This window comes from Carassius gibelio, chromosome B2 (genome assembly GCF_023724105.1).
Source record: "Carassius gibelio isolate Cgi1373 ecotype wild population from Czech Republic chromosome B2, carGib1.2-hapl.c, whole genome shotgun sequence".
In the NCBI taxonomy this organism is placed as follows: Eukaryota; Metazoa; Chordata; class Actinopteri; order Cypriniformes; family Cyprinidae; genus Carassius; species Carassius gibelio.
Window position 1 is genome coordinate 30,127,396 of NC_068397.1, and position 72,089 is coordinate 30,199,484.

At 34.3% G+C, this 72,089-nt stretch overlaps 5 protein-coding genes across 15 annotated transcripts in view; 2 read left to right on the forward strand and 3 right to left on the reverse strand.

Annotated features, from left to right (window-relative positions):
* The first annotated feature begins 3,069 nt into the window (after nucleotides 1-3,069).
* Nucleotides 3,070-5,686, forward strand: LOC127951539 (Krueppel-like factor 2). The gene is made up of 3 exons (XM_052549485.1): nucleotides 3,070-3,410; nucleotides 4,001-4,859; nucleotides 4,943-5,686. The coding sequence occupies exons 1-3, from the start codon at nucleotides 3,342-3,344 to the stop codon at nucleotides 5,116-5,118; spliced, it is 1,104 nt and encodes a 367-aa protein (XP_052405445.1). The 5' UTR covers nucleotides 3,070-3,341; the 3' UTR covers nucleotides 5,119-5,686.
* A 3,077-nt stretch (nucleotides 5,687-8,763) lies between these two features.
* Nucleotides 8,764-33,644, reverse strand: LOC127951645 (epidermal growth factor receptor substrate 15-like 1). Of its 9 annotated transcripts, none has more exons than XR_008152687.1 (12): nucleotides 33,537-33,643; nucleotides 32,631-32,672; nucleotides 32,407-32,448; nucleotides 31,743-31,802; nucleotides 31,301-31,543; nucleotides 30,005-30,160; nucleotides 27,917-28,002; nucleotides 27,752-27,824; nucleotides 25,945-26,044; nucleotides 23,806-23,863; nucleotides 18,356-18,438; nucleotides 8,764-9,880 (listed from the first exon to the last, which is right to left on the reverse strand). XR_008152687.1 is itself a non-coding variant. In XM_052549637.1 (11 exons), the coding sequence occupies exons 1-11, from the start codon at nucleotides 33,636-33,638 to the stop codon at nucleotides 9,875-9,877; spliced, it is 966 nt and encodes a 321-aa protein (XP_052405597.1). In that variant the 5' UTR covers nucleotides 33,639-33,644; the 3' UTR covers nucleotides 8,764-9,874. The 9 variants fall into 9 exon arrangements, 4 of the variants coding, with proteins under 4 accessions (XP_052405597.1, XP_052405596.1, XP_052405598.1 ...); XR_008152685.1 differs by having other exon boundaries at nucleotides 27,752-27,839; XM_052549637.1 differs by lacking the exon at nucleotides 25,945-26,044 and having other exon boundaries at nucleotides 27,752-27,839; nucleotides 33,537-33,644.
* A 1,011-nt stretch (nucleotides 33,645-34,655) lies between these two features.
* Nucleotides 34,656-40,837, reverse strand: LOC127950947 (calreticulin). Its single transcript, XM_052548397.1, has 9 exons — nucleotides 40,651-40,837; nucleotides 39,291-39,392; nucleotides 39,002-39,205; nucleotides 38,827-38,921; nucleotides 38,135-38,344; nucleotides 37,949-38,062; nucleotides 37,713-37,856; nucleotides 36,551-36,643; nucleotides 34,656-36,451 (listed from the first exon to the last, which is right to left on the reverse strand). The coding sequence occupies exons 1-9, from the start codon at nucleotides 40,745-40,747 to the stop codon at nucleotides 36,251-36,253; spliced, it is 1,260 nt and encodes a 419-aa protein (XP_052404357.1). The 5' UTR covers nucleotides 40,748-40,837; the 3' UTR covers nucleotides 34,656-36,250.
* A 6,378-nt stretch (nucleotides 40,838-47,215) lies between these two features.
* Nucleotides 47,216-55,630, reverse strand: LOC127950591 (retinal homeobox protein Rx2-like). The gene is made up of 4 exons (XM_052547737.1): nucleotides 55,372-55,630; nucleotides 53,615-53,925; nucleotides 51,554-51,807; nucleotides 47,216-49,779 (listed from the first exon to the last, which is right to left on the reverse strand). Exons 2-4 carry the CDS (start codon nucleotides 53,898-53,900, stop codon nucleotides 49,360-49,362), a joined length of 960 nt encoding a protein of 319 aa, XP_052403697.1. The 5' UTR covers nucleotides 53,901-53,925; nucleotides 55,372-55,630; the 3' UTR covers nucleotides 47,216-49,359.
* An 11,178-nt stretch (nucleotides 55,631-66,808) lies between these two features.
* Nucleotides 66,809-72,089, forward strand: part of LOC127950346 (caytaxin-like) — a 16,265-nt gene continuing 10,984 nt past the window's right edge. Inside the window, exons 1-2 of one of the 3 annotated variants that reach the window (XM_052547315.1) lie at nucleotides 66,809-67,400; nucleotides 68,190-68,308. In XM_052547315.1, the coding sequence (XP_052403275.1) occupies nucleotides 68,232-68,308 (77 nt within the window). In that variant the 5' untranslated portion in view covers nucleotides 66,809-67,400; nucleotides 68,190-68,231. The remainder of the gene's footprint in view (nucleotides 67,401-68,189; nucleotides 68,309-72,089) is intronic. The other 2 variants (XM_052547314.1, XM_052547313.1) reach the window with 2 other exon arrangements.

Consider the following 72,089-nt stretch of genomic DNA (forward strand, 5'->3'; position numbering starts at 1 on the left):
ACTTTAAACAAATGCATGCAACCACGCAAATGCAATTTTGTGTGTTAATGGTCTGAAATACATCAGAATGCAATTCAACATGCCACTTTTCGGTTTCAGGCCAAAAACTGGCACGCACACACACACATATATATATATATATATATATATATGCAATAATAACTTTGAAACTTTGGAATAAAAAAAAAAAAAAAAAAATGCAAGATTTCCCCCCCCCCTAATGCTGCATTTATTTATGACAAAAACAGCTAAAACATAAAAAAAAGTTAAATATAAAAAAAAATATTATTAGGCTAGAACTAAAAATAATTGTAAACTGTTTTTCCATTTTAAAATGTAATTTATACCTTTATTTATTCAAAGGTTTGTAAAAGAAAAATATTTAAAAAAAATAATAATAAAAAGATTTATTCAGCAACTTGATCAAAATTTTACAAAATAATTCTGTTTCAAATAAATGCTGTTCTTTTGAACTTTCTATTAAACAAAGAATACAGAAAAACAACTGATCATAATCAGAAATGTTTTCTTGAGCAGCAAATCACACGAATGAAGACTTGAGTAATGATGCTAAAAATTTAATCTTTGATCACAGCAATAAATTACATTTTAATATATATTCACATAGTAAACAGCTATTTTAAATTGTAATAATATAACACAATTTTTACTGTATTTTTGATTAAATGCAGCATTGGTGAGCAGAATCGTAATTAATTCATATAGTCAGTGGATCTGTATTGAATGTATTGCATCATAAAGCGAATTTTAGTTTGGGGGAAGCAGTCAACACACACACACACACACACACACACACAAACACACACACACACAAACTTAATGTGTCACACAGAATGAATTCATACAGATGTGAGTGAAGAGTCACCTAAACTCATGCGGCAGGAAGTGATTTCAGTTTTAATCAAAAGGCATTTAATCTAATGTGGCTTTCAATGGAAACTATTGACCTTCATGAATGAGCAATTACATCTAGCAGATGCTTTTATCCAAAGTGTCTTACAGTGCATTCAGGCTTGACTTTTTTTTTGTAACCAGTATGTGTACTTAATTCTTAATTAATCGTTTTATTAACTACAAATCAAACTAGAAGCACAAGAAACTCTAGTTTGCATAATAGATTACGTGAAACCCATGAGCCGCCTCCATTTCCATTGAAGATTCATGACAAAAGATATGAGAAACATCCCAAACTCATTCTTACTCAACACAAAAGCACTGCATCAGACTCATGACTACTGTGAGCTATTTCAGGTTTCATGTTTAATCAAAAAGCATTTTGAGCATTTTGGGAAACTTACTATGAAAATACCATGGTACTCTTTTAAGTACTGGTATTTCATGGCCTTAGTGTAGAAATGCATATATTAGTACAAAATATCACAACACTTTTTCAACAATATCATGGTAAAACTGTGGTTTTTAATATTGTTAACTCAGTAACATCATGCATTTTTTATATTTATCATAATAATATTATGGTATCTGGATACAGAAATCATACTATGTTTGATAATGGTTTTGGACACAGCATGTCAATACAGCAGCCTATGTTTTGTATATGACCATAGTATAATGTTATAGTTGTAAACAAGTACCATGTATCACAGGATATAAATATTCAGTCATCCAGTACCATGGTAAATATCAGTGCACTATGGTAGCACAAGGGAAACCAAAGTGCAAAGTTCATGCACCAATTGTGTATTTTTCAGACCTAAACTAATTAACCTGTCCAGTTTTTCTCTTCCCGTCAGTGTCTTTATTGATCATTAACGACACTAATGGCTGCTAAAGCAAAGCCAATAATTCCCAGCAACCATCAGCATTCCAGCCATGTAATCCCCTCCATTTACACCTGAATGAGGAGAAAGGTAAGGCGAAGATCTGAGAGCTCAGGTGAGACTGGCGCCTGCTGTCCCGCTGCGCGCGCGATCATCACGAGAACGCGCCTCTGAGCGCGCGCGCAGTGAATCACGCTTTACGTGCGTGCATCACAGCACATGTCTCAATGCAAACCTCTTACTACAGTAAACACGGTAAAACGCCACCTGTCATGATGAGTCAGACGCAATACCGGAGTAAAAAAACGGAGGGGGGAAATGCTAAATCAATTAATGAATGTATATATATATATATTATCTACAAAATATTGTCCATGCATGTCTCTCTTTCTCACATACACACACGTATGTGCATGTATATGTATGCGTGCTATTCCACTTGAACAAATGTGCATTATGAGCTCAAAATGTAAAATATTTACAGCCATGTTTTTTATGCTTTTCTTGTCACGTGACTAGTTGTTTGCATGTTAGGCATTGATTGACTGACAGATGTTTTCAAAGTGTTAATCTGTACTCCACCTTTGGCTTTAAAGCCCCACAACATTATCAGCCAGGCATTATCTGAGGTCAAGGCGGACTAATCTTTGCTCAGTGTGTTTTGGTGGTTTTTAGTAGAAGCATGAAGTCAAGTTCACAGAACCACAGGTGGAGAGAATCGCATTAACTGTCACCACCATCCACTAACCACAAACAAACACAATACTGGCTTCAGTCTTCAGTTTTACAACCACACACGCTTCTTTACATCAAAGGTTTTGCTTGAAACGGCTTTCTTTGCAATAAATGTGTAATCGAGTGCACCTCATTTACCTTTTATAGTGTCCCACCTAAGTCTATGTTTACGTAATGACAGGGACAAGTAGTGACTTTTGGATCACCCACTAATCTATTCTACAGAAAACTGCCAGATCAGCATGCACAAACAACTTTATTTGACTTCTCTAAATGTAACCTCATTGTGCAGTCACTTGCTTTCATTGGAAAGCGCATATATTTGGAGACTAAATTACGCATGGGTGAATGTAGGCTGTTTGGAGACTGGAATTACACTTGGATCAATTCGAGCTTTTGTTGAAACGCCTTGGTAACAGTTTTGTGTGTGTGTACTACACAGATGATTGTAGTGACCGCCTCCTCTCGGCCGCGCCCCCGCGAGGGCAAGGGAGGGAGCGCGCGTCATCACGCGCTTAAAAGCGCCGGAGCGCGCTGTCCGGCACAGAGAGACTGGAGACCTGTAGAGAGAGCGCACGGTGCCTTATATACAGACTGTGTTTAGGAACGCTGAGCGCAGTTTCCCCCGCACACACAACTGGTCCAGGAGAATTTATTTATTAGGTAGGAGTCGCTCCTGCCAGACACACTTTGTTCATGACTTTGGGAGTTCACTCGAGGGAAAAGCGCAGCGCAGTTTGACATCTGTCCACGAGCAAGTGCAACAGTACAGAAGATAAATACAACGCAGCACGCATCTTGGAAATGGCTTTACCGTGCCTTTTGCCTTCGATTTCGACGTTTGCAAACCAGAAGGAGAAACTCTGGGAGGATGTAAGTATTTGACATTTTTTTTAGCACTCGTAAAATGGTGAAACGAGGGAGAATTTGGGTAATGCGGGACACCAAACCTCAAAAGTGGTTACAACAGATCGCGTAAACACTGCGCGAGAGTGAGAAAAACAATCTAACTAAACGAATACATTTGTTTGCCACTTGTTTGCACTAGATAAAATACAAATTGAAGATGCACATCGGAAAGCGAGTAAGAACATCATAAATGCATTTTTTTCTATCTAGTTTCGTATATATATACACACTACATAACATATAACACTACAAAAAAAATTCTAAGCGAAAATTATTTTGTGTATATGAAACAAGATACAGATGTATTTATATATATATATATATTTCTTAAAAAGAGAATTTTGTTTTTATTTTTTTTTGCTTGTTTTCTTGTAATTGAAACTCTCCCTTACTCTCACTTGTTGGTTTGAAGTCTTGGGGGACAGTCGCAGTAAACTGAAGATGTCAAAATCTATTGAAACTTCTTAAATGAAGTCATGAAATGCTCTGAAAATGAGTCACGCAGAAGCATCTGACAGTGTTTTAACTCTGAGCACCTTTTGATTGTGTTGCAGAGGTGGAAGTGTGTGGAGGACAAACCTCTGAGCGCCGGCTGTCCTCCGCTCAACGTGGCACAGCACATGGACTCTTGTCGTGGCCGCAAGGATGAGGAGGATCTGAGTAATTATTTGGACCTGGAGTTTATCCTGGCCAACACAACGGGACCCCTAGAGGCGGGAGCCGAGTTCGTCTCGCACGCGGAGCCCTGCGGCATGTACTCGACGGGAGCGTATGTTCCTCCGGAGCAATGCAGCGCTCCTCCTCCGCCGTACTCCAACAGCCTCATGGCCGAGCTTCTGAGATCCGACATGGACAGCTCCTACGACGGCGCCATTCAGGGAAGATTCATCGTCAACTCGTTCCCTCGACAGGACTTTATTGATATCAAAGTGGAGCCACCAATGGACGGTTACGGGCCGGTGATGGGCATGGTGCCGCAGAGCTGCCAAAAAATCAAACAAGAGGGCAACGTTTCATGCATGATGTCTTTCGAGCAACCCCGACTGGCAGTTTCTCCGCAGGCCATGGGGAATATGACGCCTCCGTTGAGTCCGGATGACTCCCATCTGCACCCAACCGCATTTCCGCAGGCTTTCCATCACTCGCCTGCAGCTTACGCTCAAATGCAGATCCCGTACACGACACAGCACCAGTTCGGCATGTTCGAGGACACCATGGGCATGCAACCCAACATGCAAAGAGCTCTTCTGACTCCTCCGTCCTCTCCGCTGGATCTAATGGAGTCCAAACCCAAGCGTGGACGACGCACCTGGCCGAGGAAGCGCACGGCGACACACACCTGCACCTACGCCGGCTGCGGCAAGACGTACACCAAGAGCTCGCATTTGAAGGCGCATCACCGAACCCACACCGGTAAGAACACGTTTGAATTCGTCTGTACCATGCATTCATGTTTTGCAACCAATAAAACTAATCCCATGGCTTTGCATCATCAGGTGAGAAGCCGTACCACTGCAACTGGGAGGGATGCGGATGGAAATTCGCCCGCTCCGACGAGCTGACGCGTCATTTCCGCAAACACACGGGGATCCGGCCGTTCCAGTGCCACCTGTGTGAACGTGCATTCTCCCGATCCGACCACCTGGCACTGCACATGAAGAGACACCTGTGAAGCCTGGATCCACAACCACACAACTGCCTTATTTAAAGACTTATATCATCATGCACTCTTAAAAATAAAGCTTCAGAAATAACCATTTTAGTTCACAAAGAAGCATTCGGTGAAATAACTTTTCGAAGAACGTATAAAGGTTCGACTGATGTTGAAAGTTCTTTATTTTTAAGAGTGTAGATTTGTAACAAGTAGCTGGTACTACATAGATCGAGCTCTTTTTAAAAGCCTTTTATGGGTGATTTGTGTCCTGAAGGGCTGGTCCTACGAATCTGTGTTTGATCGGTTTAACGGTGCCTTTTTGAAGCCACGAAGAGTGCGAAGCCTGACGACTAGCAAACCTCCAGTTTTCTGATGTAAAAGTGTAAAATGACAATGTTTTGCTCTTGAAACTGCCTTGCTACTATGCAACAAAAACTATGTGTTTGCAGTTCTTTCCAAACGTCTTGATGCACATTGAGTGGTCAGTCTCGCCGTATGCACTAGGGCTTGAGGTCCTGGGTTTTTATATACATTTTATATTGTAAGTACTGTATTTATTGTAAATATTAAACTAAATTTGAATATATATATATATGCATCGGGTCTCTTGTCATTGCCTGTCATGCTGGGTTTGAACTATTGGATGTGGGTTGCTAGTCTCTTATTACGGGCTCTTCTGAAGTTACTGGAAAATGCAGAGGTTTATGGCGAGCGAGGGACGTTGCACGAGTGCTATTCTTGAACCCCCACTCACGCTCACAGAGTCAGGTATTATAGTTTAGACCAAGATGCTTTCCAGCTGCGTCAGGTCGAGGCCAGCAGCCTGTGGCTTCTGCCTATAAATACAAACACTACATTTACATAATTACAGAGAGAGAATTTAGATCCGTCTGGACGGAGGGGCGCTCGGCTCTCAGCTGAAGATCCCAGACTCCAGAGACGCAGAGAAGACACGGACATCAAAGAGACTCCAGCGGCGCTTTGATGTCCAACATGAAAGATAAAATGCAACATTTGCATATTTTATTAAAATATTTCTTAAGCATCTGCTCATTTTGCCTTGGGCCAGAAGGACTAGAAAAACATTCTGAGATTAAAATAAAAATACAAATAAAACATAAAGCACTATTTCGACACCTAAAAATTGTTTTCTTTGTATATTTAATAATTTTATAAATACGGAAATTTTTATAAATGTTTTAGATATGCCCCGGTGCATCATTCTAAAAATAATAAACAAATAAAAAACTTCAAACATTGAAAAATTCTATATATAAAAATATGATTTATATGCATGCAATTATATGTGCATGCAAACTATATTGAATTCCTATTGAGTGTCAAAACGTCTCTAAATAAAGCATTCTTTACTGCTTTTGTTTTCCAAGAGTTGAACTTGTTCTGCATTGGTGAATAATGTGTGAAAACAGCACTAGAGTTCCCTTTCATGCAAATTCGAGACAAAAAGAAGAAATGTGATCCTGACTATTATTAGCGACTCAGTGAAGTGAAGCAGAGATCTCATTTCACTTTTGTGTGCTGATGATAGTAACTTTACTACCAATCTGACATAAACAGAAAAAAACAAGCTTCTCTTGTTCCTCTTCAAAGCAAAGCAAATATAAAGAACTGTTTACTGTAATTAATGCAATTCAACAGCTTCCAAAGAAGAAATAAAGATCCCCGTCTATACAGTCAAGAACTTGTCTATTAGAGAGGAGAAATACTGACAATTGCTCTTAAAACAACTATATTTTAAACTAAATGTTGAATATTAATTCAGGGAGTGACATTTAGTTGTCATGCAAATAAATACAGTGATGTTAAATTCTTACATTTAATTTTAAGTGCAATTATCTCTATTTTAGGCAGACTGATTATAAAAATATGTAAGCTTATTTCCACCAAAGGATTTAAAATAAATGCGTTTATATATATATATATATATATATATTTTTTTTTTATAATTCTAAGGTCTATTTCTAAAAAATGCTAAATCATAATTGCAAGACACAAAATCACTGCAAGATTGTAGTGAGAAAAGTCAGAAATTAGAAATAGACTTAATTGCATTAATTAAAATAATTGCATTATATACTATATACTAAAAAATGTAATAAGACATTTGCATGAAAAGTCAGAATTGCAAGAACAAAATTAAGAATTGTGAGATATAAAGTAATAAACGCAAATTTAAATAAAAGGTCAATTGTGAGATATAAACTCAGAATTCATATATATAATTGAGATAATCATTAAAAAGAAGATAAAAAGTGTCAATTATTCCATGGTGGAAATGGCTTCCATACAAAAGATATATAAAGATGGAAATGAAAGGTCAAGTATTCATACTCCACATGGCTCTAGGAGTAAATATATTATAATTTAGAGCCTGTGCTGGTCAGTAATTCCTGACCCCTTGATTTAAGCACTCAGCACTAAAACCACAACTAAATCCAAAGACTAGACAAGAATGTCTGGCAAGGCCTCTAAACGAAGCGCACGTGTGGACGGTTAAGTAGGTGAGCGATCGAGTGCAAGAAAAACACAAACGAGGAAAGAGCCAGAGCCTCGTGTTTCTGTCACCTGAGCCCGTCTCATTTGTCCATCTCAAAATCAGCTCTTTCAGCGAACTCCTGGAGGAATTTCCTGTTATTCCAAATGGGGGTAATTAACATACCGAAGCTAAAATTCATGCAGCTGTTAAATTATTTTCACACTTAGATCTCAATCTTTCAGCAATTTGCTGAAGCCGTTCACAGAGCATTTGCAGAAGACAAATGTCTGATAGAAGCTCGTCCATCATTAACATTAACAACACATGCTAGATATTGCATGCACAGAAAGGGTTAAGCTCCGAGTAGATATGCTAGATGTTGCATGCATAGAAAGGGTTAAGCTCCGAGTAGATATGCTAGATATTGCATGCACAGAAAGGGTTAAGCTCCGAGTAGATATGCTAGATATTGCATGCATAGAAAGAGTTAAGCTACGAGTAGATATGCTAGATATTGCATGCATAGAAAGAGTTAAGCTACGAGTAGATATGCTAGATATTGCATGCACAGAAAGGGTTAAGCTCCGAGTAGATATGCTAGATATTGCATGCACAGAAAGGGTTAAGCTCCGAGTAGATATGCTAGATATTGCATGCATAGAAAGGGTTAATTTCCGAGTAGATATGCTAGATATTGCATGCATAGAAAGGGTTAAGCTCAGAGTACAGATGCTGCTAACAATAACACAAGCAGATATGAAGTTGTGATCTGAATGCAGCTCAAACCCTGATTGTTTTGGCAACTGATTTTGAAAACTGCAGCTTCTTTTTTTCATATTTGTCTTTCAATTGAAAGTTGCATGAATGCATTTCATATCGTGTAGATCTTGCAACATCAAGGTCATGGGTTCAATTTCCAGTTGATGCATAAACTGATAAACGGTAAACTGTCAATTGCAATACGTTTTTTTTTTCCTCTTTGACAAATCTGCTGAATGCATATCTAATGTTTATTTAAATATGAATGAATAAATATAATTATTTAAAATATTGTAGCTTTTAAATATAATTAATAAAAAAATAAATACACAATTTCCTTTGACTTTGGGAGGAAATGGCTGCAATATGTTCTTCATTTAAAGAAAAAAAGAACAATTTATAGTGGATTCAGATAAATATGTTTGACATTTATTAAAAAGTGGAAAAGCAGTACATTGTAAAATCATTTTTCCACCAAAACACATAAAAGAGAAACCCATACACACTCACCAGAGTTGACTTCTCTAGCATAAAAACAACCCATAACCTGCTGATTTTAGTGTTAATTATCACAGATGCAATATATATATCGATACATAATAAGAACAAGTTCAATATAAAGTATAAGGCTTCACGTCAAGGCAAAACGTGCTTCAAGAAAGGGTTAAAAACAGATGAAATGGGCAGAGCTGGTTTGTGTGATCTGGGTTCATCTAAAGGATCTGATCAAGTTTTAAAGGGTTAAACAAAATACAGAGTCATTGCTACATCATCTCACTCTCAAACGAACAGTGCAAAACTCAGGCTCCTACAGAAACTAAAGAATATGCTTCATTTGATCTTCATGCATCTAATGAAACCGTATCAGGAGGGAAAATGAGATTCAGGATTTGTTCATCACTATCACGTAATGCATTGATAATGCAGGTTTATATATATATATATATAAAAACAGACATCATATATAATCATAAAGTGGACCAACGGTGGAAAATGACATGCTTTTAGTTACTCACTCCTCTTATTAAACCAAACGTCTGGTTGAGATTTGAAGTTGATCGTAGTCAAACTAAGACACTTTGCAAAACCGACATTGGCCATAGAAATGGGTTGATATTTATTATGAGACTTCTGTGCATTAAAAATGATTTAAGATCTCACTTAAGATCCTCAGCTACAGTATTTGGCGAAGCTGTATATATAACGTTTTAAAGCACAATAGTGTGGTTGAGCGTTTCGTGCAGTGACTCTGTAACTTTGACCTTTGGTTTTGTTGTACTTCATTGGTTCAGTGATCGCGACAGCAAACCTGAGAGAGAGAGAGATCTTCAGGGAGAGCGTGTGATTGGGGGAAAAGCTTAGGTGAGTCTCGCTGATGGATTGAAGCATCACGTTCTTGGCTTTTCGGCTCGACTGAGAGTCAGAGCCAGTTCCTGCTGCTCTTGTAGGCGGAGCCTCTGGATTAGCTCCGCCTCCTCTCTCTGACTCTCACGCTTCATCCACTCCAGCTGCTGCGTCTCACTTCTGAGCGGAAGCAGAAAACAATCATTAGATCATTACAGAAGCTACTCTTCATCACACACAGCAGAATGCATCACTGTAGGCCTGCCCGATTGCTTATATATCAAAAAATATATATTGGCATCTATCGACCTTGTTGTAAAATACAAACACATGCATGTATATAAGAAAAATAATCTGTTTATATATTAAATATATGTATAATTTAACATAATATAAATATGCAAATGTATATATTATTTTAAAATAAATACTGTACGTGTGTATTTATATATACATAACAAATAAACAGTGCACATACATACAGTATGTAAACAAAAACTTATTTTGGATGAAATTAATCATTTCAAAATTTGTTTAAAAAATATATTATATATATATATATATATATATATATATATTAGTAAAAACATAGGTAGAATAATCAAGACATGTTTTCACAAACTTATTTCACAAACTTAATACTGTATGTATTGATAATGTCAATAATAATGATGATGATAATAATAGTTATTATTATTACTATTGTATTAGAGAAAATATTGCTAAATAAAAATATGAAATCCTTAAAAAAAATTAATTTAAAACCATAAAAAATAAAATGACTAAAAAAAAAAAAGTTACTATTGTAACATTTCACTGCAAGATAATGCAAAAAATTATATTAACAAACAACAATATAAAAAGTTAAAACATTACAAATGTCAAATGTTTTTCAAAATGTCAAACCCTCAAACTTTTATTTTTATGGAAATAGTGGATTTCATTTCAATGAATCCTGCAGCCCTACTTAACATCCAAATAAAAATCACATTTAAAACACCACAATATTCTTGATGCTTCTTAAATTTATACTACCAATACACCTAGAAGTAGTTGAACACTTAAATCACAAATAATGTTTCTGAATGTGTTTGCATTAAATAATAGAGTATCATTTAAAGTAGGAGGAGGATGCAAAAACATGCTTTGTAACTAAACGTTACCAAATCATGACAAAAATTATACAAAATTATATATCACACTTGTGCTATTTTATTTTTACGTGCAATTTCAGTGTCCAAATACATACGCAATTTATTGACCGCTTCAAAGCCCTATGTGAACTGTATGTTGTGTGTCTCTGCGGTTGGTCGGCTGGTCTTACATTAGTTTGAAAGCGCTTCAATACAGCGTCTGGTTTCTCTGAGTGATTTGTGTAGGGATTTGTGTGCATGCAGGGTGGAGTAGGTGTTTTATGGTTGAAACAAACACATGCATCAGCTCAGATGTGGTTGGCAGACCCGCATTTCACCCTACCTTCATTTCTTCTGCGCCTTGGGAGAAAGACAAATTATGCACAGCTCTGATGACACAAGAAGCACGACATACGCAACACAAAACCTCAAGCAAAATGCAAACTGCATCTGCACAGCATGGCAAAGCACTGACGCCATGCATCAGCGGGTGCATTCAGGTCAGAGGAGCCACCTGTAGCCAAACAGACCTGGATTTGACCCAAATGACAGATGTTGAACTATTAAAGTTCATTTCTCACCGTTTGCTCCTGATATGATCAATTAAGCATTGAAACTTGCACAGTTAATACAACTCTGTATCTAAAAACTCCATTGAGAGTGATTTCATATGTTGATTAAAAAAGCGTATTATTTTAAATAAATATAAATTGTAAAAACAGTGTAAATTAACTGAAACTGTGGTGAAACCAGTTGCCACTTAGTGTCAGAAAACAGGAAGTACTTTGGTAAAAGCTTCGCACTTATCGAGACCATAGTGTCATTCTGAGTTCATAATGTCAAGATGAGTTTGTAAGGTCACTTTAGTGTACTCCAGTAAGGTGAAAAGCCATTTAAAACAATCCTAAAATATTATTCTTAGCATGAGAGTCATGATTATTCCAGCCGTTTTGCTGTTTTCTGAATTATAAAATCATTGAGACTCAAAGAAAATAATATTGCACAGGAAAGATGGTGTTAAACTTGTTGCAGAATGTTTTTTTGGTTTTACTCGTCCTTAAAACCAAATGCAACCCGTCCGGTTTTCAGAGAATGCATCTGGAAGTGAACTTATTTTTGTGCATTATTTGCATATTGTAATATCTTGTTTAAAGCATAAATGTATTAATGGTTAAAATAATAAGCAGCTATAGGCGTGAGAGATATAAATAAACAGATTTTTATCTTCAACCCTGTTATGGATGGACCAGAAGTTATGATTATGAAGAAGGATGCTTGTTAAAACATCAAACAGCTTACTATTGATTCTAATCAGATTACTGACTACGAAATATCAACTGTATGTGAATTATCAGAATCTGTGCATCAGCATCATTTTTAATGAAACGTTTTCTCAACCGTTTTGTTCCATAGACTTAAAAAGCTTAAGGCGTTTGATAGCAAACACATTATAGTGCTCAAGTTGTATTGACTATTGACTTGTACAATTTAGAACAACAAGAGCGTGAATCAATGATTAAATATCTCTTTAAAGGAGTAGTTTTACATTTGCTTAAAATGTGCTCGTCCTCGGGTTATCCAAGATGTGGATGAGTTTGTTTCTTCATCAGGTTTGGAGAAATGTAGCATTGCATCAGTGTCTCATCAATGGATGCTCTGCAGTGAATGGGTGCCGTCAGAATGAGAGCTGATAAAAACATCACAATAATCCACAGCACTCCAGTCCATCAGTTAATGCCTTGTGAAGACAAGGGGTATGTGTTTCTAAGAAACGAATATCCATCATTAAGACGTTTTTAACTTCAAACTTCACTTCTGTCCAAAAAACAGTCAAAAATTAAATTAAATTAATTTTGGACTGTTTTAGCTTGTAAACTGAGCAGATCTTTCTCCTGATTCAGACCACTTTTTCACAGAGGACTCATTTCTTACCAGGAAACAACAGAGTTAAAATGTCTTGATGATGGATTTGTTTCTTTTGTCTTCACAAGGCATTAACTGACGGACTGGAGTGCTTTTGGATGTTTTTATCAGCTCTCATTCTGACGGCACCCATTCACTGCAGAGCATCCGTTGATGAGACACTGATGCAATGCTACATTTCTCCAAACCTGATGAAGAAACAAACTCATCCTGATCTTGGATGGCCGGAGGTTGAGCTCATTTTTAGCACATTTTCGGGTGTAAAGCGGGGTACGATTCTTACATTAGCAAGAATAATAATAATATTTAGAATAGCATTTATTTTTTTATTTAGCTCACTACAATGCATTCTGGGATTGTTTTCTTCACAAATTATCCATGCGATGCTGCCTTACAATTTGGACTAAACGAGGCATCTTAGAAGTCACTATAATGTGGAGCAGACGTCTAATTAACTTGGATTAAACGAGTGCTTTAGATGGTCTGCAGTGGATGGCATCTCTTACATTAGACTGAGGATGTAAAAAAAGGCCAATATTCACCAGCGGTGCACTAACACCACTGAAAAAGTTTCATTTCTTCAAACTATGAGCAGAATTGACAAACCTTCAAAACCTGGCAACACCAACCACAACCCACTATAACAACCAGCAAGATCGACACGAGGTGAATCTCACTAAACCTGTCAAGAACAGGCAGAAAAAACATGCAATTAAATGCATTAGTGCAATGAAATATGTTTTAATATTAAAATTGAATCGTAATTGCACAATAAACTTAAATGCAAAAATTAAATTGTGAATTGTGTTGTATAATTGTTAAATTGTTAAAATATCTATTGTAGATTTTTTTTTTATAGAAACATATTGTATTACTGTGATGATCTAATGATAGTGACAATTAGGAAATATGCATTTAAACTGATTATTGTAATATTTTTTATTAAATTATTTTATTTGTAAAATTATATTTGTGAAATGAATTTAAATGTAAAAAATAGATTTTGAATGCAAAATACCTGTTGTAATGTTTTTAAACTATTTCTTATTAAAACAATTACTGTGATGATCTAAAGTGTGTGTGTGTTCATATACACACACACACACACATATATATATATATATATATAATATGTAGATAGAGAGTATAGATACTGTAGATATACATAGACATAAATATGATTATGTGTCAATTAAACTCATTAATGCAATTAAAACATTTAATTTTGTACTTAATTTAAAATAAAGTAGTATTGTGTTTTAAACACTTTACTAATTATTGTAATACAGTATAGTAAATGCTGAATTACATAAATGATGACTACTTTTGCGAATAATTGGCAAAAACAAAAAAAACAAAACACACACAAAAAATAAAAAGTAAATGTCAATAGTAAAAAAAAAAATAATAATAATAATAATAATAAAAAATAAATAAATAAATAAAATAAAATAATATATATATATGTAGGGGTAAAATGTGTTAAGTACTGTAGCTTAAATATCACAATGCAAATATCTTCCTAAATTTAGGAAGAATTAAAATTAACTTTAATATGACCTATTAATTTCTCCTGATACACCAGAAAAATAAATGCATTAAAGCATTAAAGTGGCTTAATAAAGTAAGGGCAGTAACATTCATACGTGAAATCTGCACCATCAGTATTCAGCAGAAGTGCTCAGCAATGCAAACACATAATAGAAGCCACAAAGGGTCACAGAGATCAGAAACGTACAGCGTTTACACCCGGCGAGTGTGAGAACCTGGCACAAACATATTTAGCCATCCGTGGGAACAGTGGTGCTCAGTTTAAGGGTGTGAACCACGAACTTTAAAGGAACTTACTTCTCTATATCTCTCTCACCACTACACAGGCCTCGTGTGCCATGAGAGGAAGAGCTGTTTTCTGTCTTAACTCAGAGATAGTAGTGAAACTACCAGCGCCCCACCCTTGCCCTTTCTGTGCCTGTTATAGGAATAAACACACCGCAAACAACTCTAAACAATCCCCTGCAGCAAACACAAGAGAGAATTAGTAGTGTAAACACCTCGCTGTGAAGGTTAGACGCCGGAAGAGTCCTAACGTAAAGCACACATCCGGGTCGAACAGGTGACTTCAGTGCATTCATGAGAAAAACTGATGGAGCTCGGTGTGCAAAACAAACCCTTGAGAGGATCTCACAATCCAGATATTAATCTGAAAGTGCATTGAGCCTGAAACATAATATGCACACAGACACTTCTCATAATTAACAAACACTAGAAGTACAGCGACTCTCGTAAAGTGCATGCTATATAGCAAAACACTTTATAGTTATAAACTATATATAAAAAAAACAATATATATATATATATATATATATATATATATAGTCAGAAAATGTAAGCTGTTTAAAAATGAATATATGTATATGAACACAGAAAAATTCTAATAATTACCAAATTAATTATTAATAATGCATATTCACTCACATTACATGATATATACATATATACATAGTAAATCTATTTATAATTAATAATTATACTTATTTTAATTATTTACAATTCATCCATTTTAATTATATATACATATGATTAGCGTACTTATATATTATTATTATTATTTAATAAACAATTAATTATTTTTAAACTGATTTTTTAAATGTAAAAAAATGTTTTTATAACTATGATGATGTAATTATGGTGACGTTTAAGAAATATGCAATTTTCCTAATTACTCATTATTGTAATTACATTTTTCATTTAACAGTATATGCATTTTAATAGTCAAATTAATTTAAATGTAAAAATGTAATTTCATTATACACATTCTTCATGCTCTTTGTTGATTTTTAATTAAATATTATGGATATAGCTATTGTAATGCAATTTTTTATTATGTATTAATTTATATATACACTTATTGTTAATATAAAATTATTAATACAATTTTATTATGTATACACACACACAATTTTTATAATTTTGCAATATATATATATATATATATATATATATATATATATATAAATAAATCAAAAAGCTCTATAAATTAACTACAATATATAGTTAACTAAATTTTAAATAAAAATAGAAAATAGATGTTTACAACTAATGTTAACAGATGCAATGTTAAAACAGAACTAATTTTCACAAATGCAACCTTATTGTAAAGCATTTTACCCAAAAATCCCTATATTTTCCCGATCTGAAAAGTTGCAGAACTTGTAGGACGCATCACTTGAATTCGTCGTGTCTGAATAAAAGCATCAGCTACATGTATAAACGGTCACAGAGTCATGGGAGAGGCTGGGTAACCTCTACAGAGCTGATAACGCCGCAGGAAACACTGATTCACAGCGTCGACCAAAACAGAGGATGACAACACTCTCTGATGATGTGATTCCGGATTCATTGTTCTATTTGTGGATGCAGGTCATCAGGACCTCACACACACACACACACACACACACACACACAGAGTCATGTTGTGTACACACTTGCACATGTGAAAACACAAACAGACTTTCTCACGAATGCAAATCTTGCAAATACACAAACAAAGCAATCTCTTCTAGGAAAAATACACCCTTATTTACTCTATTTTTACCCCAAAATTACATTTTGTCATTATTTACTCAACCTAAATGTCATTCACAACCTGAATTTGTTTGGAAGTGTCAAAAATACAGTAAAAACTGTACAATTTTGAAGCATTATTACAACTGATCCTTCAGAAATCAAGAACATCTCTGATTATTATCAATGTTGAAAATGCAGAAATCATGACCATTTAAATGTTTGGTGTGTGTGTGTGTAAAATAAAGCTTTTATTCAGCAAATATGCATTAAATTGATCAAAAGGGACAGTAAAGACATTTATAATCTTGCAAAAAAATTATATTTCAAATGAATGCTGTTCTTTTTATGTTTCTGTTCATCATACAACCTTAAAAAAAAATTTTTTAATTGATAATAATAAGAACCATTATTATTAACGCGCTAATATTAATTTATCAGCATATTTTCATGATTTCTGAAGATCATGTGACACTGAAGACTGAAGGAATGATGCTGAAAATGCAGCTGTGCATCACAGAAATAAATTACAGTTTAACATATATTTAAATTGGAAATAGTTATTTTACATTTTAATAATATTTCACTATTTTTACTGTATTTTTTATCAAACAAATGAAGCCTTGGTGACCAGAAGAGACTTCAAACTCAAATTTAGTGAAGTATGGAAAACACAGAGGAAGGCAAGTCACACATGTTCGAAACAACACGAGAATTAATTTTTGGGTGAACTATGGACAAATGAACCTGCAGTGGTCTGTTTTCTCTCTGAATATCTCTTATCTTTCCTGTCACAGCTGTCCTGCGATGAGCTCACAGCGCACTGATGCACTTCGATATCGTTAAAATGGGGAAGTGTTTGTCTTTCCATTATCAGACGCACTCTGCATGATCTGTCATTTTATTGAGTTTGTTTGCATGTGGTGAAGTGTCTGATGCGTTTATACTTAAAACTTGATTACTAATACGAATGTTCAGGTTAAAGATAAATCAGGGGATTACCACATAAAATAATCCATCAGAACTTGTGATTACAATAATGCACTTACAATGGAAGTCTATGGTGCAATGCACTAAACTAATAAGATTAAAAAATATTGCCGCTTATGGACTTATGTGACATAACTATTCAAAATAACAACCAGTGTTGTTGTTATTATATTATGTATATTTTCTAACTAGTTATTGTAATTCTTTCATATAGTTTTTTATAATATTATATTATTATGTTTTATGGCTAAAACTATTAAACAACAATTTCAGTAAGTAAAATGAAATAAAATGCAATTATTAGATGAAAAAGTAATGAACGGAAAATTCTAAAGTGCTAAAATTATATAAAAATTTGATTGACATAGGAAAAATTGTATTATATATTTAAAAACTAATAAAAAAAGATAAAAGCCCGAAACAGAATTACTGTAAATCGCATTCAAAAAGAAGTTACTGTTTGCATAATATGTGTTTGTGTATATTTATATTACATAAAGTTTGTTTATATCCACAAAAATGTATATTATAAATAAATATATTTAATACATAAACAACATATTTTTCTAAAAATGCATACATGCATGTGTGTGTATTTATAAATACATAAATATAAAAGCATACATACATATATTACGCAACCAGAAACGTATTTTCGGTGCGATTAATCATTTGACAGCGCTAATATATATATATATATATATATATATTAAATTTTCTTTAAGATCATTTCATATTTCATGCATCACACCTGAAATGTGGTGAGGTCGGGGTTTATTGCATTGTGGGATACGGTGATCCATGCATTGTGTTTTGGTTGTATAATTTACATTTTGACAAATGTAGCGGATCAATCAGAATATTAACAGTTCAGTTCATAAACAGTATTATGTGCATAATGCATACTACAAAACAGGACAAGCAGCATGCTATTCGTTTAAAACGATTTGAGTAATCTCGACTTCATATGCATGTTGATTAGTGTAAATGAGTTGAGCTTGGATTGATCTGGATGAACTATAGGAGATTTCTCTTTTGAACATACCTTTGACATTTGAGAGAAATCATCGAAACCACTTTTCCCTCCAAAAGAGTCGCTACCGAATGGGTCTGACGCAGCAAACGGGTCTGTTTATGAAAGAGGGAGAGCACAAGCAAATGATTAGATGGAAATATCTAGTAACACACTTCAATCCAGTGCAAAAGCTCAGTTCTGTGCGTTTGCTGAACAGCGCGGCACAAACACAGGTGCTATTTTGAGAGAGAAGGCTTGTATGTGGCCAGTGTTTCTCATTTTCCATGACTTCCAGCTCCTCAAAAGCACACGTTTTGTTTTCCATCTGCAGCTTTTTTTGGTTTCCATCTGTGACGTATGTTTCTGATTAACTAATGACGACGTTATGAAAGAGTCATACAGTCGAGCTCTATCTTAAGTTTTAATATAACTAATAATAATAAATAAATTAAAAAAAAATCACAAAAATATTATAGTTTCACCGGGATATTATTAGATTTTATTGTTTTAAATCAGTATTTATTTTTATATTTTCCTTTAAAATTTAAATTATTAAATTATTTTATTTTATTATTATTTTAAATAAGTTAGTTTAATTTTTTGTGTTATTTATGTTAACTATAATACCTCTGGGTGCAACTTCTATGAACGAAACGAATCTAAATTAATCCAAAAATAAAATAGAAATAGTAAAATATTTCTTCATTTTTTGCTTTCATGTTTATGAACTTCAAACTAAACATTTTCAAACTAAAACCTTTTCTCTTTTTATTTCCAGCCTGTATCCTGTTAATAATTACTTTATACTTATAAATCTAATAATATTCACTATTAAATATGGTCATTCAGATTTTTTAATGGTTTTGAAAGAGTCTCTTCGGCTCATCAAGGCTGCATTTATTAGATCAAAAATACAATAAAAACAGTAAAATTATGAAACTTTTTTTACAATTTAAAATAGCTCTTTTTATATAAATACCAGTTAAACTGTAATTTATTTTTGTGATCAAATCTGTATTTTAGGCATGATGATAGTGTCACATGATCTTCAGAAATCATTCTAATATGATGATTTGCTGCTCAAGAAATTCTGATTATTATCAATGTTGAAAACAGTTGTGCTGCTTCATATTTTTGTGGAAACCATGCTATATTTTACATTTATATTATATATTTCTTTGATGAACAGAAAGTTCAAAAGAACAGCATTTATGTGAAACAGCAACATGATAAATATCTTTACTGTCGAGCGAAATGCTTCTTAAAAAGACAAGGTTTATATCAAGAATGACCCAATTATAAACACAGCACAGGAAAGGAGTGGGTATGTTTGCTGAGAGAAAGCTGAGCTAGTAAAATGCGTGCGAGTTTCCTTAACGCATCTGTAAGTGTGAGACCACTAACAGCTCCGAACACACTCTCTAGTGTTCCCGTCAAAAGAGTTATTTCAGGAGCACGTCAGTCTGCATGCTTCCCATAAATTAACCCCGCTTCCTCGGACGGGATGCGCAGAAAGAGTTTACCTGTTCAGCGAGAGCAGGGCACAAACACAGAGAGAGAGAAGACAGCTGTGTGGATTCCTGACGCTTTTCCGTTAGACTTAGCCACAAAGCGTTCCCTGTTCGGACGGGACTATTTTCGGAAGGCCTGTAGCTAAACGTGTACGTAAAAGCACTATTAATAGAATCAAGTCACAGGAAATTTTGAGGCAATGCCTCAAAACAAACGCTGACTTCAACTTTGTAAAAATACATACACATACATACATAAATATATATATATATACTCTGGACTCTGGACCACCTTAAGGGTAAACATTTTGGAATTGAGATGTATACATCACCTGGAAGCTGAATAAATGAGCTTTCCATTGATGCAACTATTAGAAAATCTGGTTTTTATTATATTTTGACAATATTTGGATGAGATGCAACTATTTGAAAATCTGGAATCTGAGGGTGCAAAAAAAAATCTAAATACGGAGAAAATCACCTTTAAAGTTGTCCAAATGAAGTTCTTAGCAATGCATATTACTAATCAAAAAATAAAGTTTTGATTTATTTAAGGTAGGAAATTTACAAAATATCTTCATGGAACATGATCTTTACTTAATGTCCTAATGATTTTTGGCATAAAAGTAAAATTGTAAATTTTGACCCATACAAAGTTTCGACTGAGTTTGTGCTCCAGGTTCTCACACACACACACACACACACACATATATATATATATATATATAAATAAATAAATATTTTTTTTTACTAATTAATCACAAATTTTTCTGAAATTAATTGCAGTTAATCTCACCTAACATTAAAGTAATGCATTACTTTCCATAAAAAGTAACAAAGTCCCATAAGTAGTTATTTTTTAAGGTAATAGCACATTACTGTAATGCATTACTTTTAAAAGTTACTTTTCCCAACACTGTGTGTGTGTATATATATACCATATTTTTTCAGACTATAAGTCGCACCTATGTATAAGTTACATCAGTCCAAAAATGCCCTCTGGCGGCTGGAGACGGTAATGTTTTCTCTTGGTTCATGTCAAATAAATTTTGATAAATAAGTCGCACCTGACTATAAGTCGCAGAACCAGCCAAACTATGAAAAAAGTGTGACTTATAGTCAGGAAAATACGGTATATATATATATAATGCTGCTTGAAAGTTTGTGAACTCTTAAAAATAGTCTATTTTTCTGCATAAGTATGAACCAATTCATCATCAGATTTTCACACAAGTCCCGAAAGTAGACAAATAGAACATAATCAAAAAATGTTGACAAAAATAATTTTCTTTGTCATTTACTCTACTTTCATTTAATTTCCAGTGTTACGTTTATGCGATGTGCTAAAGTATGTGAATCTTTGCTTTCAGTATCTGGTGGGACCCAATTTTGCAGCAATAACTGCAAGTAACGTTTCTCATAGTTTCTCTTGAGACTCAGTTCTTGGACAGATGTCCTGACATTTTCCTTCATTTCCTTCACAGATGGGAAAAGGTTCTTATGCTGGAATGCAGTGTGTTCTTTTGTCCACATGATCTTTAGCAATCTGCAGATGGTCAGCAATGGTCTTTTTGGATGCAACATGCACACACCACGGTTCCTCAGTGCTCTCCTCATGAACATTAGCCAATGTGAGAAAGGCCTTTAGTGGCTTAGAAGTTACTGAACCAAACTCTTTAGAGATTTCAGTGATCCTCTTTCTGAGATCCTCAGAGATCTCCTTTGTTCGTGCCATGACTCACAACAGATAATCACAGAGATTCAAGTACATTTACACCGCACAGAAATGTAACACTGGGTAATCCGTCAATAAAACCTGTCAATTTTTCTAAATAAATAAGCTTTCCATTGATGTTTCGTTTGTTAGGACGACAATATTTGAAAATCTGGAATCTGAGGATGCAAAAAAATCTAAATATTGAGAAAATCACCTTTAAAGTTGTCCAAATTAGGTTCTTAGCAATGCATTTTACTAATGATTTTTAACATAAAAGAAAAATGGATAATTTTGACCCAAATAATGTTTTTTCGGACTATTCATTAAAAAAAATATCCCCATCAACCTAAGACATACAGTACAGACCAATAGTTTGGAAACATTACTATTTTTTATGTTTTTGAAAGAAGTTTCTTCTGCTCATCAAGCCTGCATTTATTTGATCAAAAATACAGAAAAAACATGTAATAGTGTGATATATTATTACAATTTAAAAGAACTGTTTTTAAATGTATTATACTTTAAATTATCATTTATTTCTGTGATGCAAAGCTGAATTTTTCGGATCATTATCACATGATCCTTTAGAAATCATTCTAATATGATGATTCATTATCAAAGCTGGAAACAGTTCTGCTGCTCAATATTGTTTCAGAACATGTGATACTTTTTTAGGATACTTTGATGAATAAAAAGTAAAAAAAAAGAAGCTATGTTTTTAAAATATAAATATTTTGTAATAACAATATACACTACTGGTCAGTAATTTAGGGTCAGTAATTGTTTTTCTTTATTTTTTTTAAATAAAATCAATACTTATTCAGCAAAGATGTGTTAAAATGATAAAAAGTGATAGTAAAGAAAATATATTATTAGAATATATATTATTAGATTTTTTTTTTTTTTTAATAAATGCAGTTCTTTTGAACCTTTTATTGATCAAATATATTAGACAGCAGAAGTGTTTCCAACACTCATAATCAATCAGAATATTAGAATGATTTCTAAATGATCATGTGATCGACTGATGTTACATGTGACACTGAAGGCTGGAGGAATGATGCTGAAAATTCAGCTTTGCATCACAGGAATAAATTACTTTTTTAAAGTATATTCAAATAGAAAACTATTATTTTAATTTGTAATAATATTTCACAATATTACAGTTTTTTCTGTATTTTTGATCAAATAAATGCAGGCTTGATGAGCAGAAGAAACTTCTTTCAAAAACATTAAAAACAGTAATGTTTCCAAACTTTTGGTCTGTACTGTATGTGTGTTTGTGTGTGAATAATTTGTGTTTTAACCCTTCGTATACCAAAATATACTTCAAAATGGGCAAGAAAATACATTTCCAATCCTTACAGTAGCCTACGTTTAGACCCAATGCAAATGTGGCTAGAATAATAGAATATTTTATATAATTTCCAAAAGAAAGGATCTGTGTGTTAATGAAGAGTTGTAGGCCTCAGTTGGAAGTTGCATCATGTGACTGTATGATTATAATTATTCCACTCTCTTCATTTTGTGTGAAAGCTAGTTCTCTTACGACTCTATCTTTGATCTACTCTCTGAATCATGCATCACTCTGGTACTGAGAAGACCAACTAGCTTCCTCTAACAGACGAAGAGACGAAAAGATAAGAAGATGAACAACAACAAACAACAAAAAAGAGGTGTGGCGCAACACCACTTACCGTATTTTATTTCTAAACAGATCATTTTTTGATGTGTCAAATGATTACACTTCTTGAAAGTCTCTTCTGCTCACCAAGGCTTTATTTATTTTTTTATGTTTTAATCAAAAACAGAGTATAAAACAGTAATATTGTGTAAAATATGAATGCATTTTAAACTGTAATTTATATCTGTGTATTTTCAGCATCCAGTGTCACATGATCCTTCAGAAAGTGCTGATTTGCTGATGCTAAAAATGCAGCTTTAAATCACAGAAATAAATTACATCTTAACACACATTCACACAGAAAACAGCTATAAGAAATTATAATAATATTTCACAATTTTACTGTATTTTCTATCAAACTATCAATGTAGCCTTAGCGAGCAGAACAAACATCAAAAAATCTTGAATAATTCCAAGCTTTTGGTGCTGTACTTTGAATACTAGCCTAGTTTAATAACTCATCTGTGAGTAATCTATTGTTATTCTGGCTTCCTGAACACCGTGATCTGTTTGATGAACAGTAATGAAGACGGTTAGTGAATCAGAGGTGACCGAATGCACACCGTACCTGACTCTTTAGGTTTGGGACTCGATGTCTGGCTGACTCTTCTGCTGAAGGGACCGGCCTGTGACAGAGAGAGAGAAACCACAAGGCATCATGGGAATGACAGAGCACTAACCGTACATTATGACATGTTTCTCACAACATTAGCCAAAACATCAACTCACACGCTGCAACATGCAAGCTCTCCAGGAGAGGAATTTACTTGTGTTTGATTCAACGCTTTAAATGCAAAAAATCTAAATCAAACTTTTGATCAGAAAAATGTACATCTACATCGATTTTTTTTTTTTTTTTTTTATCACGGAGAATAAAATTGAAACGAACTGATTTCAACTTGTCCATAAACATGCTTTCATTTATTTGAGCTACTTTTCAAATGCCTTAGATTTCACTTGCAGACGTTTAATAATAAAACATAAAACCATCATAGAAATATGAATTACTTATTTAAGGTTGACCTCTTTTTAAAAAGCAGACATTTGGCAGAGTATTGTAGAAGTGAAAAAAGTTGTAAAGATTATATAACAAAAAAGTTATGGAAGTTTACGTTTATGGAAATATATAGTATAATAATTTAAATATTTATATTTTATATGTATTTTACAAAACATGTTCCACTCTGAAACTGATAGAAAATCTAAATTCCTAAAAAGTTATGTTCCAAATTTGAGGTTGATTTCTCAAAAATGAGAAATTTTGTTTGGGTGCAGTACCAAGCTTCTCCACTAGATGTCCATTTAAGTGCGCCTTCATTACCATATATGGTTTGAGTGACCTGAAATATTGTTTTTACATACTTTTCTCAATATTTATGATGTAGACATCACAATTAGACGTATTAAGGGTCAGTATGGCAGTATTCGATTTCGTTTCAACATCAAAAAACACATAAGAGAACCCTGGACTTGCGTTATAGTTCACAAAGCATAAAAAAAGGATAATCTATTGTGTTTTCTATTCACTTTTAGACCTTTTTGTTATCGTTTGAATATTCTCCATGAAAATGAATAAAGATTTTTCATGCATATTAATAAATTACAGTTGCTCTGTAAAATATTTAAAAAATCAGTCAGCAAATATCAAAACTAAAGTCTTTGAGCTTTCCAATGATATATAGTTTGTCAAGATTACTTAAGGTTCAGACTAAGATATTACTGTTTAAAACATATAACGGCAAGTGGACCCAGACATTTAACAGGTTAAATATGCATTGTGTGAGCATGAAAATACACTTGCATTTCACGACCTGAAGTAAAACTGGATCCTGCTCTGATTTTCCACTGATGGAACTCGTTTAAAACAATCATTTGTCATGGTAGATTTGTAGAAATATGCAGAAAAAAGTAATAACATGGCCTCAGATTCCCAGGATTTTTTTTTAATTTACCTTGAAATCTATTTTGATTAAAATATCAATAAAAGTTAACTCTGAAAACAAACAAGCATCTTTTTTTTCTGACTGAGTTTTAATTCCAAAAAATTGTTTCTGATTTTTTATCTGATATTCTGATTTTTTTTTTTTTTTTTAATTTAGAAGAAAAGTCAGATTAGCAAAATATAAACTCTAATATAAACATAAATTCTGACTTTTATCTCGCAATTCAGATTTTTTTTTTCACAATCAAGTTTTTATTTGCACCAATAAAATAAATAAAAAGGATGTGCAACATTTCCTCTCAATTATTTTTCTTGCAACTCAGAATTTATCTCACACAATTCTGGGTTCATATCAAAAAAATACATTTTGCAATCAAAAAGTCTGTCTAAAATCATGAAAAAAATTTTTTTTAATGAAATTTAAAAAGTTGAATAAAAAAAAAAAAGATTTTATTTTAAAAAAGTTTTTTGTTTGTTTGTTTTTTCTTTAAATATGTTTAATTTTTTATCTAATTTAGAGTTTTGCATTTACAATTGTATGGATTCCATAGGAATGGTTTGATTTAATTAATCAAAAAGTATGCCTGATTAATCACCCTGTATTTTAGACTTTTCTTCTGATCACTGTGAGATCTAAATTCTGAATTGTGCATCTAGGTCTTTCCATCCAGCATTTTTTATGCAACATCCCAGAATCTGCATGACAACAGGAGAATAGAAACCATTATTGAGTGTGAACTGAATGTGTTTGATGCATGAGCCCACCTTTATTGAAGGGGTCTTCGCTCTGGAAGGGGTCTATGTTTAGGCCTTGAGAGCCGCTACTGTTAAACACAGCCATCCTGGACTTAACCAATGAATCCTCCTGAAACACACACAGCATTCAGCTCGTGTTTGCTCTGCTCCTCAGACTGCGGGGAAAATATTATCATTGTAATGTGTATGAAGAGGGCATCGTTCAGCTCTAGAGGCCGTCTTCATTTCCTGCGCTGGATCGTCTGACGTCAGACGTCACAGAAAGAGTCAAGCGTTTGACAGTAGGCCAGTGTGAGGAGTTATTACACGAACAATAACACAAGTAAAGGCACTCAGAGGGACGCGTGTGTGTGTGTGTGTGTGTGGTTTCCCTTTAACCTTTCGATGGAAGGCCAAGCTGAAGTTACTTTAAATGAGAACAAACATAATAAGACCAAACACATTTTCTTCACAACTTAAGGATTATTCAATATTCAAGGAAGTGTTTTAGTGTAAAAGTGATTTCTAAAGTTAAAATAGTGTCTGTCTTTACCCTTTGTTTTTACTAAGGCAGTAAGTTAATGACTCCTCAATCAGTAAAACAAACAGGAAACATGTTGACAGTAAATAGCCAGAGTTTCCATCATTCATTATTACTGGAGAAGGTGACAACTGGATAAAAAGCCAATTAAATAGTTTCCATGATTACATTTCCATGTTTTGTTTTTTTTGAGGACTGGAAAACACAATGTAAAAATTCCCAGTTTTTCATGACGGATGGGGATGGAAAAGTGTTGACTGTCGTTTTACTTATTATTTTATGTTATTACTTTTGACTAATGTTTCTTTTTAATTTATAAAATTAAAGATAAGTTTCCTTTAATTATTCCAAAAATTTAAAAAATATACTTTTAGTTAAATGTAGCATTGTTATTGCTAACAAAAACTATTAAAAATAAATAATTGAAATGGAGTTGAACTGAAATAAAATCTAAATATTTTAAATAGAAATCTTGCTGTGGCAAATAACTCAAATAATTTGTGTTTAAGTTAAAATACTAAAATTACTAAAACTTAAATAAAAATAAAAGTTAATTAATTAAATTGAATAAAGTTAAATAATGTAAATTTAAATAACATTTAAATAAATACAAAAATATATATTACAAAAATAAAAGTTGGTACAAAATATTAATAAATACTGTGTTAATGGAAATTACTACAACGAGCACTTAACAAGTACTAAAACTAAATGATTGAAAATGTAAAACCAAATGTCATCACATTTCAACTTTAAATAAAAAAAATACAAAAAATTATAATTTAAACAAAAATGCTCATTGCTACAAATAAACAACTAAAATATGCAACTAAAAGCTTCGTCTTATGTCTTTAGACTGTTTTTTTCCTGTATATTATAATCAAGATTTGATCAGTATTAAGTCATTTAGATAAAAAAGTACTGAAATAAAATATCATATAATTATTAGCTTACAAACTTGGTATAAAAATATATATTATGTTAATATAAAAAAATAGAAATAGAAAATACATAAAAAGAAATAAGTTAAAAATTAATAAAAAAGGACAAAACTAAAATTAAAAGCATTTAGTAATTAAAAAAAAAAACAAAACAAAAAAAAAAACGAAAGACTATAATATACACAACTAAAAGCTGAATAAAAATTATTTATCTAACCACGGTGAACCATGTAGTTCTTTAATCTCATTTCACAAACAGCTAAATATGTAAATCTGGTTACTATTTGAAACTGAAACAACCTGGAACATCTCCTTAGACTGAAGAGACATGGGACAAAGCACAGACCACAATCACCTGCACTTCGCTATTCCTCTGTCGCAGGGCTTCTTCTTTCTGCCTGATTTCGGTCTCCAATATGCGTTTCTCACTATGCACCAAAAATCAGAAACGAAAGCTAAATAAGTACCTAGAGAAATGCCAGAGGTATGGTTATAATTGTCCGTGCATGAACTCTCTGACCTCTGCAGCTGGGAGATTTCCTGGTTGATGTCATCTTGGTCCTTGATTCCCGTCAGCTCAACCAACCCAACAATACTCCTGCTGTCCTGGAAAAATCATGTTATGTAAGAGACAGTCATAGTCTGTCATCTACAGTACGTGTGTATAATTATTCAGTACACAGGATGAACGCTAGGAGGCGCCCGAGCAAACACACAGGCAACACACTGTACAAAATAACTATTTATTCAACATCATAACACTGAATGAGAACAAAGCAATAAAAAAACTTGATAGACAATATTTATAATTTCATAGATGCAGATTTCAAGATATTGTAGAAATCATACATGCAGAAACCTTTTTTTAATATATCAGTTTTTTTTTATAATATTCTGATTTAATTTTAATACATTTTTTGTAATTTTTTAAATTTTATTAAACATTTCTATTTAGTTTGCATTCGTTTTTATTTGAATTTTGGCATTAGGTTTCATTATATTTCCAGCTAGTCAGTTTTGTGCATGAGAAGTTTGTCATGTAATATCTACGTTCTCATCGCCTGAGCATAAAGACATGAACTTCAGGCAACATGAAACCAAAACAGACTATATGCATTCTTCAATTCTTATTGCAAATAATTTTTTAAGAAAATAGATATTTGCTTTCATCATCCTGGACTATGGACATCTTCCAACATAGTTGCTTGTGAACTGAAAAGCTGCATGAGTTAGTGTTAAAATAATTAACAGAAACATTTTAATCACTGCAATAATGATCCTAGACTAAGTATTTGCTTATTTAAATCCAGATGGCGACTTTTTGTAGTCAGGCAGTGTATTTTAAATTAATTTTACAAGTTTTAAATGAAGACTGCCACTGTACACATTTATTTAGAGAATAGTTTATTCTTTCAGTGGTTCACGGAGGATCTCAATAGCAGCTTCCACACACAGTAACGTCATTTTTGTTTAGTAATATACATTGCTAAGAATTAATCTGAACAACTTTAAAGGTGATTTTCTCAATATTTCGATTTGTTTGCTCCCTCAGAGTCCAGATATTGCCCAAATATTGTCCGATCCTGTATGTTGTTGATGTATAAATCTCAATTTTGAAAAATGTACAGCGAAAGTAGTAATGTTGTGATACATTTTTACAATTTAAAACAAAACTGCTTTCTATTGGAATATATTATAAAATTTAATTTATTTCTGTGATCAAAGCTGTATTTTCAGCATCATTCTGAAATGCTGATTTGTTGCTAAAGAAACCTTTTTTTTTAAATATTATTATTACTATTATCATTATCACAAGTATATAAATTAATACTTTTATTTTGCAAGGATTCTTTAAATTTATCAAGTGTGACAAATACATTTTTAAAAATTTCTATTTCACATAAATGTTGTTCTTCTGAACGGTCTATCAAAGAAACCTGAAAAAATTATACCTATCTGTTTTCAACATAATAATAATAAATGTTTTTTTGAACAGCAAATCTGAATATTAAAATAATTTCTGAAGATAATGTGACACTGAAGACTGGAGTAATGATGCTGAAAATACAGCGCTGCATCACAGAAATAAATTACAGTTTAAAATACATTCAAGTAGAAAGCAGTTATTTTAAATAGTAAAAATATTTCACAATTTTCCTGTTTTTGCTGTACTTTGGATCAAATAAATAAAGTTTGGTGAGCAGAAGAGACTTTAAAAACATTACACATCTTACGGTTCAAAAACTTTTGTCTTGTAGTTTATATATATAATATATTTAAGACCCCATTTTTTATATTATAATGAAGAAAAAGTTGTTTAAATCACTGATTCAACGACTCACTCATAAATCTACTTCACTTGTTTCATTCAGGGTTTTTGAACGATTCTCTTGAATTAAAAATGCATTAATTGGCAAATACATTGTAAAGTCATTTGTCGCCACCTAGTGGTGAAACAATGCAATCGACAAAAAACGCTGTTTGAAACAATGACAGAATTTGTATTTTTGGGTGAAGTGTCCTATTAAATAATGGGACCTTTAAAAGCAATCCTGGTTTTGATCATGAGAGGATGCATGTCATGCATGTGTTTGTTTAGTCCTCTCACCCGAGTGCTGACGGCTTTTCTCTCTGACGGTGGTATCATCTGAGGGCTCAGACTCCGAGGAGGATCCACTCCTTTCACCTTCTCCTGAATCAGGTGCATCGCCAGACAGAACTGCTCTTTGGTGAGTTTCCCGTACGCTGTGTGTCCGCCAGTGACCTGCACACCAAAACAACAGAAAACTATGTGAACCCAAGTATGAAAGGAGGAGAATGTGTAACATAACAAATGCAATTGCTCAGAACGTTCATTTTGCAAACACACAAATTGCTTTAAAAAGGCTGTGGGTGACTTTCAGGTCATGTTGGAAAGATCATATTTATGAACATAAATGCATGTAAGCCAATAAGTTTGAGGCGGGTCAGTGAGAAAGCAAGCTGGATGCAATAGATGCATCAACTTTTATTTATTTTATTTTTTTACAATTAAACTAAATCTAGGTTGCATGTAAAAGAAAATAGCATAGTATTGTTCAATTTTATATATAAAACAATTCAATTTACAGCACGTTCATAAATTGAATAAAAACATTAGAAAACATATGCACTTTATTTATTAATTTCTAGATGTAGTTTAAATTTTTTATGCAAAAATGGTACATAGGGAAATCATTTTGTGCAGTATAATTTATATTTTAAGTTTGATTTTATTAAATTATATACTTTCAGTTTTCATTTTGATTTTATTATAGATAGATACATGCATATATGTATATATATGCGTGTGTGTGTGCTTTTTCATTTTTATTATTTATTGCGGTTTTTAATTAATTATTATATAGCTTTAATTAATTTTAGCTGTAGTTCAGTTTCACTGCGTCTTTCAGCGATGTCTGGAGTAAATGACGCCTGCTATGCTCATTAATACATCCAACAACAAAACACTTCAATCTCTTAGGAGTCATTCTTGTCTACATCTGCTCCTGCGGTGAAACTATGGAGCACTGATGACAGTCACTCAGTGGGCGGGGCTAAGGTAAAACGCCCATGTCAATCAAACAATCGTGGGAGGAGCCTGGGTCTGTGCGACATCACTCAGCCAAGAAGCTGAGAACGGCTTGATTTGAGAAAAGGATATTATTTATGAGGCTTAAAGAAAATAAAAACACAGTGGATTTTGATTTTGTGGATGTGCACAAATGTGTGCATTATGTTCGAACAACATGTAAAAGTGAATTTTGCATCAAATCTAATGAGGACTAGAGCTCCAGGAGCGGATAAGAATGCAGTTGGACTAGTCTTATGAGTGTTAGATCAAGATCGACAGGTTTACACACAGCACGAACGCTCTGGTGTTCACCTGTGTGTGTGTTTGAGGCTGACGTGACGGAGACAGATTTGTGCTGCTACCCAGAGGACTCTTGGAAAGGACCGGCGTGGGCCTCAGGTTCTCATTTAGCAGGAACGGGGTTGAGGGAAGAATGGGAACGGATCCCGGAAGAGCACCGGCGATCTTCTTGTGCTTGGATGGAGGGATGAGAGCGGATGGGAGGGTGGATGGCACAGACTCCTTCTCTCTCGCTGCATAAACCAGGTGCATGGCCTGAGAAAAGCAAATGAAGTGAGCATTGTGATTTCGCTTTCTGGTTTTTAAGCAACTGGCCTGTTTCCTCCTGTCACTGATGATAACACTAAAAATTAAAATGATTGAACCTGGAGCACAAACGCTTCAGAACGAGGTCTGATCACATTCACTGCTATTAAACAACATGGCATTTTGTTTGATGCATTAATTGACTTACCACTGAAAACTCTTCTTTATCCAAGTGTCCATCTTTATCAATGTCACTGAGATCCCAAATCTACAAAACAGAGATAGAGAAGTCGATAAAAAACATTTATGAAACCATGAAGTTAATTTATGAATATACTAAAGATCTAAAGCAATATGCAATTAGCAATATGTTTAATATTCAGCATCAGTTTGAATTGGTCATTTTTTTAATACTGTACTTTTTATTATATTATATTAGATACTTTTTTTTAAAAAAATGGTGTTTGATTTGATTTAAAATTACATTTTGATTTAAAAAAAAGTTTTTGAAAGAAGTGTCTTCCACTCACCAAGAGTACCAACAAACACAATAATTTAGAAAATTATTATTATAACCATTTAAAATAAGCGTTTTCTATTATATAGTAAAATGTAATTTATTTCTGTGATGTGCAGCTGTATTTTCAGCATCATTCCTCCAGTCTTCAGTGTCACATGATCTTCAGATATCATGAAAATATGATGATGTACTGCTCGAGAGACATTTCTGATTATTATCAATTGTGAAAACAGTCGTGCTATCCCAATATTTTGATACATTTTATCTTTCAGGTTTTTTGATGTATAGAAAAAAAAAACAATTGACCTATTTACCGCTGCATCTCAAAGCTTTCGTGATTATTAATCCTCACCTGACACAAAGTGCCAACTTTCCCAGTGTTTCCCGGATCCACCTGCAACAAACACGACAGGAGCCAAAGATGAACAACACATCATCAGTGTAAATATTCATATTACACTTCACTGGGAGCTCATAATATCAGGGCTTTATTTATTCCATTTTAAATACAACAGCTAATTTCCCAGACATTTCTATACAGTTGCGTCCCATATAAGTCAAGTTTAATGAATTTACCTGTCTGTAGAAGCTCTCATACGCAGGGTTTCCACTTGATAACTGCATAAATAGCAATAAAGAGAGAAAAAAATACAAATATAAATGGGAAAATCATTACAATTAGGAAATACTGTATATACTTACTGTTTATTTAATGGATAACTACCTAATAGAAGCTTACTCTAAAGAGTTACCAATATAATTAAAAACAAATAGCAAAAAATAAATATATATAATAATATAATGAAAATTGCAAACGAAATAAATATTAACATTTGTATGGAAAGGAGTGGAAAATACGTAATTCTTGTTAAATCTTACAATAAATACCACCATGATGTATAAAGTATGTATGATTATTGTTAATAATAATAATAATAATAATAATAATAGTTAATAAATTTAATATTAGAAATCTGAAGGACAGGGGCGTCTGTGGGCATCGATGACGTCACAGGATGATAAAAACAGTTTTTTTTCTCGTTAAAGACAAAGTACACAAACAAAATGCTGGCATAACACAAATTACAAAATAATAATAATGCTCCTGAACAAAATTCAGAATAATTCACTGACAGGAATCATATAAAACACACATCGGTTTCGTAAAAGTGCTTCACAAACAGCTGTCACGAGTCAAAAAAGTTGCAAAACAGCGACCTTGAAAGCGCAAATCAGTCAGCAATCAATTATCGGAAACTTTTAAAAAACATAACGAGGCAAAACGGAAACATAACTAAGAAATATTCGCTAACAACAATTGATAACTTCGCCTGTTTCACAAGAGAGACAAACTCCCGCGCTTTTACGCCTAAACATGACGTAACAGCATTTCCCACAACCAGAGAACACGATCTATATAAATCCTCTGAAAATGTATTTTACAGAATATAATATCTGTAATTAAACTTTTAAACTCATTACCTGACTGAGAGGCGTGAGCGCCGCCATATTTCCTGATCCACGAGCACGCGCGCAGGACTCGGTCTCGTGAACGCGCAAAGCCAATGTCAAACGTGAGCTCATTAAAGACTCATTAAAGATCGCGCCCTTGGTATGACAGAGGTGGTTTGTTTCGCTAAATTTATTATTTTAACTTGTTAACGTGTTCTTAAGTCTTAGGCCCACTAAATTAAGCTATTCTGAGACGATTGTGCACAAACATGTCCATATCCTATTGATTATGATTATCTATGTTATTAATCTAAAATGCAAAACCTGGTAAAAAGCATGCAAAACATAATGCAGAACATAAAATATATAGAAAATCATTCGTTTTAAATGATATATTTGAAACAATGCTATGGGAGAATGTGTGATAGGCCTAAAGTCAAGAAAAGAACAACAGAAAAGAAAAGAAAATCAATAGGCCTACATGTATCTGAAGCTCCTCTTAAGAGAAAGTCTTGAGAAATAGTTATTGTTCTGTAAAATGTCTCCATCTTGTGTGCCAGATTCGTAAATGCCTGACATATAGTAAAACTGATGCGATAGGAATTAAGAATGAGACTCAAAGGACTACGTTAGTCAGATTTTTCATTAAAAAATGGTCAAAATAATGCAAGCGGCAACCAGAAATAACCTAAACATGTCTTAGTCTCTAACTGCTTACTTGACCACTTTTATGCAATTCAAATTATGAAGAAAAAAAAAAGATTGAATAAAGTCTGTGGAATATCTTTAGTGAGATTTACACAAATCAACGTCTTTATACAGCTGTGCACCACCTGCACTGTTTTAAATCTTCTTACAGATGGTTTCAGATGAGAAAACTTCTTCAGTTTCAGATTTTCAAGTGCAATTCGTTTAGGGAGCGGCTTTAGTGTTGCATACACAAAGTAAACATATATTCACTAAACCACACAAGAATGATTATTACTCAAAACATTGACAGAAAAAGATGATTAACATGCATTCTAGAGAAATGATGCATCCTTGGGAAATGTGTAATGTGTAAATATATGATTGTAAATAAATAAATAACAGCATGAAATTCTGAGTATAAAACCATGATGTGCTCAAAAACTCACAGAATATTGCAACTGCATGTACAATAAAGTTATTTATTAAAACTTTGGCATTAATTACAACTCTCGACATTTAAAAAGGTGGTTTAATGTCACTAAACAGGATTTTCAGTACCAATCCAATTTGAACATTTGGGATTTAGTTCACAGTGTGTAGACAACTAGTTTGTGTTTTAACGAGGCCTTAAAAACTTTGCAAATATTACCACATCCCTTATTGTAGCTAGTTATTTTCAAGTAAGAAAACACCACAGATGTTACTGCCACTGATGATCTGAAACTCAAACTGAAAGACTTTTGTAATAAATAGAGCTAGAAAAAGAAAGGGCTTTTCCTGAATGTCTTCTTTAGGAGATTGATAACAACCACAGCACACATACCGCGGTAACAGAACAAAACTAAATCATCAGTGCCAAAGGAACATTATGCCAATTGTGTCTTTTGCACTACAGTACAAACAATCATCGGTCCTCGTTGCAAGTTTTCCTGCAACTGAAAACAGAAAAAATGGACTATAGTTTGAAAGCCAGCCTGTGATCTGATTAATCGCTCATTAATAACAATCACATCCTCTACTATTCAGTTTGAGTGTGGAGAAACACGTATGCAAGCTGGGAACCGTGTAACATGTCATTCCATACTTTTGATGGAAGTCCGTTTCCACTATGAAGAAAAAACTCAAATGTAATTGTAACTTTTGACACAAGACTTTGAGGAAAAACATCAGAATTGTGAGATATAAACCCAGTATGCTGACTTTTTCCTTTGCAATTCTGAGGCTTTTTGTTTCTGCTACAAAATAAAAAAATTAAATGAATTTTTAATGACTTTTTATCTCTCAACATTTTGAGTACAAGTTTCACAATTCAATTTTTACTTCGGTCTAAAAAAATTCAAAATGAATTTCACAATTCTGATTTTTCTTTCAGTATTTTGAGTTTATACCTAGCACTTTTAACTTTAAATCTCACAATTCAGACTTTATTTTTCAGTATCATGAGTTTAGATCTCATCATTTTTATTTTATATCCTGCCACTTTGAGTTTAAAGCTCCCAATTCACTTTTTTCCCAGTATCATGAGTTTATATCTTGCAATTTTGACTTAATATCTTACAACTCTTACTTTTTTCTCGGATTTGCCAAACAAAAAATCCAAATTGTAAGATATAAACTCAGAACTGCGAGAAAAAAAGTCAGAATTGTGAGATAAATGTTCTTTTTATTTTTGTATTCAGCGGTGCAAACAGGCTTTCATAACTATAATTCTAGTAAACTTCATGAATTGTGTCTAGTTCCTAACATAACTGACACCAACAGCATGGACTAACATGGGCGTCGATTTTACAAACAAGGAAAGGCACAATAAACCGATCATAGATCAGCATTAATCAGATCCCTGGTACTGTACACAAAACTCTTCAATAACAAAAAAAACTGGCTCGTTAAAGGTCAATGGTCACAAATTAAACGTATGGGTTGAGAACTTTCATTCGCCTGTTTGCCCCTGTATGACATCATCATGACATCATCATTGTCGTCTGTTTAGAATGAATGCACTGTGGTCGTTTCCCTGGCAACCACGGAATGCAGACGGAACTCTACTTCCTGTGTTACAGTTCGTCTTTAGGAAGCGCATCATCATCGTCATCTCCGTCCTCTGGAGTCTCTTCTGTCTCTTCCTCCTCTTCCTCTTCCTCACCTTCATCTTCCTCCCCCTCATCGTCTGCTTCTGTGCTCTGATCCTTGTTCTTCTCCTCCTCCTCTTTGCGTTTCTTCTCATCCTGTTCCTCCTTCATTTTCTTCTCAGGTCCCTGCGACAACACAGACAATTTAAAATGTATCTTTAATGCTTATTAAATTATCCACCGTGCTAAAATCAAACTCTTTCACTGTCATTCTGTGTTTGGTACCTTTGTAGCACCCCATGTTTCATTTCCGAAATCCTCGGCTTCCTTCACGTCATCTGTGATTAGGAAGTTGTCAAAAATTGTGCCGGATTTTACCTGGAGGGACAAAACACAAAGATTAAGTGAATTTGTTAAGAGAGAAAAGTACCTCTTAGTGGTTTAATGTGCAAACACGGTGTAAAGAGCGATGAGACATGTGCTGACAAATAGTCATATCAGAAGTTCTAAAATAGATTTCCTCTTTCTAAACTCACTACTGCGTTTGCAACCACAAACCAGGGTTATTATTATAATTAACTAAAACTGAACTAAAACCATTAAATTAAATACAATGTTAAAAATAGTTTAATTTTTATTTAGCTTCACTTGATGTACTAAAATAAACTAAAACTAAAAAAAGTTAATAAAACATTTTTAAATGATTAATAAAAATAGACTGCATTTAAAATAGACTGTATTGTATACTGTATTTAAAAAACAAAAACTAATAAAAATTCTAAAAATACACAACAAAATTACTAAAATAATAAATAAGTATTCAAAATATTATTGAAAAACAAATTGCTTAAAAATACTAAAATAACTCTAATTAGGGCTTAATACAGATTTATAATTATAATTATAAATATTGATAATTTTTTATTTTTGCATTTAAATTATCGTTTATTTAAAGTTTCAGTAATTTAGTAATTATTTGATTAATATTTAATAACTCCTCTGAAATGGCTTAAAAGAGAGAAACCATAATTTAAATCAAACCATTGCAGAAAAATAGACTGATGTTTAAAGCAAGAATTAAAATTCAGTATAAATGAACCGGCCTGACAGAGCGAATGCATTCCATGAATACTACCACATGTGTTGCTGAATTTAATTTCTTTTTACATTTTTATATGGCTTTCTACACTGAAAAAAAAAAAATGATACGCAATTTTAAGGTAAGTGATTGCAAGCATTTATTTAAACTACAAAGCATGCTAAAAGTTAGTCAACTAATTTAGTTTATTTAAATGTAGCTAAACTAAATGATTTACAAGCACTTACCTTATTTTTATTTTATGTAAATTCAATGCATATTTTTTTTCAGTGTGGGGTGCACTTATATTGTTCATTTTCATGATTAAAAAATTAAAGGATACTTTATGGCAAGACTAAGGCATCTTACCTGCCAGAGATCAAGCCCAAGGACTCCAACGTTGTCAAATTTGTAGATCTCGGCGTCAGGAGAGTATTCAGGGTTGTCGATTTCAGGATGCACCCAGACACCTTTGTAGTTGGGGTTGTCGATCTGTTTGGGCTTCCACTCACCCTGCACCAAAACACAACAATAAATGAAGTTCAGAGATCCGGAGTGCTGAGGAAGCATCCTGCTGAAGCATCTTAAAGTGTGTAAGTCTGTACCTTGTACTCTGGGTTTGGGATCATGGCAGGTTCCCACTCTCCATCCATATCTTCATCCCAGTCGTCTGGCTTCTTGGCATCAGGATCGGGAATGTTCTCTGGTTTATCCCAGTCCTGACAACATTATACAGTCAGAGTTAAAAGCTGAAAGTAACCCAGCTTAGCTGATGTGAGACCGAATCGAACCTCGGGTTTGGTGTCCGACTCGTCGTCGATCTTGGCGCGGTCGTCCCAGTCCTCAGGCTTCTTGGCTTCGGGGTCCTTGATCTTCTTTGGGGGCAGAAAGTCCCAGTCCTCCTCCAGAGAGCCGGACTCCACCTTCTCGTTGTCAATCTTCACCTCGTACGTCTGATCCGGATTCAGGATCAGTGTGTACAAGTGAGTCAATTCATCATCCTGGAGAGAAGAAAGAGATTTCATTTAGACAGCTTGCTTTAAAATGTCAATTTCATTCTATGACAATTATTTTACAGATTTTCTAAACCCCTTTTGGGAGAAAAAAAAAAACATTTTCTGGCTAAAATATATTTTAAATATAATGCTAAATTTATGTTGTAAACAGATTTCAGTGGCAAGAAATTACATTTCCAATCTCGCAGTAGCCTAAATTTTTGGCTTTATTTATTGCTTAATTTTATTCAAACACGTATCTTCACATATAGACAAAAAAATGCTCTTTTTTTTTTTTTTTTCAAAAGTGACATATGTGAATGAATTTTTTTATTATATTTATTCAGATCAGTTTAGTCTAATAATGTCAATGATTTATCATTATCACCTCAATTCAGTTCACATTTTGTTCTCGTCCGACAGTGTCGGTGCATTAAATCGATAATATTACTGAATACTATCTTCTAAAACCCTGGATGTGATCTCACCTTGCATTTGATCTCTTTCTTGATGAGGTGGTTCTTGCCTTTGTAGTTAAAGATGACGTGGACCTTCTTGGTGCTGTAGCCGCAGATATCAGGCCCTGTTGAGATGATTCAGACACCGAAATATAAATCAATGACTCGTTTTCTATAATAAATCAAGAGGTTGCGGTCGACGTACCGAACATGACGTAATACTGGGAGTCTCCATGCATGTCCGCCTGGTTGAGATCAGCCGGGAAGACTTTAACGTATCCGCCTCCGCAGTCGATCTTCTGCTCGTGTTTGACGGTGAACTGGATCACCAGAGGTTTGCCCTCGTTGCTGAAGGGCTCGAAGCGGGCGGAGGTGGCGTAAAAACGTGCATCCTGGCTCGTCTGGAGACCTGTCGGCGAAGAAAAGTCGAGCAAACTCTTCATCTGCTTCTTTCCTGAACCAAAGGTAAAGTTCCTAGGGATGTAAAAGCCTACCCTTGTCTTTCTCAGCGTCTCCGTAGAAGTTTCCGGCGGTTAGTTTAAACTGGCCATAGTCAGATTTGTGCTCAGAGTTCACCCATCGACTCTTCCAGGCATCTGCGAAATCAGATAATAGAGTTAGAAGCGAAGAAATAAGGCTAAAACAATATCAGAGACAGTGACTGCGATCAAGGATGAGATGGAAACTGGACTCGTATCCTAGAAAGGGACGAATCATGCAAATACACAAGTTGCTTTGACAGAGTTTGACATTTAAAAACAGGAAAATAAGGGTGTTTATTTAATTTTATTTAAATTATTATGAAGCTTATTCATTTCCAGCTCTAAAGCAGCTCTATAGAAGACTATAATGTCATTAATCAGATCAATTTAGATTGAGTCCAGTTCAATAACAGTGTCAACGTTGCAAAGTAAATCAGTTATGAAGCAAATCAGGGTTATTCCAGTTAACTAAACTAAAAATACATAATAATAAAAAAAACTATACATATTTTATTTCATCTTCAGCCAACTCAATTTCAAAATCATATAGCTCTTTATCTATGAACTTGAAGAGGAAAGGAGAAGAGTTTATGAGCGTTGCAGGTTCGATCACATTCCACACACGTTTAATGATTTATATTTAAGGAAGTTTGTGGAATATCTTAAGAAACTTCCTGTTCTTTCAAACCCGTTTGATAGACATGTGAAGTTTGCATGTGCTAATTTAAGTTTTGCTTTCAGTTGCATTATTAAAAAGTATTTACTGATGTTTGAACAAAAATGTAGTTGACACATCTTGTGCAACTAATAAACGATTTAGACAAGGCCTTAAATGACTTGATACTGTCTTTTGCGGTCATGGATCTCAAGGGGCGTGTTTTTCTCACTCAACACAGCATTTTATTGGACAAATATTTGGACACGCCCCTAAGTGCAAGATGACTCATCAGAACCTTTGGTCCCAGAATAGAAGTTTTAACTTGTTAAATTATGTATTTTGTCAACTTTTAGGAGTACACAAGCATACATAGTCTAAAATTTAACCTATTTTTTATTTTTATTTTAATGTTTTTTAAAACTTAATCCATGTCAACAACCCATGTGCCACAATGCACTTTTTCAGTACTGTACATTCATTGTGCAATGCAAAGAAAGAAAGAAAGAAAGACATTTTTATTGGTTTCGTTTTTGCTGTCAAACTAATATGCGTAAAAAATACTGCTAAGAGATCAAATTAACTTTGCAAACATAACAAAAGTATAATTAAGCATCACAGCTTATTAATTATTCAGTCAATAACCGATTTTAATGTCACTTTTTATATTGTGACCTACAAATCAACCATGACATGCAAGTTCAGTGATCCACTCACCTCCATCCAGAAACTGCTCTTTAAAGAATACCTCTGCATTGGCAGCCAGTGCCAATAATGAGGCAGAAACAAGCTGGAATAATGTAATAATTTGCATTTTTGTTAATAATTTGAGGAATTAACCCGCACACTCTCCGCTCCTCACGCGCTCTGCTGCCCTCAGTTTATCCGTGCCTTGGGAGTAGTGCATGGATGCACAGATGTCTGCCGCTGATTGGTCCGCAGCTGACGCTCTCGACCAATCACAAGAGACCACGAAGTGCCTGACTCTTCTCTACAGCGGAGACTGTATCAGCCTCTTCTGCTGTTCTCAGACCAGCCGTTACTGCACGCAATGACCCGCGGTCGCTTCACATGACAAGACAAAACTGACTCAGGATCAGTTTCCAGGATAACATTAGAAGGAAGCCGGTTGAGTGGGATTTTCACAGCGAGACGTGTACGCGGAAAACGTTGCCTACACAAATACGGGGTTTTATTTTCCTCTAAATACAGCTTGCTCTGCTTTATCTGTTGACTTTGCTATGATACTGTAACTGTAAAATACAATGAATTGCGTTTTGTGTTTGAGACAACTTGTGGAAAACGCGTCAGAAACGACAATAACAAATCCAAACTTTTACAATAAACAACGTGTTGAATATATAATATTCCTCAAGGCTTAAGATGAATCGAAATGCAGTTTCCAATAAATCCTAAAATAAAACTTGTTGCAGGACTGTCATGCATTTGATTTGTTTTCAATGCAGATATTGCTAGGCAGGGGTGGTTCTAGGGTGAGTGGAGATCATGGCTTAGCCCATAAAAATCCATGTATGTGACTTTTTATTTTAATAAATCAGAAAGATTTAACTTGTTTAAAATATACAAAAACAAATGTAAAACATTTTATTTGAAGTATTGAGGAAAATAAATTTGCTTTTTGCAAACAAAAATTCAGAATTGGGAAACAAATGAAACAGCGCGAAAGAAATGATTTTGCAATAAATATTTTCCATGGTCATATCTATTTATTTATTTGCAACGCTGCTTTTATTTTGCGTGTCAGTCTAGTTTGAGCTTGCCATACCATTTTTCCTTTGCCCTTCACTTTTCTGCACGTCACGCTTTGTGGCACTGTATTGACGTGGGGGCGGAGTCAAGGGAGTGACGTCATCGGCCCGAGACGCAGCTCACTGATCCAGGTCCCGTCATGATGAGCAGTGACTTTCTAGTGGATTGTTTATTTTTATTCAGTAGCATTAAAACATTCATGTTTTCGTTTTATTTACTTTATTAACAAATGTATGTGTATTAGCAGCGTTTGATCAAGTTAAAGAATTTGTTAACATGAACATCTGCTGTTTATTTCTCTAGATGTGCACACTTTTATAGCATTATGTGGGATCGCAAATCATATGAGTCAGTTCGTGAGTTCTTAGCGGGTTCGCCAATCATTTGAGTTGGTTCGGGAGTTCGTAGCCGGATCGCGAATCATTTGAGTCAGTTCGGGAGTTCGGAGCGGAATCGCGAATCATTTGAGTCAGTTTGGGGATCGCGAATCATTTGAATCAGTTCGGGAGTTCGTAGCGGGATCGCGAAACATTTGAGTCAATTTGGGGATCGCGAATCATTTGAATAAGTTCGGGAGTTCGTAGCGGGATCGCGAAACATTTGAGTCAATTTGGGGATCGCGAATCATTTGAATAAGTTCGGGAGTTCGTAGCGGGATCGCGAATCATTTGAGTCTGTTTAGGGATCGCGAATCATTTGAAGCAATTCAGGAGTTGGTAGCGGGTTCGCGAATCATTTGAATCGGTTCGGGAGTTCGTAGCGGGATCGCGAATCATTTGAGTCAGTTTGGGGATCGCTAATCATTTGAATCAGTTCGGGAGTTCGTAGCGGGTTCGCGAATCATTTGAGTCAGGTCGGGAGTTCAAAGCGGGTTCGCGAATCATTTGAGTCAGTTCGGGAGTTCGTAGCGGGATCGCGAATCATTTGAGTCATCTGACTCCAGTTTGGGAGTTGGAGCGGGATAGCGAATCATTTGAGTCAATTTTAATGATGTGCCTTTTAACAGTATCAAGTATATTAAAAAACTAAACAAATCGTACCCTTAAAAGTGCACGCATCTAGGCTAATGTAAAGTTACACGATGAAGTCATAGTAGTGAACGTGTGCATTTTGAGTGCGTTCTTTCACTGCATTATTCGGTGTATTCAAATGCATTTATGAATACATGTGAATGATCACAAAATTCAAGACATGAACCGTTTGTACCAAAAGGGTTCTTTCTTGTCATTATAGAACCTTTTTAGCATAAAAGGTTCTTTGGAGTTGAGTAAAGAACCCTATGGTTCTATATAGAACCCCAATGATCCCCTTTTTCTAAGAGTTTGTTGTCTAGAAAACAAACTTCATTAATGATCTTAGAAACTTGATAAGGAAGGAATATGAGGAAGTATATTTAAGCTGCAATTTATAAGACGATTCTTTTACACCCTTTTAGGAACACAGTACAAATTTAAATATTTACAAGTAGTTTATTACATTTTCGTTGCTTAACATCCCTAGGTCAAAAATGCAGTGTGGACATTCTGCTAATCTCCTCATTTTGTGGTGCACAGAAAAAGAAAATCATAGGCCTACATGTGAGATGAAAACATTTAATTTTTTGTTTCATTTTTAATCTAAGCCTTTAAAAGTAATGATTATCTGTCGAATCTTGGCCTACTTGGGGCAGCACCATTCACATGCATCAGAAAAATTATTATTTGAATTATGAATCATGTCTTGAATAGCAATGATTAGCCCATAAAGCATGTGCATGCACAGATGCACAACTCCCAGTCCCTAAATGTTCTCACACTGAATTTCCTGTTTCACTCTAAAATACTGTCACATTATAAAAGAAAAATGGTTTGCAAATGCTGTAAGAGTGGATTTACTGTGGATTCATGCATATTGGACAATTGAGTTGTTAGTGCAGTTCAACTGAGCAGCTGAAGATGGCGCTGTGACCCTGTTTTCAGGTATTTGAAGGTTTTTGTTCATGCTTGTACATTCATGATTTAGTAAATATATGTAAACCAAGCAGTAGTAATGCAGTCTAATGTTGAACTGCATCCTATGTTTCTAGATAGATTAATTAATTTTTTTTTTGCCAAAACTAAATTAAGGCTAATTTAATGACATATGCTATTTTTCTTGAGAGTTGCATATTAAATACGATTATTTTGCATTTTAAATCCAATTTGAAGTCTGAATTTATTTTATCTTAAAGTTCACATTGGAAATAGGAGGTTAAGTTCACTGCAATGCATTATTTCACTCTGTGTTTGTTGTGAATGCATTAAATTCTTTGGCAGATGTTGTAGTCTGGGTTTTCCATGCATCTAAAAGTTTGCATGCATTAATTTCATGCATACACACTACAGACTGCAAAAATAGTGCTAGTAATATGGCAACATTTCAAACATACCGCATGTCCTCACAAGCCACAAAAAAAGGGAAGACACCGGTCAAGCATGTTCTCGTTCTTGCCAAACTGTCTCATTATGGCATGCGAAGAAGACATAAAAAAGCTGTAGAAATCAAACCTGATTAATTCCGCTTGCTTCTCTTATTATTTGCACCGTAGAGCATGTTCCACTAATCAGAGAGTTAACTACATCCCAAGTTCCAGATCCCTGCACAGCGTGAGGACCGAAAAACACACACAATCAATTCATTATTATCAGACCCTCACTAGAGCCAGGAATTTAGCAGTGAATCACAGTCAGTGTTGCAGTGTTTGTGGTCTGTGCAAAGAGATCTCAACAGTTTTCAGACCTGAGGAAAATAGATGTTTTTTTTTTCACATTAGCCAATGCAAATATTTAGAGAATAGGGTGGCCGATATTCACTGCAAGAAAATTATTTTCTTACTCATTTTTTTTTTCAGATATCTAAACATTGTTAAATCAAGATACATTGACAGGAAAAGCTAAATGATTCAAATTGTATTTTGTTCTGAAATTAAAATTAAGTGAGTTTAAACTTAATACAAAAAAATATCTGTCAATCTGTACAGTTCAAAGGGAAACAATATTTATTTTATACCCTTTGACAGATATTTTTCTTGTTTTAAGAATAAATCTACTTAATAAAAAAAAAAATAAACAGCTGGAAAATGTTTGTATAATTAAAATGGAAAACAATAATATTTTTCTGTTAATCAGTGCAATTAAATTTTTTTCAACCCATTCTAATTGAATTATAAATGCACTTAATTTTGAAAAAGTCAAAAAAAAAAAAAACAATTTTCACATTTTTTTTTGTGTTGTTCTGTTTTAAGCATAAACTCATTTTATTTAGATTTTATTTATTTACTTTAAAAAAAGCAGGTTTATTTAAAAGTAATGGAAAGCAAAAGAAAAGTAAGAAAAGCAAAAAAACAGTGTTTGCACTGTACTGCTAAAATTGTGAAACACTGGTCTTTTGATTTCTGTGACACAGATCATTTGATAAATGGGTGGAAAACTACTGTACTACAACTACTACATGCTTGAGCACCACACATTTTCTTGTCAAAGTCACTCTTATTCTGTTTATTTTAGCATTTTGGTTCTTGCATGTCAGATAAATAAGTTGAGTTTCATTTAAGTCACCTGTCACTTATTTTTAACGTAAGCTAAATTTCTTTAATTAAACTAGTCAGCATCCATGTAGAATCCCTGGACTGACGTCATCTGTCAAAACTGAGCACCGGTCAGCCTCTTGACCTCTGACCTTTAGTTCACATTCGTCAGTCGACGCTCGTAACAGGTCATGTAATAGGGCGCATTGACAGCCAGTTTAACCACATCACAAAAAGATTCATTTTAGATTATAACTAAAGCAAAACTGACATTGGCATGTGTTCACTACATAATTCCAGTACTTTCATTTTATTGCAAAATATGATGCATGAGAGGAAATAGATGATGTAATGGCATTAATGTATTAAACTCTGTCATGTTATGTAATTTGATTTAGGTGGACCGTATGTTTGTGTGTGTGTGTGTTGTGTCACTGAAGCATGGAAAGCAGCAGCTGAACATGGGGCAATTAGGCCGGATCGTAGGGGTTAAGAGCCGCCCCCTCGCTCTGTCCCCTGTGGAGGGATGATGGACAGCCGGCTCATCTTCTTAACAGGCTGGCTCGGTGCCGTCAACCTGCAAGGGCAGGCGAGGACAGGCCACTACACACACAACCTAGTTAGGGCCACTGAACATGCTCTCTAATGAGGGGAAACTCTTTCAGTCACTAGCTGAGCTCAGTGCTTGGTTTCTTGTGTGATATTTAAACAAGCAGTTCATCTAAAAATCTAAATTTGCTGAAAATGTGCTCACCATACAGCAATCCAAACTGTATAAGAGTTGGTTTCTTCATCAGGTTTGGAGAAATGTAGCATTCCGTCACTTGCTCACCAATGGATCCTCTTGTAGTGAATGGGTGCCGTCAGAATGGGAGCAATAATTATCACTTCTGGAAAAAAAAAGAGCCAATAATCCAGTGATAAAGTCCATCTCTTGTTGTCTCTCACATCAAAATCCTTCCACATAATTGTTTATAGTTGTTTTGGACTGTTTAAGATCATTAAAAAAATTCAATAAATAAATAAATAAACACTTGTCCTTTTTAGATTTGCACTCTATTCATTTACAAACTGCTTGTTTTTCTTAAAAAAATAAATAAATCTAGCTTTTCTAATCTTTTTGTATTCTGTTCGTTTTCTTTTTATTTATTATAAAATTAACAAAAGCAAAAAAGACCTCTAACACTAGCTTGCTCTATTCTTTATCTACATGTGTTTTCATTATTATTATAGAATTAAAAAGAAAATGCTACATGTACCGCGCCTTGTCATAGCACTTGCATATCATTGCTCTTTTGTTGATTTTGATTGCTTCCATTGTCCTCATTTGCAGGTCACTTTGGATAAAAGTGTCTGCTAAATGACTAAATGTAATGTAAATGATGCTTGATCTGTGCAGATTTCTCTCCTGATTCAGACTAAATAACTTTTCAGCAATATTATGGATAGCAGACTTATATTTTAGCCAAAGCAAGTTAAAAAAGTCTTTATTTGTGGATTATTGTGATGCTTTTATCAGCTGTTTTGACTCTCATTCTGACGGCACCCATTCACTGCAGAGCATCCATTGATGAGACACTGATGAAATGCTATATTTTTCCAAACCTGATGAAGACACAAACTCATCCTAATCTTGGATGACCTGAGGGTGATGTTTTAGTTATAATTTTTACTGAAAATAACTAAATTGTTGCATTTGAGCATGTGATTTACAATATTATGAGCAATGAGATAATATTTGACTTATCATTTGAATCTTGTTAGTAATATTAAATTATATTTTTTGACCAAAACTAGTTTATTTGCACATGTAGTACTTTTGTCAAGTAGCATTTAGATATAAACATGCATTTAATTACATTAAATTAACATTTTGAATGAGCTCCCTGCCATATCTTTATGTTAACTATAAAAACATACACACACACACACACACACACACAGCTATATATATATGTGTATATATCATGCATTTTAATCATTCATCTTTATTCCAATTGTTAGTGCAAAAAATTCAACAAATGTATCTAAAAAGAAAATTCTAAAGACATTTAATAACATTCAAATGTCCCGCCCCCAAAACAATGTAACAAACATAAAGACAATTTATATGCATGCACTGATAAAGCTGCAACGACTGTGACAGAAACCAGCTCTAGGTCTAAGTGTACACGTCTTTAAAAAAAAATACTATCTTCTTTGGCTTCATCGCTGTTCACAGAAATCCATAAACCGTGCTTTAATAAGAACTCTATTTTATTAATAACACTCTTGAATACACACCTACAAAATAAACAAAACGTCACACATACTGTAGAAACAATTTAGTTTTGTACCATTTGCATCATCACAGTGCATAAAAAATGTGTATAATATTTTTTTCCCTCTTTGCATAGTTACAGAGCCCACAGAGTCTTCAGAATATCATGATACCACCGGCTAGAACTGAGAAGGATAATGATAAGACACAGTTTGTTTGGAGGGACAGTGTTGCACATTTAAATGACATGCAGCAGTTCTGACACCTGGCTGGGACGCCCGTTAATTCAGAGCAGAGGGGCGATCGATAATCTTAAACAATGAAGAGTCCCGGCGGGGAGCCGCTCGTTCTGCGTCCTCACACACACACACACACACACCTGCTACGACAGCATGCGCTAATGACCTCACAAAGCTTCTGTGCTGATGACAAGTCCTTAGACAGTATTTGTGAATGTCATTCAATAGATCAATTGTCTGCTTTTTAGTCTACATTTTTTCTAGATCTCTCATTTTATCACTTGTTTCTGTCAAATTGTTTGCTGGAAAAGTGTACTCAACTATCTTTATTTAACATAAATGTCATTTGCTTTGATATTTTTTTATCTAATGCAAGGACAAATCCATTTTTAGTGTGACGTCTGTCCAAAATACTTTTTCAAGTGCATTGCAAACGCTTCTGCTAAGCAGTTGTGGATATCATACATGCCCTGTTTTTCTTGTCTTTTTTTTTTGTTTGCACTTACTTCGTTTCAGGATCTCTTAAAATTGCTTAAAGTGGCAAATAAACTTGAATTGAATTGAAGTGAACTGAACTCCTGGACCGAATCACTATTCAGTGTTTGTTTGTTGGCTGTGGATGTGTGATTTGGGGTAAGCTGTGACACTTTGATTTGATTTAAACACTAAAGATGTTTTCAATTCCATAATACTAGTACTTCATCTTTAATTAAGATATCAAATTATGCAAAGTGAATATTTTACGGTCCTCTTGTTTTTGGGGTGAAATATAACAAACTTTCTTCATAAACATTCACCATTTTTGAATTTGCCCATCAGTGTTTGAAACAGCCCCCACAGACACTGAAACGTTAAACCTCAGACTCATTTTAGATGACTATATGATCATGATGAATGGCAAACAGGAATGTGGCACGGGTGAAACATGTGCTATTGAATTAGAAACATGATAATGCAAATACTCATTTAAAGTTACAATTCTAAAATCATTCTGTATCTCGGTTTAAGTTTGTTTGATCGAAGTCATTTCCTTTAAACAAAGTCAAATGGTTTCTTAAATCATTTCTCATGTCTAGATGGTAGAACATGAATGTAACCTCTGAACGTGGCATTGAGGTATCAGTTGTCCTGAGCTGCGTTCTCCTGTTAAATGGTCCAAACTTGTTATTGTGACTCTTCGACCCGGAGGAGCAGAGAAGCATGTCACCGACTGGAAACCAGAGGAGCTGGACATTTGTAGAAGTAAGAAACGCCTTGCTTTAGATGCCACGATCCCAAACAGTCTGTGCTTTGTCTGAGTCTGCACATAAACACAGCCCAATTTATTTTCTAATTCCATTCCGGGGTGGACGAGATCGCTTTAAACTGTGGACTAAAAAACAACCCAGAGCAGAAATAGCCCCATTCCGTGCAGATTTGGCAACCTTGTTCGTTGCCAAAATGAAAGCAATGCACCAAGCAGGTTTGACCATCAGCGTAAATCCAAGTATGTTGTGTTAAGAGAATATTCTCAAAGGTCCTTCAAATCAAACTCGGGTGAACCCTAATGATGCTAGTCATTTTTTTTTTAAATGCATCCAAATGTCTATGAAATCCCCAACACTGGCTCCCCATTACATGGGTTGCCAGGTTTTGTCCATGGACTGAATGTGCTCCTTGGCCTTCATCCTCAAAGCTGCGATGCTAGAGCCGTGATCCACATCTGGGTATTTGTCATTAAATGGACACTGGTATGGAGGTGGTGGCATGGGTTGCATTCCCTGCACCATGCCTGGAGAAGTGTTCAGGAAGCCAGGGTGGCCCGTGTAGGACGGCTGGAGGCTTTGGCCGGGTCCCATGAAGCCTGGGATGCTGTGCATGGGAGTGGCACTGGACAACCAGGGGTCCAGAGGAAGAGAGTTAGACATCGGCCCAACGTTGGGCGCCATGGCCGCTCGGTTGAAGGACAGCATTGGCGAGTCATGGAGCTTCATGCTTCCCGAGTCCATTTTTTCCTGTCGCCGCCATTTTGCACGTCGATTCTGGAACCAAACCTGTAGAACGGGACAGAGTTGAGAACTGTTTAGACTCAACCTTGTAGCATTGACTGAAACTACAGTCAAGAGTCGGCTCCCTTCCTGGTAACCTTGCTTGCACGTTATGCAAAAGTTACAGGGTTGCACGGTTTTGACTTTGCACAAACAACATGTTATGCATTATGAGTTTTTACAATCCTCTACGTTTTCATCATTAACCTCTATTGTAACGAAAATACGGTATGTGTTTCCCTGCTTCCCACAGCACAAGATACTAAAAGGGAGTAGAAATGAAGAACCAGGAGAGACATGTGCCAAAATTCATGGGATATTCTAGACTAAAATAAAAAAGAAATATCCCTCAGCAAAGTAATAACCTCTTATTATATCAGTGTCACATTAGAAATATCAAGTGGTACTGTATTTTACTGATGGAAAATGTCTAACCAAGCCTGTCAAAGTGATGGATAATTCATTGTAGTGTATTTTCTAGTCACAAAAAGGCATTCACAACCTATAATGTGGCATATTTCAGAGCAAAAAAATGTAGGTTTAATTGATCTGTTTTTAGTTTTTGGCATTGCATATCAGAACATTCCTAAACATCGATCCGTGTTGGGAAGGTTACTTTGGAAAGTCACCCTATTTCTTGGAAACTATGCCTCGTATTCTCCAAACAGTAAACACAAATCCATAACTTCTAACTCAGTTCCACAAAGTCAAAATGAACTCAATCTCACTGAAAAAAAACAAAGTTTTCTTTCAAATATGATACACAAACACACACACACACTTCAACACAGTATTACACACTGATGAGATCAATTCTAAACAACACTACAAAATAAATGGTAAGTGTTGTGCTCCACAAATGTTTTACTCCTTAATTTAATTTACTGTAGAGTACAGTACAATACAGCAAACAACAATATTCTGCACCAGTATCCCATTTTTGGTTTGGAACAGGCCAAGGAACCTCTTCAACATCACAGGCTTTGCTTTACTGTGGGTAAAATCCTTTGTGGGTAAAAACAAGACTGGCAAAATGCTTAGTAATGTTGTCAGTATAACACTGCACTGTTAGTATTACCTGATGTAAACTATGAACACAGTTTGGATGACAGTTACTGTATTGAAATGCAGAAGGCTGCACTTCTTATGTATGAAACACACACACACACACACACACACACACACACACACACACACAAACAGACAATGTCATTGTCAAATAGAAAAGAAAAAAAAATATGTGCACAAAGGAATGGAAACCCCAGACATAGGTACATAATCAGTTGCCTGAAACTTTTTATGATGTGCACAAAGGAAAATGGGGAGGTTGTAAAAATTAATTTTAGTATTTACTTTCTGATTCGAGAAATGTGTGTGCGCGCGTGTCTGAGTGTGTGTGTGTGTGTGTGTGTGTGCATGTGCATGTATGAAAATATTCAGAAGCAACCCCCTTTTGTAATCATTAAGATTAAGTTATTTCTTAGTAACTGTTAAAGACTGTAGTTACATTTGTTTTGTAATTAAATAAGATAATTCTGTTTCATGCAACTCCTCAACACTGTCCTCAGTCTCAGTAACGTTGGACTGAATCCACCCATCATTCCCTTCTTTACAGGTTTAACAGATGAAGCTTTATCAGTTTAACAAAGCTGTTTCTTGTATTAAACCAGATTCTCTTCACCCTTGTTACACAGTATCACCTTGTAATGCCCTATCAATACAGTTTCATAACAAATGATAATAGCGTTAAGTGACCCAGCATGCATCACCCAAAGCTCACCTGAACACGAACTTCTGGGAGGTTGACTTTCATCGCCAGCTCTTCTCGGCTGTACACATCCGGGTAGTGGGACTTCTCAAAGGCGCGCTCCAGCTCGTGTAACTGATAGGTGGTGAAGGTGGTTCTGTTGCGTCTGTGTTTCTTTTTAGGTTGATCCTCATCAGGAGCGTCTGGTGAGCGACTGTCGCTCTCCACATTGCTCCGTGGATCTCCCAAATCTGCGTCGCACTTCTCTGTGGAGTAAAGTCCAGTATCTACAGCACAGGATAAACAAATTGCTCTTTATTGCCAGGTACTGTTATAAAGTTCATTAAAGATTTAATGGGTTTTAGCCTAGATTTACAGCTGTACAGTAGTTGCTATTATGATTAAAATCTCACTAAATTAGACATTTTATTTTACAATAATTATATGCATCTTAAAGCATTAAAAATAAGAACAAAGAAGCAAATTACAAACACAATAGAATAAACATACTAATTAAATAAATGTTAGTTTTTCAGCTCCACCACATTTGTTTATTTCCACACACGATTATTTAACATGCACTCTTTTACAAAAAACTGCAGAAATTAAATAATAAAATGTAGCTAAAATACTGCATATGTGTGAATCACATATGAATTGATTCTTATAGATCCAAAAGTAATGAAATCAAGAGCAGTGAGTTATATTCTTTTTGTCTTTTGTTGTTTGATTAACATTGATGACAGACACTGTAAATAAGACAGCTGGCCCTTTAAGACTTTCTCCAATATATTGAAACGCATCAATTTTTTACATAATTGACAGTATTTTGATATAATGATTTGTTTTATCATTCAACAGCTAAACAAAAATGGTGCATCTGCTCACTTATAAAGTAACAGCAGAGTTCTCCTCAACAAGACACATTATTTTTCCAATCATTCTTGTCTGAAGTGCAAACATTGTGGGATGAGGTACATAATAGAGCACCCAAAAATGTATGTATGTATTTATCTGTTCTGTTGATCACCAAAAAACATGCATTTTGATGAGTGTTGAGAAATAAAAATAGTCGACGGTACCCATTGACTTCCATAGCATGGAAAAAACAGTATGGAAGTCAATGGGTACCGTCAATTGTTTCATAGCCAACATTCTTTAAAATACAATCTTTTGTGTTCAACAGAAGAAAGAAACTCATGCTAGTTTGAAACAACTTGACAGTGATTGAATACATTTTTGGTTGAACTATACATTTTAAAGCACCATTAATAAACTACTTGTGTTATTTTGCCTGGTGCAGTGATGGAGTCAGATGTTCACCTTTCTATTTTATGAATTCCTAGAAAACTAAAGATTTGGGAGTTCCATCACTTCTGTCACGGTGCGTGAATCCTCCCAGTAATCCAGCACGCAGATGTCACCGGTTAAACCTGCAGACCTCATGCGGCCAAGACGGCTAATCCAGCCGTTAAGAGGTTCACTCAATACTACAGCGTTTCGCCAGAGAGTGGCCCTCCAGCCTGACAACAGCAGAGATTTTCATTTCGCAGAAACGGCTAAGAGCAAACAGCACCACATGTTGAGGTGGAACACATCCAGGTTGAATCTAATTGAGTTAGGCAGGATTAGAGTAAGACCGCTAGTTCAGTGTTAGCAAGTGTTAAACGTGCTTGAGAAAGTAGATACACCAGAAAATAAGTCAGAATTCGAGGTTGCACTCACAACTGTGATAAAAAAATCTGAATTGTTCCATAGAAATCTGACCAAATCTATCCTAAGCTTTACGTTTTGGTGTGTATTTCATCTCTTACAGTATGAGAGAGTCTTCAAATCAAGTGTCTTGTTTGGGGAAATCTGTGCTGTTAGATTAAAGACCAACAGACTAAGATTAAAGGAGATTCAGGAGAAGCTCATGCAGGACAGTAGAACCATGCATGTGCAAATGCATCATTAATAATTGTAAACGGTGCATTAAGAACTTTTTGCATCGAGCCACTCAGAATTTAGTATTTTTTTTGCACAAGTAGTGTCTTTATGTGTGACATTCTTTGTACTTTTCATAAAACGTGATGTGATTTAGTAAACTCTCACCGTGATACACAGCTGACTGCTGGGAATTATCCGGAAGACTTTGCAGGTGGCCGTAGGGGTCAGAGGTCACTTGTTTCTCCAGATCTGCTCCATCCACTTTGAGTGTCCCGACAGGTTCGACCGGGTTGAGCAGAGGATCCTGGTCCTTACTGAAGCCCAGAATCACGTCGATGCTGTGCACGCGGCCTCCCATCCCCGGAGCGCCGCCTTTACCCAGATCATGGTAGTTGTCCGTTGAGAGGCAGCCATCATCCACCATGTTCATCGTATCTGGTGATAAATGCATCCAATCTGTCCTCAATGTAAGTCTCCTGGAAGAAATGTGTGCAAGTTATGTCTGTAAGAGAATCTGGTTCCAGTTTGTGGCAGAGATTCCAGTTTTAAAGCTTTGTTCATGAGTTAATACGACTTTGAAGACTGACAAAAAGAGATTCATATTTGTAACTTTTTGGTATGGTCAGTGCAACAGTATTTGACAAAATCAGGTAAAGCATTTACGGTCAAAAGTCATTGCATGTGATATTGGTCGTACTTTATTTACTTTTTTGAGTTTTATAATGCAAAAATAATTGGATATTGTTTGTGTGTTTGTTATGGTTCAACATATTAGGGGTTCATGTTTTGCAAATGCAATAAAAAAATCATAATATAATATAATATAATATAATATAATATAATATAATATAATATAATATAATATAATATAATATAATATAATATAATATAATATAATATAATATAATATAATATAATATAATATAATATAATATGACATATTGTATTGCTATATATTGGATGGCAACTATTTTTGTTTCTATAAAGTCTCCATTTAGATCAGAATCTGTTCCTTTTTATGTATTTTTTATTATCTGATCATGTAATCTTTTTTTATGAATTATAATAAAAATAAATAAAAAGCTTTTAAAAATTTTTTTTATTAAGAATGAAAAAATATGTTATGTTAAATCTATAAGGTAAGGTTATATACTGTTCAGTTGATAGTTAAAAGAGTTAATAAAGTTAAGTCATTCTTTGTTATAAACCAAAAGCATGTATCATGTTAAAATGCATATGCTTTACAAATAAAATTACAGCTTAATGTCTTATTTGTTTAGTTTCTGTGAAGCAGTGATGTTATATTATTTTTTTCCCACTAAATCTAATTTAAATTCAGTGTTTACAAATTAAAACTAATTTAATTAGGCTCAAAAAGGTCAATAAATTCATTTTTTCCACATTTAAAAAATATATATATTTTAAATAATAATATAATATGTTATTTAATAACATAACTCTCTTTTAGATTCAGAAATGATGCTCAAATCTACTGTAGCTCTAGTTTACAAATTAAAAGTCACTCAATCAAATAGAAGAAAAAACTTTGCATTTTTTTCCATCAATGTCTTGTTTTATCAGAATCACACAGATCTGGTCGTAAACCTATGGTGGCACAATTTTAGAATTTTAATAGAAATGACATTTTTTTAAGTTTGTGAGCAGTTATGCTGTATAATATGTCATATTGCATTTTTCTTCCATTTCATACCTGTTGAATGTGCATTTAGACATCTATTCAACCAATAATGAACTATTGTGCAAACAACGAAAAAGTACTGTGTGTTGCATTTAAAAAGTATATGCTTTACATACACAAACAGAAATAAGTCTTATTCAGCAATTTTAAAGGTAAGTTAAATGCAAAGTAAATCTAAATTAATCATGGAACCTTTAAATCAGAAAAACTAAACTTCACGCACCTTTTCTACAAATTTCCGGCTCATCAGAATCACTCAGGGTTGTCTTCGCATAAAAGCATCGCCGAAAATGACACACCACAACTTTTTACCCACAGTGCACCTGGTTCAGACTGTAAAACGACCGTTAACGGCTATTTCTCGCATCCCAAAGCAAGGTAAATTCGGAAGCACTCAGATACGTCCCATTCCCACACCATATAGGTCTTGATCTTTAGGATGAAGCCATGCAAACTGGCCTGACGTGCAGAGAGCCGGTGGCAAGAGGGAAAGACTTAAGAGGTTTAATAATTGGAATCCTTCCCCTTTAAGGATGATTGACAGTTGTTCTCTGCCGGGGTAATTGCACTAAACGCTGGCCGTGGTTTGGCCACAGAGGGAGGCCTGCACTAATGAAGCACCGACAGAATGTCCTTTCAACACTCTTTTGTCTAAATGATAACGGCGACCTACTGAAAGTGTCCTTTAATCCACAGCTTCACAAAGACAGCACACCGTGTGTTAAGATGTGTTTTTCTTCTGCAGCCAAATGCCTTCAGTGCTTCACAAAGACGATCGGGTTAAACAGACGTACAGAGAGATAGAGTGTTGTATTGCTGATAACACAAACAGCTCATTCTTTAAACTCAGTATGAAGTTTTAAAGTTTGTCATGTGCATGAATGAATGACCTGCTACATCGCTGACGAATAGCATCGAATTCAATGCAGCAGCAGGTGTCTTTTTAAATATGTAATTAAAAAATATTTTTTTACATGTAATTTATTCCTGTTTCATATTTCTGTTAGTATTGTTAATATTTAGAATCAGATTTTTTAATTTTTATAATTAAATTTTTTATTTTACAAATTAAAATTTTTAGAAATTTGTGTTTTTTTTTCTAATTTTTTGTGAGTGTGTGTATTTACATATTGCATTATTGCATACATATATATATATATGTGTGTGTGTGTGTGTGTGTGTGTGTGTGTATAAACACACACTCACTAAAAATAAGAAAAAAAAATAGGATTGCTAAAAATGTCAATTTCTTAAAAAAAAATTGAAAATATAAAAATAAAAGCTGATTCTAAATATTAACAATACTAACAAAAATGTGAAGTCTTCTACTTGAGCAATTCAGTTACTTTTAATTTGTAAACTCTGAATTTAAATTAGGGACTTAAATTAGATTTAATGAGAAAATAAGTAAGGTCACTACTTCACAGAAACTAAACCAATAAGATGTTAAGATGTAATTGTATTAATAAAGCATATAAATTTTAACATGATACATGCATTTGGTTTATTGCAAATATATATACTAAAAAAAAATAAAAAATCCAAAGCTCTAAATATGAAAAGATTCATCAGTGTTTATTAACTGACTGTATAATAGATTGGCTTTACCTGCTCATAATTACTCTAAATTGACCCCATGTAGCTCATTAGACTCAGATCTGACCTCATCAAACGATGCCACACTTGACCTCAAACTGACCACAAACTTCTCAGACTCTTTATTAATTGTTTTAAACGTGGCTTGCTCATGTTAGCGTGGTTGGGTCTGTGATGGTTTCCTTTAAGCCAGTTGGCCAGGTTAATGCTCCTGAGACTGACTGACACAGAGATCAACCCCAGATTTTCCCCAGCCTTAATGAAATCTAAAGCACAGTTTAAGAAGCCTCAGATGACCAGTTTGGATGTCTGGAATAAAGGAAGGGATAAGATGTGCAATTCCCCTTCATTTATTAATATCTTCCCTTCGATAATTTAGAATATTTAAAACAAGACTCTTCATGGTCCAAAGATATATATATATATTTATTATACAGAGAATCACTGTTATTTTACTATTGCGATACCATTATAGGTTTTATAAATTACCATTTTTCTGTTTCATGATTTGCTTTGACTCTTTACAGTTTAAATTAGGCTGAAATTATCAGACTTTTCAATTGTGACAACTTGCCCCACTATTGTGCAACAATGGTTTTATTCAAAAGCTGATTTTTTTTTAGACAAGACTTTGTTTTTTGTTTTTTTATTGCATTGCAAATACATTTAGATTGCAAATGCAGATTTTTTTTTTTTTTTTTGGATACATTCAGTACGGTCGGTGATAACGCACACTGACAGCAGCCATGTTTACTGACCCTCAGTCTGCTGTTAGTTTGACCTCTGCTTAAAACACAGGAGACACAAGACAAGAGCGATTTCTTTCCGTTCCAGTGCTCGAGTCCAAACACAAGACCGTCTGACTTCAGCTGATTGTGCTGAGTGTCAGTAGAAATGGACAGATTCGAGGGCCAGGTCATTTTCTAGACGAGTCAATTACAGACTTTACACTTATAAACTCTGGGACAAACCCCAAGGAGTCTCTTGGAGTGGGATTTTTCTGATAAAAGAGGCTTTTGGGCCATCTGGGCATCAGTGAAAGGCCCTTAATGCCAATCCTGAACAGGAATCAGAGCAGTTTTGCTAATAAGTAAAGGAGTTATTCATTATTGTATTGTGTTGCATGTATTTCAGGTTGCTTTGATGTTAACCAGAGGAAGATGTTACTTTATTAGTTGAATTTGAGTAAGTTACAGTACAAACACTGGTTGTACCATCCATTTTCACTCAGAAATGTCTAGTAAATTGCACAATGCATCAAACAGGAAATTGTGAAATTGCATTCATTATTTCTTTTGCATTTATGTATTTACACTGTTAAAACTGATCAAAAATTGAAAATTAATTAGAATGAATAGCAAGTCATAGATTATAAATGTTTAAATATTTTCTTGTAAAATCTAGATTAGTAATAATCTTTGAAAATTAATTTTAGAGTGTTCTTGCATGATTGCCTTTTTCTTCCATCCTTTTTACTTTTTTGCTTTTTTACAAAATTGCTGTTTCTTTTAGAAAATAGTCAACCATGGTAACTATGCATGTCTGTTTTTTTAGGTTTTGCATGTTAATTTACACTAATTGCACTGCATTCTAAATCAATTAGCTGACCTGAGTTAATGAGGAACTTCTGTAGAGGAGTGTGTATGTGACGCACAAGACTGGTCTATTATATTTTGGCAGATAATCCAATGACCTGGATGTATCCATGGTAAAAAAAAATTCAGTTGAATTAGCTGAATGCATGTTACTTATGTTACTTACATTTATGCATTTGGTAGACCCTTTCATCCAGAGCGACATTGGTTTGCATATTATAAGTTCATGCATTCCCTGGGATTTTAACCCTTGACCTGTTGTAAGCATCATGCTTTTACTGTGACAAACATGATGGATACTTGGCTACTCTAACTGAGAGAAGAGGCTAATAATCATTTTATCACGTTAAAATATTAAGGCTGCACTTCTTTGCTTGTTTCCTCATTATCCTAATTGAGAGCAAATTAGCTAAGAGGTGCAGTGCAGCTATCAAGCTCCTTAGATTTAGCAGAAGACAATTTAAGCCTCGCAGATCCTATTAGTGACAAAACAGATAACGCTTGAAGGAGCTGCGTCAGCTTACCACCACAGGACGGAGAGAGAGAGAGAGAGGGAAGAGAGAGAGAGAGAGAGGGGGAAGAGAGAGAGGGAGGCTTCACCCTTGGTATGACCAAAATTTAAAATGCAACAAATTACACATACTGTACCTCGGGCTGAAGATAAATACAATTGGTAGTCTACATTTGGCTGTGAATGAACTGAAAAAGAAAGCAAGAAGGGCCTTTTATGCCATCAAAAAATCTATCCAAATTGAAATACCAATTCGAATCTGGCTCAAAATATTCCAATCAGTCACTGACTGAGAAGTGTGGGGTCCTCTCCTCAATCACTAATTAGAAAAATGGGACAAAAATCTGATGGAGCCCTGCATGTGGAGTTCTGTAAGAGTCTCCTCAGAGTCCAGAGGAACATTACGAACAACACATGCAGGGCAGAATTAGGCCAATACCCTCTACTAATGCACAGTGAGAAAAGAGCCATCAAATTTTGGAGACACCTAAAAATGAGCGACCCCAACTCTTACCATTTTAAAGCCCTTAAAAACCATAAAGTGAACCCTAAAAAAGCCCCCTGATTCAGACGATCCCGAAGCTGCAGAAGCAAACTAACACGACTAACAACAGCCAGCATCAGGACTCTGAAATATATACAAGATACATCGATGCCTGTCACAAAAAGAGGGAGGAGTCAACAAATCAGTGATGCGCCTACACACACACACACCACAAACATACACACACACACCACATTGAATTATAAATTGTTTGTAGAATTTTTAAATGTTATTTGTTCTAGTTTTGAAACGTATATACATGCATGTTTTTACTGCATATATATCTGTCCTAGATTCAGTGTAAACACTCTGCTTTGGAAATACATTGTAACAATTGTCATGCCAATAAAGCACATGTTGATTTGAATTGAGAGAGATAGATAGATAGATAGATAGATAGATAGATAGATAGATAGATAGATAGATCACTGTACCCTTACGAAAGGAAAATATATTTACCAATATATTTCTTAAAATATATTGTGATATATTGTAATATATTATTTTCCCTTTTTATTTTCTAGTATTTTATATATTTGAATACATTTAATAATATATTGATGATACATATATTATATAATATATTGCCGCTTTCAATATATTGCAATATATTGGAAAAAATAAATATATATAAAAATATATGCCTAATATATTACATGATATTTTCCAATATACTGCAATATATTTTTGTTTCATAAGGGTATGCAGTATATACAGTAATATTGTACAGTCTTCAGTGTTTCTCTCAGTTTTACATAACCTGGGCACAGAAGGACATCAGATTGGAAAGCCTTCTTCTCGTCACTCATTCCTCGAACTGTGACACCTGCAGATCTGCATCGAGTTGTTTGCTTTTGTTGAACTGACACGAGGACAAGAATGAAAGCAGGGAACTAATCCTGTTATGACTGAAAATCAAATTAAACCAAGAGCATTAGACGCATGCCTTCAGCCTTCCATGTATTTACATGACACGCATGCTTCTGATGATTTTTCTTTTCTTATGGGTGTTTCCTGTCAGGAAGCTCTGTTAATGCCGGACAAATGGATTTTAAGTGTGTAATTTTAGGTTGTTGATGACGTCAAATCCCAGTGAGACACTGACATGCTTTGGTGTTACAGTAAGATTAATCTAGTGCTTAGTCTTTATGCACTAATGAACTTCCTTCCATACACCCACTGCTCACAGAGATTACACTCGTTCACTTCATGAATGAAAGTGAGTCTGCAGTTGTTCTTGCATTTGCATTCACAAATGTGTCTCTTTATGGCTGTAAATGGATGTGAATGTTTTAAGTTGACTACCATATCATTTGCATGGTGCTCCAAGCTATTTAAAGGAGCAGTACACACAAAAATTATAATGTGTTGAAAATGTCCTCACCCTCAGGTCATCGAAGATCTAGATGATTTTGTTTCTTCATCAGATTTGGAGAAATGTAGCATTGCATCACTTGCTCACCAGTAGATCCTCTGCAGTGAATGGGTGCCGTCAGAATGAAAGTTTTACATACAATCAGACAACACTTACTTGGGACTCATTTTTAATGTGAAGATAGCAAATGCTTTATTTTGAATTGATTTTGACAAAAGCATAACATAATAAAGCACTTTAAATTCATTTGGAAATAATGCTGACTAGAAACATAAAGTAAAAATATAGATATTATAAAATATGTAAAACAATTCCCGAACAAATTGCGGACTTCAACCAATCAATATGTTAAGAGAAGAGAGCCAGGTAAATACAAGAAACTTAAAAACTTATTTCCTGCATTGCATTATTGCATGATTTATTTATTTTTAATTATGCACATTTGTTATGTAACATCATGACTGTAATGTGGGAAAAAAATTGCATGTTCACACAACTCTTTATTTTAATCTTTCATTAGTGCAAGCTACTTTAGATAAGAAACATTATTGTGAGATGCTTATTATTCATTGCTTTTCAGAAAAGCAGCAGATCTCCACAGGTTTGCATTGCTTTTTTTATGGTTCAAATCTTGTTCAATTAGATTTTAGAGTTCAGTTTGGACTAAATTAATATTTGTAATTTTTTCCCCCTTCTGATGTAAGTTTGGACTATAATGAAAAGCAGAGGATGTTCATTGAGAATGTCCTGAAAGCACATTGAACTATTATCCTCTTAAAGGGACAGTTTCCTCGAAAATGAAAATCTGTGATTATTCAGTCACCTTTAGCTTGAATCGAATCAAAATCCACCTCCATGTTCTGGCGTGAAAGAATAATTCGTCTCTTGCTGTTCCTCGTCTTCCTTCACCATCTTCTCCAGTTTGATCATCATACAGAGGCCTTAAATATAATACAGTAATGATACAGTAGTTTTACAATTAGATATGTTTACCTTAGATTGGATTTCATTTTAAGAGATGTCACCCCAAAATCAAATCAGTGCTATTTGTGAGATGAACCCAGGATGCTGTACTCAATATTGTATTACAATTATGATCATCTAAAGGCAATTATTTAATAAAAACCTTCACAAGTAAAACATACGTTATATTAATAAGAATAATATTCATTGAAAGAACTTTGTGTGTGTGCGTGTGTGTGTGTGTGTGTGTGTGTGTGCTCCAGGATGGAGCTTAAGAAGGTTAGAAGGGTTTAGAGCTAAAATATGGAGCAGGTGGCTTTATATCTCGAGTCAAACAGGGACAACGCTGTAATACTTCCTAACCAAACCAGCTATTAAACAACATACATGTGCAACGATTGCAATCCCCAAAACTACTATTATATATTACTCTTTATATTGTTTATTTTACTGTTAATTTACATGATGCTGAATTAAATAAAAAATAAATACAAAATCATTTAACATTATTTGAAAAAATTAATTGGAATTCAATTAAAAACAATGTATAAAAATACATAATTCAAAATACTCATAAAAAAATTATAGTACATAAATAAAACAATTAAATATATATTGGTTTGTTTATTTTATAAAAAAAATTGTATTCATTAATTTATAATTAGTTATTTAGTTATTTAATTATTTTTTATAATGCACAAAATGACTATGGAAAAATTATTAACAGTGAAAAAAGGAAAAAAGGAGAAAAAAATAACAGAAATTACAATGAAATTTACCATTGTTATTTTAATTAATTATTTTATTACAACTGAACCTTTGAATTTTTTTTTACTTCATTTAAATATTTTAAATATATAGTTAATTAATTATTAAATTGTTTTTAAAATTATGTAACAAATACTATGGGAAAAGAAAAAAACAACAACATAAAATCATTACTAAAAATATTATTCAAAATTAAAATAAAAAAGTATAAAAATTCAGGTTTCCAAATATTCATTTATAAATATAAATAATACTTATAATAATAATAAATGTAATAATAATTAAATAATAATAAATAATAATTTAATACTTAAATAAACACAGACAGAAGCACTTGTGTGTAAATCTGTGCTGATCTTCTGATGGAAATATTTGTTGTGGTTGGATCACGTTAAAAGCTGTGGCCTTTGACCTGATAAGGACTCTTGTGACCCAGTTCTGGACTTAATGCTGTCGGGTGTTATATAAAGAGATGAGGTGTAATGCACAGCATCATTATGATTGTGTATGTGTGTGTGTGTGTGTGTGTGTGTGTGTGTGTGTAGGCTTTTTTCCGAGACGTCACAGTAACAAGCTTTCACACTGACAGCTTTCTCATTTCAAGAGTTTAGTGTCTTTATTTCCCCTCCTTACATGAATGCACACTTTGTTTATTTTAAATCATGACAAACAGTTATTGTAATACACTGTCAGGCATCTCTGACAGCAGCTGGCTTCAGATGACGGATGTGATGAACTGATCCCGTTATTGGCTGGCAGCAGGCCACAGGAAACGGGAATTATGGATAAGACAATAATAACAGGCTAAGATGATTTCATTATGTTTATAAACATCACTTTGCCCTGCATGGTATTCAAACCTCTATTATATTTATGTTATTACATATAAAGGCAAATGAAAGACAATATAACTGTGATTAATTGTGCAGTAACAGTTTTTTTTGTTTACTTTGGAGGTCTACTGTATCATCTAGTACCAAAGTTATTATGATTTATTATATTGACAATGAGATTATTATATTCATATTTGTTTATGTTCATTTATTATTTTCAATTATGAAACCATAGGCTATATCATTCAAATTATATAATTTAGCAATTATAAAATCTTTTAATTCATCGAAAAACGAAGATGAAATGGAACGAAATGTAAATATTAGATCAAAATGAATTAGTATTGCATTATTTTGCAGTTATGAAAATAACTAAAAATTAAACAATTATCAAAAACAACAAATTAAGATGGAAATTATTATTATTATTAATTATTCTTACAATTATGCATTATTGTTAACTAAAACGTATCTATTAACAAATGTTTTTTGTTCAAAGATTATATAAAATATAGTAGATATTAGATGAAAAATATATATATTTTAAAAGAAAGTCGCTCACTACACACGCGTTTCAGATGGTCACGTGGCATTCCCTTGCTGAACTCATTTGCATAAAGTTGCATTCATTTTTTTTTTTTTTAGCGCTCAGTGAAACAGAATAATGGGTTTGCCAGTGTGATGGAACTTTGTGAGATCTCAATGAGCAAACACTTGCAGATTTTTAGTGGTAATAAAGCGCACTATTTGTGAGCTTAAGCAATAAAAATGTAGAGCTTTTGTTTTTTGGCCACACATGTTGCAAAGTTTCGGGAATGACATCCACATATTTTTGCGAAAATAGCCTATGATTAAAAAAAACTGCAATATCATGACATAATTATTAATTATTACTCTTGATGTCGTTTTATTATTTATTTATTATTATTTACATTTTTTGGTGGCTAAGAGCTGTTTACATGTACTTTTTTATGGCATTTTAAGGATTAAAAAATCAAAACTTCGCGTTGTCTTTTTTTTTTTTTTAAGCCAACAAAAACAAAAAACAAAAGTTTATAATCAATGAAGTACTCAAAATCAATCTCTTACTTACATATTTTCTGCAATTTATTGTTAATGCTGATTCCGTTTTCAGTCAGCGATGGTGCGGCTGAACAAACGCGCTTCTGATTGGACACTGCGTTCCTAAAGTCAACTTAAACGTACGTGATTGGTTGAAACGCTTGGCGCGGCAAGGTGCTCTAACTTTTATTGCAGAAGCGACATTAATATTAAGACAATGGAGGTGTTGATGAAGATGAGGGCTCATTATATCTAACGGTTATAATCTGCTGATCTGAAACACATATCAATAGTGTCAATTAATTTAATTAACAGAAAAGATAATTATGGTGAAATGCTTTTTTGCATGCTTTTCTTATGTTTTTAACTAAACAAATACTATTGAAAAGTTGAAACGCTAACAAAAATCTGTAATTGTTGACAAAAATTAAAATGAATAAATATTAGGCTATATGAAAATTATTATTTAGTAAATTATTTTTTTCTATCATACAATTATGAATGAAAAGCTATTCTTTTTTGTTAATCGCAAAGAGGTAAAAGTAATAATTATTTAGTTAATTATTTTACAATTATTAAATAGTTCATTAATGAACTATCATTTTTTTTGTTAGTTGCCATAAGAAATAATTTAAATTAAATGCAACCATAATATGAACATATTTAATAAGTTAAAATAAAAACTAGAAGTTATATTGTTCAAAATATTAATGCAATCTCCAACAGTTTCTTTAAGATACTAAATACTTTTGGAAATGTTAAAACATGTATAGTAGGCTATGTAAAATTATCCACAGTAGCCTCAATGAAGTCGATAATGCAGATCATTTTAAATTGTTCAGCTATAATGGCGCTGTGTTATAATGATTTTTGTCCCACACATGAAGTTTTTATTTTCTCTCAGATCAAGTTCTTCTGTCCTGCTGCTGTTGACAGGAGCCTCGTGGAGGTTTATTCAAACTTCAGCGCCGTCTTGTGGTGTGTTTAGTGAAGTTCAGCTCGTTGAGCGTCATGACGTCATCTTTATCGCTGCACGTATGTAGCACAAGGAATTCGTTATTAAATTAATTTAGAATATTTGTTTACTTTCTCAACTAATATGGCATTGATGTTCACAGTTGTTCTTCTGCTTCAAATGTATATGTTGTGTGCAATCAAATGCATCTGTCTAATAATGCAATAAATAATTGAGATATTTTAAAATTTTGTGAAATATGAGAGGATGAAATACAGACGGAAAGCACTCAGTCCTGAATGGTTGAGTGGCTTTTAATGTTTCAGGCCAGTGTTTGTCCCCAGGCTGTGTCTCAAACACACAGCATCTCTCTAGATTCACTCTTGACCATTAAAAAGTCACATTTTAAAAGAGTTTATGATGTTTATAGCTCAACAGACTGAGTCTGAGTAAGTGCAGAAGAGCATCAAACCTCTGAGCGCTTTAAATACTGAGTGGATGCTTTTCAGTTTTATTTATTTATTTTTCCCAGATGGCCTTGCAAAGTGAATTCCCAAATTGCTTTATTATGCAATAATAATAATAGCAATGATTATTATAATTATAATTATTAACATAATTTTTATTGTTATTTAAATAAAACATATCTGTGGCTAATAATCATAATAATAATTGTTAAAAAAACAACATTATTATTATTTTATTTTATATAATTTTGATTGTTTATATTATAAATATAATATTATAAATGATGTTTGTGAAAAATAATTATTTTAATAAATATGATTTGTAATATTTTTCTTTATAATACAATATTATTATATTAATAATAGCAATAAAAATGTATAGAAATAACAAATTCTTTAATTATAATATTATAACAATGATATTAATAATAATTATAGTTTTTTCATACATTTTATTATATAATTATTATTATATTAATCACATTATTTTTAATTAGTATGTTTATTATAATAAAACACTTAATAATGAAAACTACAAATTAATAATTATTATTATTATTTCAATTATTGTAATTGTAAAATTATTATTAATATTTTAATATGTTTAATTATATTATATTATATTTTTAATAATTGAAAGTGATTATTATTATATCAACAACAACAGCAACTAGCATAATAATAATAATAATAATAATAATAATAGCTACAAATGTATTTTGCTGGTTACAAGTACTTGCATTTTCCAGATTTTAATTTATGATTAACAGGTAATACATTTATATAGACTGAAAATGTGATATTTCATGTAACGAGCACAAAACCTGTGAGTGTGAGCACAAGCCTCCTGAGTACTAGACGGATGACATCATCACACAGGGCCTCAGCCAATCAGAGCGCAGCAGGAAACTTGGCTTCGCCAATCACAGGAGACAGAGGGATGAGCTTCTGTTTACAGACACGACCCAGAGTGCCAAGCAGCTGCGAGAGAGAGAGAGATAGAGAGAGAGAGGGGGAGAGAGGGAGAGAGAGGACCGTACAGAGGAGAGATTGTGCTGGGATGGAGAGACAGGGATGCAGTTGCTAGGGAACAGCGAGGAGACGTCCATCTTTTGCAGCTTGTTCCAGATACAGCAAGGTTGGGAAAGGTTTGGGAGATAAATGCACCATATAAAAGAGAGAAGGACGGAACGGCGGGTGATGTGACGTGATCTGGAGCAACGTTAATGATCGAACACACCTCATAGCTGATCTAAAGGAGTCTGTGTGTTGTCGTGTCTGTATGAAGATGGCCATACACAGATCCTGAGACGCCCCTCTTTGTCTGAGGATCCACAGACGGGACGAGCTTCACCCGACAGACAGACAGACAGACAGAGAGTCAGATCTGATGGATTCAGTGGAGAGCTGAAACACACACACAGAGAAACCAACGGCTGCCGACAGAAACTGCTTCTGTTGTGAGTGTCTGACCTCATGAGCATCCCGCTTTAATTCCACAGAGTGACGTGATTCTGAGTGAACGGGACAAATCTGGATATTTCCATGTGGAACTGATTCTGAAGGGGGTTTGTATTTGACAGGTGGGTGCATGGAGGGTTAAATAAGTTATGACAAATGAAAATGAGTGTTTCAGATCTGCAGAAGGTTACAATTTGATAAAAGATTATATATACGCGTGTGTATGTTTATGTATATCCTTTGATGCACTTGTGTTATTTTTGAGAGCTACCCTTTTTTCATTTTCATTTTAGTTCAAGTTTTAGTAAAGTTATGCTGTGTGTTTTTGTGATTTGTATTTGTTTGTTTGTTTGTTATGCCTATAAAGTTGTTATTATTTATTAGATTTTAGTTATTATAGTGCATCCGTTTAAACTAAATGAAATGGGAAAAGTTTGATATAAATTATATTTATTGACATAAAGTTAAATTTATTTTATATTTTGAATTAGTTTTTATTTTTGTATTTTCCATTTTTAATTTTAGCTAAAGTTGTAGTAATTGTTTTGTTTGTTTTGTTTTTAAATATGTCTATAACGTTTTTATAGATTTTAGTTATTTTAGTAAATCAGTTTAAACTAAATGAAAATAGGAAATGTTGCTTTGGCATCTACTTTTTTATTTCGAGTGTTTTAGTCATTTTGTGGTGTGTGTGTTTTATTTGAATTATTTATTGTTTTTATTTATTTTTGTTTTTTATTATACATTGTATTTATTAGCATTTTTGTGTACTGAATAATATGGAAATAGATGTAGGAACTCATCCTTCATTCATTCCTCAAATCATGTGACTTGATGAGGAGACTGACGAACATCAATAGCTCTCTGAAGAGAAATCATTTAGAGAATAATATGTGTTTTTGTCTTTATAGGCTCTTGTAAATGTGCTGATCTTGTGTGATTGGGAGCAGAGGATGGGAACCACTGAAGCCACTTTACGGATGGAGAACATGGAGGTGAAAGATGAGTGGCAAGACGATGATTTCCCACGGTAAGACCTGACTGACCGTCAACTGATTGAGACACTGAGTGCTCATAATAACATACTACCATACTGTTACAGCAGTATACATACTACAGTATGTGAATCTTCTATATGTACAGAATATGACCTTCAGCATTTGCCTAATGTGCAGTTTGCAGTGCATGAGATACTGTAACCCACAATGCATTGTGCCTGACTTCAAATGCAACATAGAAAAGTTGAGATTGTAGCATTTTTGCATACTTTTTGGCATAAATAAGAGCTACATTTAACGTGGAACATATTGAGATTTCTGATTATTATCAGTGTTGAAAACAGAGCTGCTTCATATTTTGTGGAAATTGTGACTACTTGGGAATGTATTTTATTTTATTTTTTTTATAGAAATGAATATTTTTATTCAGCAAGGATGCATTAAATTGATCAAAAGTGAGAGTAAAGACATGCATAATGTTAAAAAAGATTTGTTTCAAAACTTTCTATTCATCTGTGAAACCTGAAAAATAAAAAATATTCAACAGCACAACTGTTTTCAACATTGATAATAATCAGAAATGTTTCTCGAGCAGAAAATCATCATATTTTCAAGATTTCTGAAGATCATGTGACACTGAAGACTGAAGGAATGATGCTGAAAATACAGCTGCGCATCACAGAAATAAATTACATTTTACAATATATGCAGAGAGAAAACAGCTATTTTAAATTAGAATTTTTTTTTAATTTTTTTTTTATTTTTACTGTATTTTTAATTACATAAATGCACCCTCGGTGAGCAGAAGAGACTCTTTCAAAAGCATTTTATTTAACTTTTGACTGGTAGTATCAGTACTGCTCTTGATCTGTATATTGATTGATTTCACTTGAGCAGATTTGTTCCCAAGCTATATGACACCAGGCATGTAAACATATGCTCGTCCCTTGGGTGACGTCTGTGATTTCTGATTGATTATGTGGGATCAGTACAGAGCTGGGAGTAAGTGGAGCTGAGGATGTGTTATCTAGCTGCACATGAAGGAGAAAGCAAGGTGAATCCTGGCATAAACAGTCCTGAAGCAGTTTGTGGGTCAACATACAGTACATGAAGACATAAAGAGCACAGCCTTACATCATAATGCATTACCATTTATGGGCAAATATGAGGTCATCAGTGTTGCCATGACAACGGGGACTAGTAAGAGACAGAGTGCTGAATGACTGGTTCTGCACTAGTGCACTTTATCACATTAACACTCGCTGAACGAAATTTTGCTGAATTAGGTTTTTATTATCATGGGCTGTACTTTCACTCTGAAAAATCTCCCTTATAATAACTTAATAACTTAGTACTCAGAAGCTAGATTGTTAACTGTATTTATTGAATGAAATAGGGCTGTGCGATATGGACAAAAAAAAAAGATTTTTTTTTTTTTTTTAGCGATTTCTTTGATCAATTTTGCAATTGTGACACACACCGATATGCTTTTACAGTCATAAATGCATTCAGGATTCATTTGAAACATATTTCCAAAAGAAAACCAATAAGAACTTTATCAAAAAGTTGTAACGTCTCAAGAACATAGCTATATAAGTCAAAATAATCCCTATAGTAAAGATGTTTTTTTTGCCATGCATTGTTCATAGAGCTCATTAATTGTAGCGGTGCATCAGGTGTTTGCAGTGTGTATACAGTATGTGTATGTGGTCAGCAGCGAGAGCGCATAAATATAACGCGAATGCACATTAAAATAATGCACAAGCGCGAATCTCTCTGTTTGAACGCAGATTTCCTTTACTCTGTCACAAAACCAGACGTACTTGCTCAGATACACGCTGCTCTGCGCGGAGAACAGTGCTTTAAGTGGCCCAAAAGAGGTGCCGGTACTCTAAAAATTATTATTATTTTTTTTTTGATGACTCGCCTCATCCCCTGAGGTAACAACAACTATATTGAAGGTGTTTTATATACAGCAGTCAACAGGCGACCTTAATAATAAATCCTTTTATTAGTTTGTGGATTTGCTTGAGCTAGAAAGAACTACTGAACATAAATAAAATATGCAAAAGGATTTCGAAAAAATACCCTTAGAAAGAGCTACTGCATTCAAACTGACTCAAATGATTCGCGAACCGAACTGATTCAAATGATTCGCGATCCCACTCAGAACTCCCGAACTGACTCGAATGATTCGCGAACCCGCTACGAACTCCCGAACTGACTCAAATGATTCGCGATCCCGCTACGAACTCTCGAATTGATTTAAATGATTCGCGATCCCGCTACGAACTCCCGAACTGACTCAAATGATTCGCGAACCTGCTACGAACTCCCGAACTGACTCAAATGATTCGCGAACCCGCTACGAACTCTCGAACTGACTCAAATGATTCGCGATCCCGCTACGAACTCCCGAACTGACTCATATGATTCGCGAACCCGCTACGAACTCCCGAACTGACTCAAATGATTCGCGAAGCCGCTACGAACTCTCGAACTGACTCAAATGATTCGCGATCCCGCTACGAACTCCCGAACTGACTCATATGATTCGCGAACCCGCTACGAACTCCCGAACTGACTCGAATGATTCGCGAAGCCGCTACGAACTCCCGAACTGACTCGAATGATTCGCGAACCCGCTACGAACTCCCGAACTGACTCAAATGATTCGCGATCCCGCTACGAACTCTCGAATTGATTTAAATGATTCGCGATCCCGCTACGAACTCCCGAACTGACTCAAATGATTCGCGAACCTGCTACGAACTCCCGAACTGACTCAAATGATTCGCGAACCCGCTACGAACTCTCGAACTGACTCAAATGATTCGCGATCCCGCTACGAACTCCCGAACTGACTCATATGATTCGCGAACCCGCTACCAACTCCCGAACTGACTCAAATGATTCGCGAAGCCGCTACGAACTCTCGAACTGACTCAAATGATTCGCGATCCCGCTACGAACTCCCGAACTGACTCAAATGATTCGCGAACCCGCTACGAACTCCCGAACTGACTCAAATGATTCGCGAACCCGCTACGAACTCTCGAACTGACTCAAATGATTCGGGATTCCCGCTACGAACTCTCGAACTGACTCAAATGAATCGGGATCCCGCTACGAACTCTCGAACTGGTTCAAATGATTCACGCTCCATACTCCAAACTAGGAAGAATTAGGAAGAATTAGGAAGAATTAGGAAGAATTAGGAAGCGTGCATTGTGAAGGGCGCTCTGAAAAGCAGCAGTTAAGGCAAAGGATTAAAACCTCTATTAAAACAGATGTCCAAATGACCGTACCGGTACGCTAAAAGCACGTTCTGGGCGCACGGAGAGGTGGGGGTACGCTCAAGAGCTATATTTGGAAGTGGCGGTACTGAGTACCAGTGCGTACCGGTGTGGTGCCGAATTTTGACCCCCTGCCAAATTATTACCCCCCTAATATTGGTAGGTTTGGGGGAGGGGTTAGGATTAGGGGTGGGGTTAGGATTAGACAATCAGGTAGCGATTTGAACGAGGGGGGTAATAATTTGGCAGGGGGTCAAAATTCGGCACAACACCGGCCCACTTAAAGCACTGGCGGAGAGAGTGTGCGCACTTAAAAAGTGTCTTATCTCACTTAAACTACCTCCTGTGCACTCACAACTCTCTCTATGCTCATGTGTTAGATATGAATTATTTTCGCACGTTTTTATTTCCAGCCTTTTACTGCGTGCAGTGTGAATGCTCTGATCCATTAACATGGGCTTGGAAAAAAGGCACATCACAGACAGAGTGTGTGAACCTGGAGTTAGATATCTGATCT

Coding starts and splice junctions, on each gene's coding strand:
- LOC127951645 (XM_052549636.1), bottom strand. CDS start 33,638: ATGAGCTCACGTTTGACATTGGCTTTGCGCGTTCACGAGACCGAGTCC. Junction 28,003..30,004: donor GAAAAGCCGTCAGCACTCGG/GTGAGAGGACTA, acceptor TGATTTTTCCAG/GACAGCAGGAGTATTGTTGG. Junction 23,864..25,944: donor CGAAGACCCCTTCAATAAAG/GTGGGCTCATGC, acceptor TCTCTGTCACAG/GCCGGTCCCTTCAGCAGAAG.
- LOC127950947 (XM_052548397.1), bottom strand. CDS start 40,747: ATGCAAATTATTACATTATTCCAGCTTGTTTCTGCCTCATTATTGGCA. Junction 38,063..38,134: donor AGTCGGACACCAAACCCGAG/GTTCGATTCGGT, acceptor TAATGTTGTCAG/GACTGGGATAAACCAGAGAA. Junction 36,644..37,712: donor TTGGGCTTGATCTCTGGCAG/GTAAGATGCCTT, acceptor TTGTCCCTCCAG/GTAAAATCCGGCACAATTTT.
- LOC127950591 (XM_052547737.1), bottom strand. CDS start 53,900: ATGCATTTATCACCAGATACGATGAACATGGTGGATGATGGCTGCCTC. Junction 51,808..53,614: donor GCAGTCAGCTGTGTATCACG/GTGAGAGTTTAC, acceptor CCTGTGCTGTAG/ATACTGGACTTTACTCCACA. Junction 49,780..51,553: donor TCCCAGAAGTTCGTGTTCAG/GTGAGCTTTGGG, acceptor CCCGTTCTACAG/GTTTGGTTCCAGAATCGACG.
- LOC127951539 (XM_052549485.1), top strand. CDS start 3,342: ATGGCTTTACCGTGCCTTTTGCCTTCGATTTCGACGTTTGCAAACCAG. Junction 3,411..4,000: donor AGGAGAAACTCTGGGAGGAT/GTAAGTATTTGA, acceptor ATTGTGTTGCAG/AGGTGGAAGTGTGTGGAGGA. Junction 4,860..4,942: donor GCATCACCGAACCCACACCG/GTAAGAACACGT, acceptor TTGCATCATCAG/GTGAGAAGCCGTACCACTGC.